General features: G+C 36.6%; 3 protein-coding genes and 1 pseudogene across 3 annotated transcripts in view; 3 read left to right on the top strand and 1 right to left on the bottom strand.

Moving 5' to 3' along the window:
- The window catches only part of LOC114174731 (probable protein arginine N-methyltransferase 6), a 14329-nt gene extending 3386 nt beyond the window's left edge, over positions 1–10943 (top strand). Inside the window, exons 5-13 of the mRNA XM_028059576.1 lie at positions 628–693; positions 2209–2277; positions 6161–6238; positions 6482–6560; positions 7721–7815; positions 9099–9183; positions 9365–9561; positions 10314–10432; positions 10511–10943. Coding sequence (XP_027915377.1) covers positions 628–693; positions 2209–2277; positions 6161–6238; positions 6482–6560; positions 7721–7815; positions 9099–9183; positions 9365–9561; positions 10314–10432; positions 10511–10553 — 831 coding nt within the window. The 3' untranslated portion in view covers positions 10554–10943. The remainder of the gene's footprint in view (positions 1–627; positions 694–2208; positions 2278–6160; positions 6239–6481; positions 6561–7720; positions 7816–9098; positions 9184–9364; positions 9562–10313; positions 10433–10510) is intronic.
- Positions 10944–16355: 5412 nt separating this feature from the next.
- On the top strand, positions 16356–19241 carry LOC114166627. The gene is made up of 3 exons (XM_028051381.1): positions 16356–16699; positions 17028–17125; positions 18598–19241. Exon 3 carries the CDS (start codon positions 18622–18624, stop codon positions 19006–19008), a length of 387 nt encoding a protein of 128 aa, XP_027907182.1. The 5' UTR covers positions 16356–16699; positions 17028–17125; positions 18598–18621; the 3' UTR covers positions 19009–19241.
- Positions 19242–21057: 1816 nt separating this feature from the next.
- On the top strand, positions 21058–23126 carry LOC114167591 (protein ASPARTIC PROTEASE IN GUARD CELL 2). Its single transcript, XM_028052697.1, has one exon. It carries the CDS (start codon positions 21259–21261, stop codon positions 22654–22656), a length of 1398 nt encoding a protein of 465 aa, XP_027908498.1. The 5' UTR covers positions 21058–21258; the 3' UTR covers positions 22657–23126.
- A 25170-nt stretch (positions 23127–48296) lies between these two features.
- On the bottom strand, positions 48297–60804 carry LOC114174390 (annotated as a pseudogene).
- Between the last annotated feature and the right edge of the window lie 11285 nt (positions 60805–72089).

Genomic DNA, 72089 nt, shown 5'->3' with positions numbered 1-72089 from the left:
GAGTTCTAAAGGGCTATATAACCCAATGGATGTGTGATAAGAATACAATATTTGGGCTATTGTATCATTTTTTAGTTCAATTTATACTATATTAGCATCAGTAGCTGATACTGTATATGTAATCTACAATATGTATCCATGCAACGATAACCATAATTATGACTTACGGTAGAATGAAGAGTACTCATCTATAGCTGGCCAAATTGCAACCCGACCTGTAATTCTAACTGATCCCCTTTCTCTCTGCATCATTTTTCCCGAGGTCATGAAATATATTAGTTTTTTTTTTTTAATAACTTGTCTTTGAAACACTGCAAGAATCCTTTTTAAGCCTTTTCTGTTTCCTTTACCCATAAAGCTTTTGTAATAACAGTTGTTCTTGGAGGATCATTACAAATTTTTCTTGTAGAATTACATTACTTTGTATAACATTTTGTAATACCAGCAGTTCCTCTAGTTTTGTTTAATTTCATCTTTGTTTGGTAGGCTGTAGAGAGAAAAGAGTTGAATTCTTATGATGTGTTCTGTAATTTAAAGGTTGAGATTGTGAATAAGTTGTTTAAATGTTAGTAGCACATTTTTACCTTGAGTACTTGATTTCAATTAATTACTTTCTGTTGGGAGCAGGCAAATGAGGTTGTGAAAGCCAATAACTTGTCTGATGTTGTTGTTGTATTGCATGGACGAGTCGAGGTAGGCTCCTTTGGCCATTATATGCTTTTTATTTTTATTTATTTTTTCATTAACACTATATTTTATACCATAGTTTTACCTAGTTTGCGATACTCTTCAGTGTGTGTAATGGGTGCATGCTATAGTTGTCATTCCTAGATAGCGGAGAGGAGCGGCTGACCCTGGATAGGAGATACGGGGATGACCACTATTATAATATTTTATGTGCACAAACACACACACACATGCATATATATATATATATATATATATATATATATATATATATATATATATATATATATATATATATATATATATATGTATTAGAAGTATACATAAGCTGAAAAACAGAAAAGAAAACACAAAATTCATACAATAGTTGTAATTAATAGTAACTACTCATAGTACTTAACAAACCTAGATTATAGAGTCAAGATAAAATAAATATGAAACCTAAATTGTCAACTTATAGTACACTGATTCTTAATAATACTAATAAGAGAATAAAAAAATATGGAACTTAATAAAATTATTGAAACTTCAACTAAAAATAAAAACTAATGGAAGCAGAACAAGACTGATAAAAAATAACAAAATAAATAAGAAATTAAAAAACCAGAAACTGGGAAAAAGGCAAGCAGAACAAAAAAATTAATTAGAAATTGATTAAGAATGCAAAGGATATATATATATATATATATATATATATATAATTATGAATAAAAAATTGATATAAAAAATCAGAAACTAATTAAGAAATTTAAAAACCACAAACTAACATATAGGCAAGGGCAACACGAAAGACTAACAAGAAAATAAATACAAAAACTGAATTAGAAACACAAGATGAGTTTTTTTTTTTAAATAATAAAACCAAAAGACTGAATAAGAAAAAGGAGAGAATAACAGTGGTTTTAGAAAAACGGAATAGAAAAGGAAACAAAAAGAGAAAGAAGAAAGAGAAAAGAATTGAAGAGAAAAATACTTGTCACCAAGGAAGTTGGGTTTCTGGAGAGAGGGAGTCACTAGAGACAGGCAGTTGCTGGAGAAGGGGGCTTCTGGTGAGAAGAGAGGAGAGAATAGGTGCATGTTACTCGGTAACTCTTTCTTTGAGTAGCAAGCCAATTTCTCTATGTATATTTTGGCAGCCCCACTTTGTGATTTGCTCAGATATTTATCTTTTTTTTATTACCATCCCACATCAAAAGTATGATCCTGTGATTACATATATCTGTTGTGAATAGCCTTTTCTTTCCTTCATATTTTTTCCACCATCCTGCACAAAATGAAATGTGGGATTTAGGTGGCCGTAGGTTCTCCTACAACAAAGGCTATTATTGGTTATATGGTTCTATAGCTGTAGTTTCTCCTCTTTTTTATTTTTTTTTTCTTTTTCTCAAAACACAATGTGTATATTAATCTAGGCATTTAGCAGATTCTACTCTGAAATTTGTTGGTTTTTCCTTTTCTAACTTAATATTTTTTATTTAGAACAAGCTGTATAATTTTAAATTCACCATATGCTTTATGCAGGATGTTGAAATTGATGAAGAGGTGGATGTTATAATTTCGGAATGGATGGGCTATATGCTTCTATATGAGGTGCTTATTAGGATTTTTCTGGCTATTTGATCAAATATGTATTTTTGAATGTCGAAAGCTAAATCAATTTTTCATAAGATTAGAAGAGCCACACCATAAATGAAATTGAAATTAGGAAAAGCCTAATTTTGTATGGCTACTTTTGAAAATAGAAAAATGGAAATCCCTACAATTTTGTACACAAAATTGAATTTAAAATGTCAGTGGTGGAATAGGTTCTATACATGTTCCAGTGATTGGGCTGAAGAAAAGGAGAAATTGTCACTTGATTGGTGTAATTGTGGAAAAACAAAAAATTGTACTATTGTATAAATTCAAGTGAAAATGTTTTCTCATATTCAATTGTAATAGGTTGTCTGAAGTTTAAGTATCTGTGATGTGTTGTTTTATGAGATACATCAGATTAGTAGTATACAAGGAGCCTACGACAATTTTAGGAAGTTGTGAAAACTTATTCTTGGGTAGAAATTCTTGTGAATATGGGATTGTTTCTACATATACACTCCTAGTATCAATAGTATATGATACAGAATAAAAGTACAATCATGGGTTTAACACTTCCTAAAATCTATTCTTAGGTTGGATGTAATTTTTTCAAAGTTGTTGCTGTTCAGGTCCTTGGTTAGTATATCTGCAAGTTGACTGAGTGGATACATATGGTTGGCAAATCAAGCCAGTGTCTAGCTTTTCTTTGATATAATGTTTATCCATCTTGGCATGTTTAGTTCTATCATACTGCACTGGGTTGTGGGCTAAACTGGGTTGTGAGTAAAGTAACGGCTGATTTATCGTCACAATATAACCTCATAGGTTTATTCCACCTTATCATCAAATCTTCCAATATTAGAGCCGTAAAAGTTTATTCATTCCTTGGGTCATTGCTTGAAGTTTTGCTTCAGCCCTAGATTCGCTACCACACTCTCTGTTTTGCTCTTCCAAGTCACTAGGTTTCCACTGAGGAAGTTGTAATATTTCATCAGTTGACCTTCTATCCATAATTGATCCTACATAATCAACATCAGTGTACGCCATAAGGATTACTCTGTTGTGTTTGCACAAAATCCGTCTTATTCTTGTCCCTTTTAGAGACTGTACAATTCTAAGGTCAGCTTGTAAATGTGCTTCTTTTGGTTTGTGCATAAACTGTCTGAATAGGCTCGCAACAAAGGCAATGTTTGGCTTAGTGTGAGATTAAGTAAATGAGTTTGTCATCAAGTTTGTGATATTTTTCCTTGTCCACAACAACATTCTTCTTTGTACTTCCCAACTTTGTATTTGGATCAATTGGTGTATTTGCTGGTCTGTAGGTTGTGTTATCAATTTCAGGAATGTATTTTTGTTGAGATATGAAGATTCCTATCTCGGAATGGGTTGCTTCAATTGCCAAAAAATATTTGAGCTTTCCTAAGGTCTTGACTTCAAATTCCTTCACAAGGCACTGGCTTATTACTTTCTATTCCTCTTTGTCATCTCTGGTTACTTTATATAAGTACCCTAATAATATAGTTACTGCCCTCAATGATGAATGTTTGATAAGTAAAGTGTGGTCCCCTTGGCTTTGTAACCAATACCATGACTATGGTAAATCTTCCTAACCATGCTCTTGGTGATTGTTTCAACTTGTATAGTGCCTTCTTTTAACTTGTAAACTATTTTGGCACCAACCTATTTGCCATAATTAGGTGACTACTCCTTCTTTGAGGTCTCAATTTAGAAAATGCATTTTTTACATTGACCTGCTGCATATCCCAATCATGGTTTGATGCTAATTACAATATTACTTTGATCGTGCTCAATTTAGCAAATGGAACAAATGTCTCCAAGTAGTCACTCCATAGGTTTGAGTGAATCCTTTGACCACCAACCTTGCCTAATACATTCCAATGGTTCCATATTCATAAGATTAGAAAAGGCTACCTCATGTAAATGATGTTGGTTGGATTCTTAGGCAAGGACAAATCCTGGAATGACTTTTTTTCTTGAATATACCAGATTTTTTGCCAAGTCACACCGTGATCATGCCTTATGATTATGTTAGACCTCAGGAACTACATGATACCAATAGAACGTTGAAAGTGTATTATATGAGAGGGTGTAGAAATAGGAATTAAACCTATTCCATTCTTTATCCTATCTGTTAGGATTTATGGAAGAGTTAGTTAGTTGGTTAAGTTGTTTACACCAGCCTTCTTTTAATAAGGTTTCTGTTTGAGGAGGGAGGAGTTATTTGGTTGGTTACAAACTGGATAGTTGAGTGTGAAAGGAATAGCCTTTGTGTTCTTGTTTTTTCTTGAAATTCAATAAACACGGGATAAAGCCCTTTTTGTCCCACCAGATTATGAGATTGTTTTTGCATATACAATCCTAGTAGTAAGAACAAGATACTGAAACGATATAGAAGGAAGAAAAATACACCAAGGATGATATAATACTTCCTAAACTTCATCAGCAACTTTCACGGTTGTGACAGGTTCTATACCATGTTCCAGTGACTGGCTAAAGAAAAAGAAATTGTCACTTGATTGGCATAACAAAAATTTTACAGTCATATAAATTGAAGCGAAAATTCTTTCTCACATTCGATTGTAATGGGTTCTTAAGATGTTTCAGTGGCGGCTATGAGTGGCTAAAGAAAAAAAGAAACTGCCGCATGATTAGTATAATTGTGGAAAAACATAAAAATGTACAATTATATAAAATATAAATTGAAGTGAAAATATTTTCTAATATTTTGATTGTACTAGGTTATGCATGTTCCAATGAATGGCTTAAGAAAAAAATATTGTCATTTGATTGGTATAGTTGAAGAAAAACAAAAAATGTACAATTATCTAATTTGATAGACCACAAGCTTATTGTTGAGTTTTATTTGGAAGCTGTGGAATCTGTATGATATTGCAGATAATCCAAATTTGTTTTTCCTTGGAGCTTCCTATTGTTATTATATTTATGTAATTTAGTAAATGTTTTTTAACTATGCAATAATACATCAACAGCACCAAATGACTACTGCTTATTTGACCCACGGACACAGACTCATGCACAAAACATGTTAGAGAGCAAGGGTAGTTGACATGTAATCAGTTGATTGTGATAGTTGACATATTATCGATTAACGCCCTGATGATATGCAACTTGTTTTGAGACATTTTATAATGCCATAGTTTTGGTGATTGGATCTTACTTTTATGAGATTCATTGAGATTTCCAGCATTAAACTGATTTGTCTGGTTGATTGTGATACGTACAGCTAGGAGAATATTATTTTTATTGGAAATAACCCAAATCATGCATATAAAAACCCTTGTCTCAAATTGGTGTTTTAGTAGGGTTAAGTCAAACTTAAATCCGAATGCTAAGACATTTCATAATTGTTGGATCCTGTTTGTTCTTTTTCCTTTTTAACCTCTAGCCAATTAAGAGTTTTAGGAGAATATTTGTCCTATTTTTTGGCCTGGGTCTCAGTGTTCACCTATTAACTTGAATGGGCTAGAATTTGACTGGTTCAATGATTTTCCAATCAAATTAGATGGTCCACTCTGTTTTTTGTAACTATCAAAGTTTTCATTTGATCTCATGTTAGTGTTTGGATTTATCAAAGAAAAGGTCGATGCATAATATCTCCAGGTAATGTAATATAATATCTATGGAGATGTAAAAACAGTGCTTGTGATTTATTGATATACTGTCTTTTTGAGTGGAAGAACCAAAACATTGAATGTCAGTTAGAATATGCTTTCCTTTCATTCTTTTTCCTCTTTATTTTTTTAGTCGGTGTTGGTAAAGGATGGCTGCTTCAGCATAAACTTAAATTTCTTAGCTTCTAACAGTAAATCCGCATTTTATGATTTATATTGGTTTGAAGATTTTTCTTCTCTTGTAGAGTATGCTTGGAAGTGTTATTAATGCTAGAGATCGATGGCTCAAACCTGGAGGTCTTATTCTTCCTTCAAGTGCAACGGTATCTCTATTTAAAATTTTAGCTTTAAATATTTTTGCTTATGCTATCGGGAATGCTTCTAAAAGGTTATTTTGTCTGGTAGAAGCGTGACCATATGCATATATATGATTCCTTATGCATGGAAGCTAGAATTGCCTGAATGTGATTGGGGGACTCATTGATTACATGATTTAGTTTATCTTTAATAATGATTTGACGTTTTGGTGTCTTATAAAAAATGCTGATACTTGTACTTCTCTCCAGTTGTACATGGCTCCTGTCACGCATACGGACAGATACAACGACAGTGTTGACTTCTGGCGCAATGTTTATGGAATTAATAGTGAGTGATCTACTTGTTGACAATATATGGCATACGAGATTGTTATGGAGGTTTGGAAATCAGTACTTGTGCAGACCTAAAACTCTATTTTGCTTATTTTTTCTTTGTGATTACTCTTCGTAATGAATATTGCCAGGTACTGTATATCTGCAGTTATTGTAATTTGGCAATATCTTTAAAATTGTTTTTTAATATATATTTTAAAACTTTTTATGCATTATTCACTTTTTTACTTTTATACATTATTTCCTTTTTAATTGGAAAAAGAGAAATAGTGTATAAGATTTAATAAAAAAATTTGTAAGGAAAATGAGAACAAAAAACATATAAACATGATAAGTATTTACAAATAAGTTATAATATGTTGTAAATAATTAATATGATTTTTTAGTACATTGTAATTATAATATATGTAATTTTATTACTTTTATAAAATATTTTGAATTGTGTTTATTTACTTTAATTTTAAATTTTATATGAATATTATGTTTTAATTTTATTTGGAAAATTTTTTATGAAATATTTATGGCATAATTTGTTGAATATAAATAGTATTTATGATATATATTATTGTATGTACTTTGTATGTGATTTATTTTGTGTATGGGTTATTCAAGATTTAGGGGGAAAATGTGGTTTTAGTCCCCTATACTTCTGGTCTGAAGTCCTTAAATTTTCTTATTCAAGATTTTTGTCCTTAAACTTTAAAATGCTTCTAGATTTTAGTTCCTTTTCACTACGAATTCATCTTATGTTTTTAAAATTTAGAAGGATTAAATTCATATTTTTTATACTTTTGAGAACAAAATTCATACATATGAAAATTGCATGGACTTAAAAATCTTTCCTTAGTTTTTATATAATATGTTACATGTAAATTTATATATAATATATCATTATTTACATCATAGATGAATGTAGTTATATATTATTATTAGTATTATATGTTATATTATAATATATGTAAATCTTATAAATGCATACTATCCTATTTTTGTTTCTTGATCCATCGTCTCCCCTTGTAGGCTAAGAACTTCACTATCCCAAGAGGATTGAAATAGTAGTTGAATAAGATAATCATATTCTTTATATTCATAAACTGATTAAAGTAGAATAAGATATGTATCTTATCACATTTTAAATACTGCTTTCTGTTGCAGTGTCTGCCATGGTACCATTAGCTAAACAATGTGCATTTGAAGAACCTTCAGTAGAGACAATAACTGGTGAAAATGTTTTGACATGGCCACATGTGGTAAGCTCACAATTGTTGTGGTTGCAGGCTGTATATATTTTGACTTCTCTTTGTAACCGTAAGATGTTGAAATAACATGCTTGTCTATTTAATAATTATGATTTCTGCAAGAGTTGTGGTTGGAATAAGGATTTGGTAAGCTTTTTCATGATACATTGTATAAGCATTATTAGTATTTGATAATAGTGTATATTTCACAATATGCTGAGAAGCTTTCTCCTTCTCCTTTTTTGTTAGATTTCGAATTATGTTGTACTTTTCTTTTTATTTGATCATTCGTGTCTCAATAATTATTTTTTTTATAATAAAAATTAAATCAGAGACAATAGCGTCTCAGCAATCAGCATTAGTTATTGTAGACGCAATAGAATGCAAATCATTTATCCTATTCTTACAATATTCCAAGCGAGTATGGCACTAGAAATAATTCACAGGAAGTTGTATAGCATCATTCAGTCTCAGGAATATCTGACGTGCATTACCACCCACTTGTATGTTTCTTTCGATTTTTGTCTTATTTAAGTATCACAGTCTGAAATCCAAAAGGACTGGTTGAAGTGGATTGTAGCCAGGCTGATAGTGAAATCTTAAATGAATGTGCAGTAATGAAATCAACATGTAGTAATGTCTCTAATTGCCCAATGGACTGAGTAAATCATTCAGTGATGAGGCTTGAAGAGAAATTTCTGAATTTTCAGCTACAAGTCCTGTACATTCTTATGTCAAATGTTATTTGGTAATAAAGTGTTTTCTCCTTTTCTGGAAGTTATCTGTCAATATGCTGAGCTTTGTACTGTATCTATTTTCTCTCTTTTAGATTTTTGTTGTCCTTTTCATTTGGGGAAAAAAGAAAGTTAAAGGGCGAGGGATGTTTTCCTCTTTCTCAAGTTGAGAATGCCACACGTTTCAGTGATGGATCACAGTGGTACTTCTTGATGGCATTCCAATAAAGGACAACTAGCTGGAAGGGTCATTATCTTCCCGTATTTTGTCCTAATTCCTCAAGTATTTTGAGCCTTTGTTACTTCTATTGATTTATTATATTTGCTCAGGGTCAGCAGTAATAATACTGATTTTACACCATTTATTTGACTATTGTGTGATGTTTAAGATCACTAAATGCAATATTTGATCAGGATGTCTCGTAGTCTTTGTTGTAAATACTCTATTTACTGCATGTGACATTTGTTTGTGTACTGCATGTTTGTTTCTTTATTTCAAAATTTCCCCTGTTCAGTATTCAGTATTATTTCTGAAAAAATATCGTTCATTTACAATTACAGGTAAAGTACATCGATAGTTATTCTGTTACCATCAATGAGTTGGAATCTGTAACAACCAAGTTTAAGTTCAATTCTATGATGCGAGGTATCTTCCTTTGTTTTGTTCTTCCTTTTCACTGGTTATTGGCCTCCTACATTTTTTCTTTACTGCTAGGCTTGTTAATTTCACAGTGCTCTGTTTTCATCCAATTTGCTACTGACAAATATTCTGAATTTCGTGTAATGTGTGATGATGATAACTGAAATTTGTTTCCTGTTTTCTCCAGCACCACTACATGGTTTTGCATTTTGGTTTGATGTTGAATTTAATGGGAATGCAATAGCATCAACCAATTACAATTCAACAACTTCGTTTATTGACAATCATCAGATGAATGGTAGTCAGAGGAAAAAGCGAACAAATCCAAATGAAGCACTGGTCCTGTCCACTGCGCCTGAGGACCCTCCAACACATTGGCAGCAGGTGCAGTGTTTATTTCTTCAATTTCCAATTTCAATGTTGTTCTAGTTTTATTGTTCAATGAATGTATACACAAGTGTTTTTGTCAATGGTTGTCTTAGCATCAATGAAAAATTAAAAATGTACAAGATGATATGGTTGCTTTGTATCCAGTACTTGAGTAATTCTATAGTTGAATACCAGCTACTTGCTTGTCACACTATATCCTATCACCTTACGATGTAGCACATTCGGTCCAAAATTACATTGAAGTGCAGGCATAAGAAAAAAAATTGCTAAGTATACTTGTAACATAGTTTTAGAGATTTTTAATCCTCTAAGTGCCACCTATCCTACTTCCCTTGAAAAAAATCTTTTGTAGATCAGATTGAGGGTATAGTAGTATATATATGTTGGTAATACTGTTCCTAAAGCAATTTTTTTGTAGATAAACTTTATGTGGGGCTCATAAATTTGAGCACCCTCTGTTTTATTAGTAGTGAGCGTGTTGCTAGAGTATATAACTTATATTGACAAGGGTAGTTGTGAAAACTGGAAAGCATGTTTTTCCTAAATCCAAATACGTTGGAGGATTGTATGGGAACTGTGAAATCAAAGCTTGAGCTTTTGGAATAGTTGGTTCATGGCAGTTCCCTTTTCTTATTTATGCTAGGTTTATATTATTGTTATTTTGACTTCTGGAATATTATATCCAAAATTGCATTTTCTTTTATGACATTATTTTTGCGTCTTGATCTTGCTGATTTATTTTGCAGACATTGATATACTTTTATGATCCCATAGAGCTGGAACAAGATCAACTAATTGAAGGTTTAGTGACCTTGTCGCAAAGCAGAGAAAATGCTCGATTTATGAATATTCACCTTGAATATACGTGAGTCGGAACAATTTTGTTTCCCTAAATACGGTAATTTTCTTAATGGATTTCTGACTTTTTTCCCTGGCATTGCAGTTCAGGTGGTCGATCGCATGTGAAAGAGTCTGTTATGAGATGATAGTTTAATTTCATGTACGTGAGCATTGTCTTTCGCATCAACATTCTCGGACTTTTCTGCATATATGTTTTCTGACTCCGTTTCTCCTAGAGAACTGTGGGTAGGTGTTTGTTCTTCAAAATCACTAATCTCTGCTTGCTAGATTAGAATGTAGCAACTGACGAACTTGTCAACGATAGAGTTAGGCCAATCAAATGCAATTTTGTTGTAATATACATCACTGAGGCGGATTACTATAAGCCTTTATCGTGGGGCTTTCGCGTTTTAATATCTCTTGGATTCTTATTGTAACATAGAGCTGTTTTTGAACTGTACATCGCGTACGTCTTGATATAGACTTCAATGTATCATCTTTGAGCATCGTTTCCATGTTTGGTGTACCCATTTTAAGATGAAACTAGTATTCTTTTTCTAAGACTAAAAAATTCAATCTTTAACCATACTTTCATTTGGAAATTTGTTGCACTTTCCAGAGTACTTTTTCCGAAATGAAAGAGGGTGTTGCTGAAATTTTGAGATGTAGGAAGCTGGTCCCCCAAACTTAACTTTAAATGTTTGAGTTTGATTGGGTCCATATTTTAGGCTATACTCTTGGAAAATAATCTTTGAAGTTTAGACTACTATAGTTTCAGGTTCTTACGTTTGCAGAGTGAAGGAAGTTTTATGATTAAAGCTTTGAAATTTAGTTTCAACATTTTAGAAACTAGATTGTGGAGCGTATACTGAACCAAAAATATGCTTGGAATTTTGTTTTTTCGTTTCAGTAACTGAATTCTGGGATACATAGGAAATCTAAATTTGGTTTGTTCCACATCTTCATATAAAGTGATGCAGTTGCATCGTACACCACACAATGAAGGGTATTAGAATTCTTCGTCATTTGCTGTCCAAATTTTGTCCACAAATTCGTACTTTGTATCTCGTATATGTGCATGTTTTCATAGTTTGCTCACTTTACCTTTATCACTTCACGCTTGAACTTAGGACCCCATCCTTGTGTCTTTAAGCACCTCCATCATCCCAACCCTTGTCTGCTTCAATCTTTACGTTCTGCAAACTGATAATGTGTATGCAAAGGACATTTTGGCCTTAGCCAATAAGGAGAATTTCTCATAGATTTATTATTTTTGAATTTAAGATCGAAGAAAGTTCTTTTAATTTATAAAGTGAGGATAGTTGAACTTATGATTCTGTACGAACTATTTTAACTCGTTATTATATTATTAAATCGGAAAAAACGATAATTATTTGTGATAAGAAAATCAGATTAAGAAAACTAAAACTGTATGAACAGAGAGTATGCGCTTTTCTAGTTTGAAATTTCCCCAACGGACAACTAGAAGTATTGAACCAGATCATGAATTAAAGGAAAAATTTGAAAGAATTTTAAAAGCTTTTATATTTTCTGGATTGAATTAAAGTAACAGGGCAACTTAACTATCATCAAGAACAAACAAATGACGACTTAAGGAATTTTTAAGGAAAAACAATTTTCGCTTTTATTATTTTTGTTAGTTTGTTTAATATATATATATATATATATATATATATATATATATATATATATATATATATATATATATATATATTATGTGTGTGTGTGTCCAATTGAGAATTAAGGTTTAAGAATGATATAAAACTTTCTTTTTCTTATTTCTATATTTCAGCTTCAAACTTGTTAATATAGAAATATAACAATCAATTATTATACTAAAGATGTTTGTTTAGAGTTATATATAACCCAAGTCCTCTCAACATAACTAAGTACTCTCAACCACTTGAGCTAGTACTTTTCCATGCCACATCAAACAATATTTAATGTCATAAAGGCTCTTCCTACCCGTATTTATTAATTAATTAAGTATTTAATTAACTAATTTTCACGGGTCTTACAGAAATTGTATTACCTGGGTGGGATTACTATCTGATGCTTAAATGCATCTTCGTTCACATCTTTTATATTCCTCATCTCCCTTTCCCATGCTTGTGGGTGTGTGGCTGCAGCTGCTCTCCACATAAGACGTCTTAGACTTTTGGCTGGAAATTTCTTTCTGGAATTGGCATACAAGTGCTTTACACAGAAACGTTGATTAACTCTAGGCAGGAGTTCTTGTATGACTGGTAGCAGGCCCTCTGACAATATCATAAATAAAACAATAGGCTTGAGGAGAAAAAGATGTTTCTCCTCAAGCCTTCTCCCAATTCACCTCTTGTGCACCCAAAACTTGGCACTCCCGATCCGAATTTCGTTCTCCTTTTAAGCCAAAACATACCAAAATGTAGAAAACCCTTCTTTCTCCCAGATTTTGCCTTTTATAGGTCTCCTAATGTTGGTCTAAAGAGATAAAACGAAAATTGGGCTTTATTATGTGTTTAATGCTTATTTACTGGTAATTACAAGGTGTTTTTTCAGACCCTCTTGGCTGCCCCTGCTAGGGTTCTCTCTACCTTTTCACCTTCACTCCAAGCTACATTTGGCAAAAATAAAGGTTAATTCCTGTAATTATGATATCACTCACAATTCACAAATATATTAACAAAATGATAATAAATCAAATAACACATAACAGGCATACATAGGACTCCAACCCAAGTCCTCTCAACATAACTAAGTACTCTCAACCACTTGAGCTAGTACTTTTCCATGCCACATCAAACAATATTTAATGTCATAAAGGCTCTTCCTACCCGTATTTATTAATTAATTAAGTATTTAATTAACTAATTTTCACGGGTCTTACAGAAATTGTATTACCTGGGTGGGATTACTATCTGATGCTTAAATGCATCTTCGTTCACATCTTTTATATTCCTCATCTCCCTTTCCCATGCTTGTGGGTGTGTGGCTGCAGCTGCTCTCCACATAAGACGTCTTAGACTTTTGGCTGGAAATTTCTTTCTGAAATTGGCATACAAGTGCTTTACACAGAAACGTTGATTAACTCCAGGCAGGAGTTCTTGTATGGCTGGTAGCAGGCCCTGACAATATCATAAATAAAATAATAGGTTAAAAATTTTCATATCAAATAAATGTGGGATAAGAGCTTGAATTTGAATGTACCTTTTGTTGATCAGATATAAATGTATAAGATGCACACACTACAGGTCCACCAAGGTCCTCAGTAAGTAGCTCTAAAAACCAAGACCAAGAATCTTTGTTCTCAACCTCCACTACTGCATATGCAATAGGCAGCATTTGGTCATTAGCATCTCGACCAATGGTTGTTAACAACTCACCTCCGTATTTCCCTTTCAAGAAAGCCCCATCCAATCCAATTATAGGTCTGCATGAAATGAAACTGTCTTTGCATGCTTTCAAACATGCGTAAAACCTCTTGAATATTGGTTCCCCTTCATTCTCCTCAACATTAACTTTGACTGTTGATCCTGAATTTCTTGCTAGAAGCTCATGTGCGTAGTTCATCATCAATATCACAATCAACATTAACATCTAGTAGGTTGTCAGTACTCTCATCCATGCTATCATCTGGTCTAGACTCAGTCCAACTGTGAACATCACCATCTTCTTCTATCTTAGTCTGCCCCACATCTTCTTCAACTTCACAGTTCACTTCAACATCCCTTAATTCACCCTCAGCTTCAGCTTCACAGTTCACTTCAACATCCCTTAATTCACCTTGAACTTCAGCTTCACATTTCACTCCAACATCCCTTAGTTCACCCTCAGCTTCAACTTCACACTGAACTCCATCCTCCCTCATGTCACCCTCACCTTCAGCTTCACACTGCAAATCGTCACTTAAAACAACACTAATATCAGCCTGAGTTCCCTCTTCCCTTATCTCAATATCACATTCACCTTCACATTCAATAACATCTCCCAAAACACCAACTCCACCTTCACATTCAATACCATCTACTATAACAAGAACACTCTGATTCTCAACTTGAGGTTTACCCTCAACACAATCACCTAAAACACGTGATCCACCATCCTCTTGTGTGTCAGGTTCATCCGGATAATACTCCAACATTTCAATGACTTGGGGTTCAGACAATGAGTGTTCCACAAATGAATGAACTTCACCATTCAGTCTTGCGATATTAACCATATGCAACACACCACTATCATCACACATAAGCTGCAATCTGTCATCTAATACTAAAGAACCTCCAACTAAGAACCATAATTTATTTTCTCCAACATACCCAAGCCCTTTTATCACGCTTAAAGCAACAAAGTAGCTCCACATGTCTGGGTCGAACGATAACCTAGTACTTTCCCATATTCGTACCGCAACTTCCCATCACTTATGAATTTACCTCCATGGTGAAAAACCACCTCAAATTCCTCATCCATAACGCAAACACATATACGGATAAATACATAAACCTATATATTAATCAAATACTGAAAAAAAAATATAAAACATATATTAAATACAAAACACACTGAAAAAGACACCACTACAACACTTTAAACATGGGGGACCACAACGCAAAAGCATTTACACATGGTGGGCCAAATAAAGCATATTTAAACACTGACAAACCACAATCAATACTCTGGTTCCCCAAACAAGAAACATCAGAACATGCACTGAAAAATTTATTCCCAAATTCTCAAATGTTATAGAGAGAAACTCACCTTCTGCCATTCTATTTAAAGCAAATCGCGATTCAGATGATCCAAAACCTCAAATGCAATTCAATTCCAGCAGCTTCTCCCCCTTCTTTTCTCTTCGCTTCGCTTCGCTTCTCTTCGCACAAGAACCCTAGCTTGCTGGTTTCCCCCAAATCAATTTGAAAACTCTAAGTCCTTTCGTATTCTCGTCCTCTCCTATTATGCATTTTTCAAATTTAATTTTTAAGACTTAATTATTAATTAATTTTGATCAAGCCACGTCAATAAAAAACAACACCTCAGCATGCCCAGTCACTGTTCATTTAACAATCATTGACGGTCGTTAACGGTTATGGCTGAATTGTTGCTGTTTTTCAAAATTAGGGACCCAGTTGAGTCAAATGAAAATTGGGGGACCTACTTGAGAATCCGCTACAAATATGGGAACCTCTGGAATGATTTAACCATTTATCTATTAAAATAATATTTTTAATCTATTACATCACTTAAATCACTTACTAACTTCTATAAAATTTATCTTTAAATCTATTCACTTTATACTTTAAATTCATTTACTTTATTCTTTAAATCCACTCAAAACAACACACATATTTAACTCAAATTCATACAAATCGATATTCTCACTCGATTCCTCCCCCAATTTTGCCGCCATCCCTCCAATCGATATTCCCCTTTCGTCTTTAGCCACGCTTTTTTTTTCTGATCTTGATTTCTTTTCCTCCCTCCCTCGATTCCTCCCCCAATTTTGCCGCCATCCCTCCAATTGACTCGGCCTTTGCCTAGGTCTTCATTTTCTGCATCGACCGGTCCCAATTTTGGTCCTATCGGTTGACGAGATCCGTTTTTAGGGTTTCCGTGGAGGAATATTCTGGATCTATTTTTAGAGATTCACATGTTTGATTTGGGTGTGATCCTTCTGAAACCTTGTCCGGGTTGTTAGATCTTGTGTTGGGTAATTCGATTCGGTTCGAATCGTAATACTTGTCCATCTTCTTGTAGGATTTGGAAAAATCTAGGGTTAAGGTTTTCTCAAATTGAGATTTTTTAATAAATATCATTTATTTTATATATTAACTTAATAATATTACATTGTTATCGTCTACTACTACTGTAATATTATTCATATTTAAAAAATCTTAAAGAATGCACTTGTATTTACATTGTATAAATTAGGAATTATCATCATTTAAAAATTAAAGTTTTTAGCTAATACCACGGGAGAGATCCGAAACCTAGAACAACAGCTTAGGTGTTCCTCCTACAAGATCCTCTCCGTTCATCGCGTTGGCTCCGCACGCCCGCGAAACCCCACTGTCACTTTCTCTTCTCTCAAATCGTCATTCCTTCAATCTCCCAGAATTCATCACCATATCACGATGTCTTGGGTCCAAGTCTAAGTTGCTCTCTTCTTCCTCTTCTTCACTTTCCAGAACCTTCCCTTCCTTCTCTCGCACCGCTCATCACCTCCCTCACAATCAGATCGGAGCTCTCTCTCCCCTCACCGATCTCTTCCACCGCAGCACCGCCTCCACTCCTCTCGGTAACTACCTTCTCTCTCACTTTCTTCTTTCCATTTCCTTATTCAATGCCTTTTATTTTCATCCATCCTTCGCATTCTCTTTTATTTCCGCTCCTATCACCACGCACCTTCAATTAACGCAAACATCTATGCTCCTATTAATAACGCCAAACACAGAAAGTAGCTCATCACCGCTTCATTTTCTTAATCGCGTTTCCTTGATTTCGATGAATCTCGTCGTGATTCCTGTTGCTCTACGACCTTAATTTTTTTGTACTCGCTGGTGCCGAGTTTAATTTTCTGCTTCTGATTGTCTCATTCCTTTCCTTTGATGCTAATGTCGTTTCAGCGAAGGAAAACGCTTCTGGCGAAAACGTGACTGGTCTTCCCAAAGTTCCTGCGAATAAGCCTGGCTGTGATTCTAATGCGATCAATTCGTTGGTATTGGTATGCGTCTTTTCCTTCATTGTTAATCATATTTCAAACTCTAACCATACTTGATGGAGTGAAATATGTTTTCTGTACTTTTAACTTGATATTGCTTTTGTGAAGTTACATTTGTATATCTCGTTTTTGCTCCCTCTAGACTGATGAAATAGGGAATAGGGAAACTGTCGTTGCTGATGCAACTTTGATTTGACTAATCTGATTAAATCTAATAATTTTGACCCCTTTTTACTTCGATCTTCGTTTATGAAACATTCTGAAGTTGTAGTGGGTTCTGGTCGTGCTATAGTAGTATGCTAGAGTTAGAAGTAAAGCTAGTTGTTAAGGTTGTTATTAATCATTTATTATTGTTGTTATTTTTATTATTGGTGACAGTTATTGTTTGTGTTTGCATGTTATGGAAATTTCATGCATTTATATGGTGGCAATTTATTTTTATTTTCGTAGGCAAAGTTTTGTCAGTGGTCTGAGTGTCTGATTTTTGGAGTAAATATTATCAATATAACGATTTGTACCAAAATGTTGTAATTGCCAATGGTGTTCACTGGGCTCTGATTGTACAAGGAAATGTTGCGTTGGTTATTGGGGCCACTAGCCTTTTACGAATGCATGATATAGATTGTAGTTGCGGTTATTTAAACACAACACATTCTTATTCAGGACTGGGGTTCAACATCTGGTGTTCTATTTACGCCTTGCAAAGTTGCAATGTTGTTGCTGTTGTATGATGTCATATTGCTATTAAGTATTTGTTAAGTAGACCTGTATGTTGTTATAGAGAGAAGCATTCTGTAATATGTTTTTGTCATCTGCTTTTGCAGCCAGCAATTGTACATGGTCACTACTGTTGAATGAAGTTTTGAATTAATTTTTTAGTATTTAAGGCTGATGAGTTTCCATGGTTACTGTCAATTACCGATATATGTTGAAGATGTTTAATTCAATGTTTAATTTCTTAATTTACTTATAACTATTATAAAAGAATTACAAATTTCAACAAGCTCCCATCCATTGGATTTTGGTAGTTGTTGGATGAGTTATGATTTGATATTTATTCTTCTATTGTTTCTTCTTATTCTTTTATGGCCTCAGTAGTTATTTTGTTTGGTTGCTAAGTTTTAAAGTCAAAATTATCAACAGGTGAGAAACTACCAATGGCAGAAGAAAATGAAAAAAATAAAAGCATGGATTTGGGCTTATCTAAATCCCTAGCAATGAGCAAACAGCCAATTTCTTCAATTATGAATTAGATCCGATCTCTTCTGTTTTGATATCATGACCTAAATTGGATTTTGTTTGCTTCTTCAGTTGTTCCGATCTCTGGAATTTTTTGTTTCTCTCGTTATACATGTTATTTTCAGAGAATAAGCGATATGAATGTAGTATGTAATCATTTGGTCTTAAATAGAAAACATGTTTGCCTAGAAGTTGTTTGTAGATTTGCTTGATTGAGTGGCTGTTGTCATGTGTAGAGCAAAAGAGTTTGTTGCTACGTTATGGCGGGCAAGGGTGTTGGTTCGGTGGCAAAGGCAGTAGCAGAATATCAATATCCTTGGCGTGAGAAGTTAGTGAAATACAAGGATGAACTTGCTAAGGGAGTATGGGGATACTGGGACCTGGGGGCATGGAAGCCACTGAGTATCAGTGCTCGACGACGTGCCCGACTGCGAAAGGAAGTGCTCCTTACTGGGGAAGATTGGCCCTATGATCCTGAAAGAAAGGAGATGAAGACCAGGAGGAAAGGACACAAATGTGATAGGATATCTGCCGAGAAGCGGGAGAACACTGCAAAGTTGATGGAGAAGATGCCCCAGATGTTGCAGGATTACAAGAAGAGAAGGTGGCAGAAGAAGATGAAGGAAGAAGACAAGGGAAAAATTTGATTTTGCTCCTCTCTTCTAAGAATATGTTTGAGTGATCGTCAGGGGAAAATGTTTTGTACCCTGAATATTAGTTTTTTCTTTCTAAAGTTTTGAATTGATTTCATATCAGTGTAAAATTCAGTCTAACTTGCATCCCGATGGGAGCTTCTTCATAGGACTCTTTGAAACGGTTAATTTATATAGTGTTATCATATTTGTCAGAGATGAAATTGTATTACGCTTGACGATTTGTACTTTTCTCTTTCTTTTTTCTGAGAAGTTTACACGTCAATGAAGACTTAAAATTTTCTTTTTCTGTTTCAACTGAAGTCTTAGGAACGATCATTTTAGATTCTTTTTAGGTCTTAAGTTATCAGATGCGCGAAGACTAGTGTTAGATTTCTTTTTTAATTGTGAACTTCATTTTAATTTATTTTTATCATTTATTTAAGTATTATTGATTTGTTTAAAGTAAAATGATTTATACTATTTATGCTGTTATATTTTAATGATTTATGTTTTATTTTTTTATTTAACTAATTTAATGTTTAGAAAAATTTAATTAATTGAATATTATGCTAATAAAATTGAGATGACTTAATATAAAATGTTTAATAGAGTGCAGGTAAATAATAAGACATCAACGAATATTTATCTGATTGTGACTTTATGGTAGTAAAAATAATTTTTTGACTTATTTTTAGTTGATTGATCCATTTTATTATTATGAATTCGAGTACGGTAGTTTTACATTCTTAATTATAAACGATGCATTTTAGGGTCTGAAATAAAATTTTGATTCATATAGATTGATCAATAATTTTCATTTCAATAATCTTTATTTTGATCATAATGAAATGAACATGTATTTAATTAATAAAATTAATTTTAAACATTAAATTAGTTAAGTAAAAAAACAAAAAATAAGTCATTAAATAAAAAAAATAAAATTATAAAATCATTTTACTTTAAACAAATTAAAAATATATTTAAATAAATAATGAAAACAAATTAAAAGAATTTAAATCGAAGTCTTCTCAGACCATTTCATTATTAAAAAAAAAATTTCACTCAAAATTCGACTTGGTTAAAACAGAAAAAAAAAATTTAAAATCGTTATTAGTGTGAAAACTTATTTGAAAAAAATAGTGGTAACAGGAATCTTACCCAATCTCATAACATTTTAAAAAAATAAACACTTTACATACATTAAAAAGGTAATTCACTGTTTACATGAATTAATTACTCTGAAACTTTTTTTCTTTTCTTTTTATCTATAATTTATAATTAGTACATCTAAAAAGAAGAAGTTTGTTTTGAATGTCAATTATTTTTTCTACTTCCAAAGACACATTTTTTTAATCTTTAAATATCCAAAGTTAAATGAGCTTGATGGACTAACAAAATTATTGGTATATCATATTTGAAATTTTGTTAAAGTTATCTTTTATTTAATATTATTTCTTATATTTATTACATTATATCAAGTCAAAGTTGTTGACAGCTACTCTGTTTCTTCTCACTAACTTATTAGTATAAATACGAAAATGACATAAATTGTAGAAAAGAAAAAAAAAATAGTAATGATGGTGAAGCAGGAAGAGGCATTATGCCCAACAAACAATGCACAAAATCCGCACTCTGTCGTGCTTTTTGAAATCCTACCACAACGTTAACCTCTGTTCCTATTTCTCCTTATTTTTATATATATTCAATTCAAATGAAACATCCCCACCGAAAGTACCCAAATCATTTTCAATTCCTCTGTTCTTACTACACACTAATGTATAACTACATGGAATTAGATAGAGGATGGACTTTTTTTCACACTTGTACTGTGTGTTACATTTTTGTCGTCTTCCCCTCGTTGCATATTCATCCGAGTGGTTTAAGAAAAAAAAAAAAACCAACATGATTTACGAGGTATGTCTGTGCCTCAATTTGTCTGTGTGTGGCATCTTGCTGGAAATCACAAACACAACACAAACACGTGTAGCAGAGGATTTTCCTGTCGGCTTGTTAATCAATCACACATTTTCTTGTTTTATCAACCATCTTTTAAAAACACAAATTAACATTTTCCTTAACATTAATTAATGTGGGACTTTACACTAGATATGTGTGTACTTTTGGTTTCAATTATAACAGTACTCTTCCTCTCTCTCTGCATAATGGACCATTTTCCCCCAAAACGAAACACCAATATAATGAAAGAACAACGGAAAGTGAATATGGAGCGCTGAGTCCTTCCTCACCAACCAACCAACAACCATGGCCGTTGTCAACACTCTTCTCTTCTTCCTGCTTCTAACCATAACCATCTGCAGCTCCTTGGCTTCTTCCCACTTCGAACAGCTGAACGTGGAGGAAGAAATGGCAGCGACTAAACTCAAGAACCCATCTAAAGAAACAGAAGAGTTAGAAGAAAAGCAGGGAGATTGGAAAGTTCAGGTTCTTCACAGAGACAAAATCAGCACCACCCCTGCCAAGGATCACACCACCCGCTTCAACCAACGAATGAAACGCGACGTCAAAAGGGTATCCTCTATCGTTATCAGTATCAGCCATGCTTACAAGGAGGAAGCGGCGGAAGAAGCGTCCTTTGGATCCGACGTCGTTTCGGGGACAGAGGAAGGTAGCGGAGAGTATTTTGTGAGAATAGGAATCGGAAGCCCTGCAACTTACCAGTACATGGTCATAGACTCAGGCAGTGACATCGTCTGGGTCCAGTGCCAGCCCTGCGACCACTGCTACAACCAGTCCGATCCCATCTTCAACCCCGCCCTCTCCGCCTCATTCGCCGGCGTTTCCTGCTCCTCCTCCGTCTGCGACCAGCTCGACGACGCCGGCTGCCACCAGGGAAGGTGTCGCTACGAGGTGGCCTATGGCGACGGCTCCTACACCCGAGGCACGCTTGCGCTCGAAACAATCACGCTGGGGCGGACCCTCATCCGGAACACGGCCATCGGCTGCGGCACATGGAACCAGGGCATGTTCGTGGGAGCGGCTGGGCTTTTGGGCCTGGGAGCCGGGCCCATGTCTTTCGTGGGCCAGCTCGGTGGCCAAACCGGCGGCGCCTTCGCTTACTGTCTGCTCTCTCGCGGCAGCGCCTCCTCCGGCTCGCTCCAATTCGGACGGCAGGCATTGCCGCTGGGAGCGGCGTGGGTCCCACTCATTCCCAACCCCTTCTTCCCCAGCTTCTACTACGTTGGGCTCTCGGGTCTCGGAGTTGGCGGCTCGCGGCTGAACATATCGGAGGATGTTTTCCGGGTAACTGATCTGGGCGACGGAGGGGCCGTGATGGACACCGGCACCGCCGTCACCAGGCTTCCCACGGTGGCTTACCATGCCTTCCGGGACGCTTTTCTTGCGCAGACCACGAACCTGCCTCGGGCACCCGGACTCTCCATTTTCGACACCTGCTACGATTTGAACGGCTTTGTGACGGTTCGGGTGCCCACCGTCTCCTTTTACTTTTCCGGTGGACAGATCTTAACCCTTCCGGCCAGAAACTTTTTAATTCCGGCTGATGATGCCGGAACTTTCTGTTTTGCCTTTGCGGCTTCGCCTTCGGGGCTTTCCATTATAGGGAATATTCAGCAAGAGGGTATTCAGATTTCGGTTGATGGTGACAATGGTTTTGTGGGGTTTGGACCCAATGTCTGTTGAATTAGGGAAACAAAGATTCTTGAGCACCCACCATCTGAGTTTTGTTAAGTCTTCGCCTTTCCTTTCTCCTACCCATCTCATCTCCTTTCATTTTCATTGCTTCATTCATGTATTATACCTCTCAAAATAACTAAACTCCTCAGTGTCACTGCCAATTTTTTCCACTTCTTTAATTTTAGTGTAATGCTAGCCAGTGCAATTCACCAGAGCTGCATCGCCGGGGAATCTAATTATGTGGTCAAAAGAAGCATGGAAAAACTATAGTAGAAAAAAAGGTTGCTTTTTCGGTCGACGCAGAAAAAAGTGTACATAGAAAAACATGCTTTGATGTTGATGTTGATGTTGCTGGTTTAGGAGTGAGCTTCTGAGAGAGAGATAAAGGTGGTGGGTGCAGGAATTGAATAATCACAGTTCACCATCGTTTGAGACGTTTGAATCCGTCACTTACATAATTTAAGAATATTTAAGAATGCATGCAGACTTTTTGGTAGTTTAATTTCTTATTTAATCCCTTTGTAATAGTGATTCTGGGCTTTGGGTCTACCTTTGTTTTTAAGTTTATTTTGGAATTTAAGCATGTACGTTTTCTTTTTACTAACGAGGTTTTTTTTTTTTCATAAAAAAGGAAGTGATTGTTTTTTTCTCGAAGACAACATATCTTATCATCCTCTAATTAACGAGCTCTTAAAGTATGCAGCTGAAAGAGATCTTAAAAAAGAGATGTAATTAAGTGAAGAAGGTAACAAGTTGAATATACACTTGAAAAGAGTGTAAAGTGACTTACTGAAGAGAAGAGAATCTTGCAAGACGACAGGAACAAAGAAGGCAGCTGAGAAAGCAAAAACTAATGTGAAATCAAAAGGTTGATGTTTAAACAAATGCAAAGACCGAATAACCTTTTTAAGTATGGTTAGAAACCCTTTTTTAACCCTATAAGTAAGAAAACAAACTCTATGAAACTTACTGTCCCAAAATTTGCTGATCATGATCATTTCTAATTTTAATTTTCCTTTAATATCATGCTCTTATTGCAACACATTCTCGAGTTGACTTGGTTCTTTTGTCATTCTCGAGTTTTGTTGTGTAATCTATCTACAAAAATTTATTTTGACTCCAAAATTTTTACTCATTTTTTACATCATTGATGTGTCCACTAACTTTTGTTTTTTTATTTTTTATTTTGTTATTTCTTTGCAAGGGCACACATGTGGAAGGTAAGGAGGGAAACTGAAATTAGCATATGAAGAAAGATGAATCCCAAAACGTTTGAGCGAAAACTAGAGAATCAACTTGATGAGAGAGAACCCCCAAATTGGTTTTGAGAGAGAAGTCAAAGTTCCCTCCTTTTGGCAGATCACTTCAATGAAAAAAGAAGCAATGCCTCGCAACTTCAACGAACAAAGAAACATGGCCTGAGGTTTGGGTTGTTGATGACGATCGGTGGTTTATCAGTGCATTTTATTCTTCATTTCATTCTTGCAATCACCCACGATTTGTGTTAGGTTCCTTTGCATTGTCCATTGTCGACTTCATTTGTGACACCCTGACTACTATAATAAATAATAATTATTTGATAAAAAGATGGAATTGATTTTTTTTTGTACAATAAGATTTTTCTTAAGAGGACACTAACAATAACATAACTTCATATATATATATATATATATATATATATATATATATATATATATATATATATATATATATATATATATATATATATATATCAATAGTTTACATATCTGTAATTGTTCATGAAATATTATAAAAATATGTATTTGTATAATATTAAGAGTTCTACATCAGAATAGAAGATTATCTATATTTTTAATATCTTCTCAAGATATTAATATAAATTATAAAAAACAAGTCAATCTTCAGAAGATCTACCAATAATATCCCGAACAACTCTCACTAAGCAGGTTCCCCTTCTACTCATGCCACACGTACATATGAAAGAAAAATATGGAGGGAGTGAGGTATTTATAAGCCTTAAATATCAATCTTAATAAACTCAACAAACAATACATTTATAGACACATAAAAGAGATATATACTCACTACCTAACCTTTGCGATGCCAAGCAGGTATAGAATAGTCCTAAGTTTGGCCTATGAATATCTTAGTCTAGTGTGATATTCTGAACTATCCAGATATCACCTACTTGGTAAAACTTGTTGGCACAAGCAAACTTGAAGCGAAGAATTGATAAAGCCCTGTGCATGAAGATCATAGGTGTTTGATGAAGATTGATGAAGATCCATTTGAAGATTTAGTTTTAATGTATTAAATCTGAAAATACCATGTTAAATGTAATGTGTTGTGTTATATCTTGTTCGTAGGCTATATGACATAGGTTAGATGTCTTGTGTGCCTTAGTGTGTCTCTTTTAATTTGTTAAAATGAGTTTTAACAGGTTCAAAGGCTTGTTGTATATAGTTTCTGGTATGAATGCATTCAGTTAGTTGAATTATTTTTCAATCGACTGATTTCACTTAAGTAAAGTGAAATCAACTGACTGTATGGAAAATTCAATCGATTATTTTCACTTAAACCAAACTATATAAGTTGTGTTTTCGCGAGCAGAGGTGCGAATCTAAGATTTTTATGCACGAAACTTTGTCATTCTTCTCTAGAAAGCTCTCTCTCTTTGCAATACACAACTACAACTCGTGTTTTGAAGATCTTGGTTGATCTTGGAGGCATTTTGGCTTGTGAGTAGCTTGAAGAACACATGTATAGTTGGCTAGGGACAACCACCATCAAGTTTGGATGTTCTTGTGCCTTTGGTTGGTTTGCTTGATGTGATTTCAGGTATGTAAGTGTGATTCTTGCAGGGTGTGTGTTTAGATTTTTGTGTGAGTCAAAAATCTTGTGAGTTTCTTTGTTCAAAAGTATAATCTTGGTGTGTGATTTGTAAAACTTTTGAATGTAGTGGAAACCAGGCTCAGGTTGTCCTGGTAAACTAGATGTAGCTTTGTGATTGAGTGAACCAATATAAAAACAATTGTGCAATTCTCTCTCCCTCATCTCACTCACTTTGAATCTCTTTAAAAACTCAAGAAAACTAAGTAATTCGTTCTTTGGTGTGATTGAATGTGTTCTTATGTAATCTAAGGCTTTATACATGTATGTAAAAGATTGTTGTTTGAGTTGAATTTGTGAATTCTGCATTCTGCATAAATCTCCATTATTTTAGCCGACTGATTTGTCTTTTTAATCGATTGTTTCATAGCTACAAGAACAAATTAGTCTGCTGATTTATATTTTAATCGACTGAAAGTGTAATGGTCTTGTGCATTTACATCCAAACTTTTCAGTCCATTAGATTCAATTGAAAAGAGGATTAAACTTTCAAAATTTTTTTATAAAGCTAATTCAACCCCTCTTCTTGGCTAAAATCACCATTTCAAAACTAACAAAACTTCCTTAGACCCCACTATGGTCCTTGCCTTTCTTCTCGTAGTGTACCAAACTGTGACTTCCTAAATACAAACACTCTGACTGATTTAATCTCAACTTATTGAAACCAGAATTAACTCTACTTAACTAACATACTCTTGGACATTTTCAAAGGTCATAAAATGTGATGACTATCAAATTATGTCATTGTATAAACTATACACAAAGAATATAAAATAACAATAAAGTGTACATGTAATTTTTTTTCCATCCAAGATCACTGAATAAAATAATATTTACTTTTACTTTTTTTTAACTTTTTTTTGAATTATAAAATATTGATAAAATAAGAATGAAAGCAAGAATTTTAAATAAATAACTAGATAAGGATTTAGAATGTTATAAATAAATATAATAACAAAAATATAAATTAAACAAGACTAGTGCGTAACTGCAGATATATTAGAAATAAATAAACAGACCAATGCATAACTGGAGATAGATTAAATAAAATAAATAAACAAGACCAATGCATAACTAGAGATAAATTAAACGAAATAAATAAATAGAACCCGTGCGTAACTGGAGATAAATAAAATAAAATAAATAAACAGGACCAATGCATAACTGAAGATAAATTAAATAAACAGGACCAGTGCATAACTAGAGATAAATTAAATAAAATAAGTAAACAAGACTAGTGCATAATTGGAGAAAAATTAAATCAATTAAATAAACAGGACTAGTACGTAAGTGAAGATTAAATAAAATAAATAAATGGGACTAATGCATAAGATAAATAAAATAAAATAAAGGAACATGACCAGTAGATAACTTGAGATAAATTAAATAAAATAATTAAATAGGATAAGTGCATAACTGAATATCGACTAAATAATATAAATATAAGAGGATAATAAATGAAAATAAGTTAAATGGAAGTAAATAAAATAATATATGATTCAAAATAAATAAAAGATTAATACAACACCAATAAGTTTATCAAGATTAATATAAAAATAGTTTAGCCTCACTCCCCCCTTACCTCCTTGTTAGTTGGGGGGACACTCTAGCAATACTTTTAGAAGTCTAAGATCTCTCTTTCAATCTTTATCTTCAACTTTCTCTCTTTCTTTCTCTCTCTCTCTCTCTCACTCTCTTTTCTTTTCTTCTCTTTTTTTCACATAACTCACCTTCACTCTTTTTACATCTCTTCCATGTATTTATAGGTTAGGATAAGATTCCTTTCATTAATGAAAGGTAAGCCAAAATTTTCCAAAGTGATCCATGTAATACATGTGTATGAAGTAATCTTAGGTCATCTTTCTTTCATCCATTTACAAGCCAAGCATGTGCCAACTTGTCCAAGTAATGAGTGCATGCATTAAATGTAAGGTTATCACTTCTAATTATTCTTATCTTCCATGTATTAAGATTAAACTCCTTTAAATCTCCTTATCTTCTTTCTTTTTGTTTTATTTCTATTCTTTTCTTTGTTTTTCTTTTTCTTATTTCCTTGTCTACTCATGTTCTCATCTTTTAGAAGTTTCGTTCTTTCTTTCTTTTTTTTATAATGCTTTAATATGTATATATATATATATATATATATATATATATTTTTTCTTCCTATTATTTACTTTTATTATTATTTTTATTTTACTTACTTATAATATTTCTTAAAACTACTCGATTTTTTTTAATGTTTAAACTATATCTAGATATAATATAAAACATTAGTAAAAGCACATAATTTTCTAACTCTTAAATTTAAAGTAAAGATACAATAAATAATAAAATTTATTAAAACTAAGGATGTTACACCATTCGATGGTTGTTTAGTGTGTTTGTTCACCAATTCAAGCATAGGTTATTGATGTTTTACCTTTTTCTTGGTTTAGAAATTGTTAGGGCATTCGTGCCTATATGTTAGGATTGTTGGGCAACGGTTTCGCGTTTGTGCGTGTGTTGTGGGGTGTAATGTTTGGTTGTTTGGAGGTTGTTTGAATGCTTATGAAATGAAATTCATGAAATGGTTTGACAGGTATCCTAAAAAAAGAAACAACATCTGTCACATTAATGTGGAAACCCCAGTGTAATTAAGTGGGGACCTGCGTTTTAGTTTTTGAACAAAATTTCAGAGATTTAATATATTTAAGGGTTGTGTTAGAAATGTGGTATGTGTGTGTCTGTTGTTGATTCTTCTTTGTTTTTTTTTTTGCAGTTGATAGGATTTGTTCAAGTGATGGTTGGGAACAGTGCACATAACAAAAAGGTAATTCAAATGTGTTGTTAATTTCAGTTTTGTATTTTGTGCATTTTTTTGGCATAAATAATGTGAATATGTTATTTGAAATATATTTCCCTGTTTGAAGTTCAACAAGAAATAAGACTAATCCAACCAAACACATTAGTCATTACAATTATATGGTGAATGAATCTTTTTTATGACATTTGGATGTTAAATTATTGGTTTATATTGGTTTTTGTAGATATGATTCTGGCGTAATTGTTCTAAAGACTATGGAGCTGTGGGATGGTGTCAAAAAGTTTGATGGTAATAACATGCTTGATTACACCAATGTAAGGACTTCAATGTTACATTGACTAAGGTGTTGATATATGTTGTTTATTTATTGGTTTTATTTTTGTCTACACCAATCTGTGTGGTGTGAGTGAGAATATGTCGTTGTGAAGTAACAACTTAAGTATATTCGACAACAATACATATGTCAATCGATACTAGATGGAGACAACAATAAAAGGTAACAAGTTCTTCGAGAATATGACTTATTAGTTTAGGAGTTAGAAGTTATTCATCAAACCTGTCCACAATTTGTACAAAAACACCTGTGGAAATCCCCACTTATTTCCACATGACTCCCACATGTAATTACGACAGATGGTTTGAGATTTTTCCATAGAGACTGAATGCAATCCACTATTTTTTTCTCATAATTATTCCATTGTAATATGTTTGGTCCATTTTATGTACATAGAACATTTTGCAACTGTCCATAATTTGTACAAAACCCTAACATAACTTTTCACTTATTTACACATGACTTCCTACATGTGTGTCACTACTGTTGTGATATATATATTTCTTCGTTAAGATTGAGTCTAATGGATTATTTTGTTGTTCGTAAGGACTCCAATGTAATTTTTATGGTCCATATTAGTTACATAGAGTATGGTATATGTTCATGTCAAACTTGTCCATTATTTGTACAAAAAACCTCAATGCAACTCCCTCGTTATTTCTCCATGGCTTCCCACATGTCTTTATGACATGATGTGAGATTTGTTTCGTACATATTACATGCAATCCACTTGTGTACATAAAACGGGTGTGTCATAATTTGAAACCTCTTCATAATTTGTACAAAAATCCCAGCACAACTTTCCACTTATTTCCACATGTCTCTTCACATGTGTGCCACTGCTGCTGTGATATATATATATATATATATATATATATATATATATATATATATATATATATATATATATTCTTCTTTTTTGTTTTTTTTGTTAAGATTGAGTCCAACGAACTATTTTGTCATTCATAAGGACTCCAATGTCATTTTTATTGTCCATTTTAGGTACATAGAAGATGGTCTATGTTCATGTCAAGCCTGTGGAAATTTATGCAAAAACCTCAACGCAACTCCCCACTTATTTCCACTAGCTCCCCACATGTGTTTGACTACTGTTGTGATACTTTATTATTATTATTATTAAGACTTAGTCTTATGGACTATTTTGTTGTTCGTAAGTACTCCAATGTTATTTGTATGATCCATTTCAAGTACATACAACATGAAATGTTAATTTCAAGTACATGCAACTTCCCACTTATTTTCAGATGGCTCCCCACATGTGTTTATGGCAGTTGGTGTTGGATTATTTTTGTAAAGACTGAATGCAATCCTCTATTTTCTTCTTTAGAATTATTCTTGTGTAATTTGTACGATTCATTTTAGGTACATAGAAGATGGACTGTGATTATTTGACCTAACATGAATGGTTAATAAATTAAGTCTGTTAAATTTTGTTCAAAGACTAAAACATAAGTCCCCACTTAATTGCACTAGGGTTCCCACATCGATGTGACAGATGTTGTTCCCTTTTTTTGGGATACTAGTCAACCCATTTCATGACTTTGATTTCATAAGCATTCAAACAACTCCCAAACAACCAAACATTACACCCCACAACACACGCACAAACACGAAATCGTTGCCCAACAATCCAAACACATAGGCACGAATGCCCTAAAATTTTCTAAACCAATAAAGGAAAAACACGAATAACATATGCTTGAATCGGTGAACGAACACACTGAACAACCACCGAATGTTGTCGACAATGGACAATGTAAAGGAATCCAACACAAATCATGGTCAATTGCAAGAACGAAACGAAGAACAAAGTGCACTGGTAAACCACCGATCATCGTCGACAAACTAAACCCTAGGCGTTGCTTTTTTGTTCGCTGATGTTGCGAGACAATGTTTCTCTTTTCGTTGAATTCGCAGATCTCTCTACTAAAAGGATGAATCTTTGGCTTCTCTCTCCCGAAACCAATTTGGGGTTCGCTCTCATCAACTGGGTTCTCTAGTTTTCGCTCAAACATTTTGGGGCTCATCTTTCTTCATATGCTAATTTCAGTTTCCCTCCTTACCTTCCACACGTGTGCCCTTGCAAAGAAATAACAAAAAGAAAAATAAAAAAGCAAAAGTTAGTGGACACATCATTGGTGTAAAAACTCAGTAAAAATTTTGGAGTCAAAATAAAATTTTTGATCTATCTATGTATATTCCTCTTTTACTTTTAGATATGCCATTTTTTATTGGCATTTTAGTGTTTGCATAACCCATTGTTATTATGATGCCAACACTAGCTGAAAGACATGATGGATGTCTAATGCTTTCAAATGTCTATCCATTTCAGGAAGCCATTTTCCAAGCTCTCTCCAACAAATACTTTTCATTTTTGTGCCTATCTCAAACCCTCAAACAAACGTTTTTCATTTCTATGCCTATCTCAAACCCTATGGAGACTAAATAGGGTTCATCATGTGATCGTTGTCATTTTTTTTTGTTAAATTTTTATTGACCTTTTGATTATTGTTATTGTTTATTTTGAGTGCTTGATTACCATGTTTTATAAACTTGTTAGACCTTGGTTTGTGGTTGTTTTTGGAAAGCTATCTTCAAAAAGTCTTTTTGCTTTCTATGCCGATCTACGGAGCATAAATGGAGATTCATAGTTGTTTCGCTAAAGAAGATTGGAGGCTTCACCAAAGACAAATAGTAAGAAGATCTTTCTTGACCTATGTAAGGGAGAGTACTAAGGTAAAAAAATTGTTTCGTCCCTTGGCTAGGTAGTTTATATTTTTATTTATAACAAAAGATCATTACAAAGTCAAATATCTATTGCTAATATTTAGGAAATATCCTCTTTGAATTGGATCGATAAAAATTAAAACAGAATAACCACTAACAACCCCTAGCCTTCCTCCATACGCTTGGTAAAAAGAATTTGGGATGTCAGGCCTAGCACAATACTCGACCCATATCTTAAAGAACTACTTCGACCCATATCAGATTGCTGCATGATAGGTGTTTGTTGAGTCTTTTGTTAGAGTAGCTATGTTAAGGTTGACCCTTTCTTGGACGGTACAATAGTGCAATGGTTGTATTTGTTGGTTAAATTTCTATTGAGCTTTCATCAATTAAGATTTTACTGTTAATGTTTGCTTGGATTACTTCATTATCATGTTGTATCATTTTCTATATTTATTTGGATTGCTTGGATTGTGGTTGTTTTCTTAAGTTCATATGTTTTCTATATTTATTTCAAATTTCGGCTTAGAATGCAGAAATAGTTGTATTTGAGGTTCATATCTATTCTCGTATGGTCAGATCGGGTATTCAAAGTGGAGCCGAGGCCACAATGAGACATCGAATTAATGGATAGACTAGATCTCTCGGTTTACTCTCTATTTCTTCTCCTTGAATCTTGTGTCCTTTTCTTAGGGGTGTTTGGTGCCTTTATAATCGTATTCTCATTCGATTCTCTGATATTCCGGTCCCTAGGAGGTTGGGATGTTCGTGTCTTAGTGGGTAGACATGCCTCTGATCCTCTCGAGAGGGTGGTTTCATGCATTTTTAGATGGGTCAAACGTTGAAGAGTTGTAGGCGAGATTAGGGGCCTGTATCTGAGCATGGCCTAGGTGTGTTGTGGCCCAATGTGTTGAGCGGACCCAGTTTGGCCCAAACTGAACAAGACTTTACGCGTCAGGTTGGCCGGAACCCGCCAGGATGTACAATATCTTTTATTCAACTAAGTACTAATATTTGAACTTAATATTTTGGTTCACCTTTGATGATGTAAGGTTACAGGATTAAGATTTGTTTGGAATGTTTTAGATGTATGATATCTGTCGTAACCGGAATCGCGACGGGACGACGAACCGAAAAAAAATGTGGGTTTAAAAAGAGATTGGGAGTCGCCACCACAGTTATTTTTGGAAAACTATGGAAAATCATAAAATAAAGAAAGTCTACGAAAAACCAAATTTTGGATCCGGAAGTCGGTTACGCGTAGGGAAGGTGTTAGCACCCTACGCGCCCACCCAAAGACGGTACCTTTAATTAAAAATGCAAAGTCGATGTGCTTTTCAAAATGTTAATTTTCCCCCAAAAGAAATAATAAGACAAAAATGCTAAAAAGAAACAATTTTTTTTTTAATTTTTTGGGTCCGGCAAAGATTGACCTTGGTCCTACGTATTCTCATTAAAGATGAGAAATCAGGGTTACATAGTTCTTTAAAAGATATTTGAAAAATAGTTGAGAAAAAGATTTGATTTTTTAGAGGTAAACCTGACAAGGACTGGTCTTGCTCCTACGTATCTCACGGTGGAGAATCAAGGATCACATAATTCTTAAAAAGATATATTGTTTAAAAACGTTGATGATTTTATATTTTGAAATTTTATATATTTTTTTGGTGTTTTTTGAATTATTTGAAAACATGTGTCATACGATGTGAGCGATCGGATAGACATAGACACTAAAGTATAAAGAAAACCATTTTTGGTATTTTGAAAATGAGTGTCACAGGTGCGGGCGACCGAACAGACACAATAAAACAAAAGAGAACATCTTTCGTTTTTTAGATTTTTCTATTTTTTGTAATTTTTTATAATTTAAAATATTTTCATTTTTCTCTTTTTTAGAAAAAGAAAAAAAATTAATTAACAAAAAAAAAAGATAAAAGTAAAAAAACAATAGTAGGGTGATGAGTAATGTGGGAGGTGCAACGAATAATACATAATCACATGCCCAAAAATGAAAAAAAAATATATATAGGGGGTGCAGTTATCAGATATGGGAGGTGCACGCAGTAAGTAGGCGGGGTGTGTGAGGTAAATGTGAAACAAGTACGGCAGGGTGCGAGATTAGTAATTATGGAGGTGTATGAAGTGAAAACAGAGGTGCAGAGATTAAGAAAAATGGGGTGCGCAGAGATAAAAAATGGGGGGTGTGCAGAGATTAAGATGGGATGCACAAAGATAAAAAAACGGGGGTGCCCAGAGTAAAGATGGTCTTCCAGCCCAAATCCAACTTTATTTTCTTAAAAAAACAGAAACCCTAAAAGGGTTTATTTCTGTTTCTCTTTCTTCCGCAGCCGCCACACCACTATGCCACCACACCACCATGCCACGCCACCATGCCACCGCGCCACCGCTGGAGGTCCCGTCGGCGAGACCCGCAGCCGTCGACGCCAACCACCACCGGAGGCGTCGCCGGCGAGAACCCAAGTCCCCAAATCCTCGCGTTTCGTTTCTTCTCCCGCGCGAGACAGTGTCGTGACCACCACCACCGGAGCAACACCGTCGACACCACTCTTCACCACTGGTTTCGTCGACGTCGGGGCCTCCTTCTCCATCTGCGTCGCGTTTGGGACACCAACTCTAGGGCCAACTATCACGCCTCCAACTCCGTTAGAAGCTTCAACTCATCACCGGAAATACCGCCAACGATTCTTTTCCGTCTCTTGGTTTTACCGTTTCCAATGGCATTGAATGGAATGGGGTTTGGTTTTGGTTCTTGTGGTTGGGGCGTGATGGTCAAGCCGAGGGTGGAAGAAAGGGATTAAGGCGTTGAATGTTATTCGGTGATGGAAGTCCGTTAGTGACTCTTTGGAAGAAGATTGGGTCTCTGTTTTTGGGTCTCTGTTTTTACGCAGGTGAGCAACGAAGACAAGACAATAAATAAGAATTTTGTAGCGTTTATGATGGTGTTGTATGGTAGCCATTATTCGATTTAACGGAGAAGTAAGAAAAAATAAATAAAATAAAATAAAATAAAATTTGTGTTCTGTTTTTTATTGTTTTTACGCAGGTGCGATGGGAATAAACAAAATAAATAATAGATGTAACTATGCTCACCTCAAATCATCTTTCATCCATACATTCATGAACATCAATATCAATTCACGTTAACAGAAGCTTCAATCATACATCCATGAACATCAACAACAATATCAAGTCACGGTAACATAAGCAGGAGTTAAGAACACTTACAGTGAAAATAAAACTTAATGCATTAACAGCTTTGCTTCGGTTTTCAATTTTGACTCCTTCTCTGATTTCTAGTGCCTTCTCCCCTCTGTAGTAATCCAAAAAAACCCCTCCTTTCATGAATCTTCCCTTTTTACTATGTAACTATCTCCTGTACACTTTTCTCTACATTTTCCAATCTCGAAATTTGGGATAAGACTGAGAACAGATGTTGCTTCCTGCTCCTTCAGCCATCATGACCATGTTACAGGTCATTCCCAATACAAAACCATGATAGCATAGCAGCCATGGGTTTGATAGTTACCTCTACCTTTCTTTCCCTTTTTCCTTTTCTTTTTTTTTTCTTTTTGTTGTTGTTTTTTTGTTTTGTTGTTTATTTTTCTTTTTTTTATTAAACTAGAATGAGAGACGTAAAACAAAAATGGAGCTATAATAATAGAAAGAAAAATAATTTAATAATAAAAATAATAAGCCCAAATAAATAAATAAATAAAACAAAATTAAATTAAAAAAATAATAATAATAAAATAAACATAGATATTTATTTTTTCTCAAACTAAAACATTTTTTTACCCTTTTCTTTTCTTTATTAATTATTTATTTATTATTCTCAATTGAACTTTAATTAATTAATTTTTTTGTTTATTATTTTTATCATTGTTACCCGGACGAAATTGGGTGTTGACAATATCTCATCACCGTCTTACAACTTAGACTGTTGTTCTATTTTGATGTTTCTATTTAACAGAAATATTTTGATGTTTTAGCTAATTGAAAGATTGTGCAATTCCATAATGCTTTGTTTTAGCTAGCTAAAACTACCAAACCTACAAAGTTAAGTTCACATTTTTTAAAAACACGAAATGAACAAAAATTTCTCAGAATTAAGAGCTTTAAAAAAAATTTAAACAAGAGCTTTATATTTTAAAAAATAAAATCTTGGAGCTATTATTTAAATATTTTTAGATGGAGATTATAGTTTGATATTTCTTTCATTGAAGTTGACTTTTATAAGTTCTTTTAAAATTGAGTAAAATTTCCAAGTGATCTTGTTCCAATTCTTTTTATTTTTGTATTGTTTGTCTAGTTACTAAAGTAATCAAGGTGTTTTTGTGTTCAATAGAAGTTCTTATGATAGAGTTTCATCAAGTTTTATGTTGAAGATCCTATAGAGTTTAATTTCTTATATATTGTATTGCTCCTTATTGTCCCAAACAACCATGTAAAACTTGAAATTGTAATTGTAATGCATTGGCTTAATCATGGTCATTAAGCAATTAGATGTAACTTTCTTATGGACAAACAATAACATCAGTGGAATCCCCTCAACAAAGTCTCTAACCTTGTGATATAGAAATGCAAGAATAAATGTGGTGTCAAATTCAAATGCAATGACTTGCACAAGATACAAAAAGCTTGTAATAATGCTTAACTATTTGGGTAATGTTGTGTTGTGTAACATCACGGTCAGATATTACTAAATTTAAATAAAAAAAAATAAAGTCACATTTAATTAAATGTCTTTCCCAAAATGAGGGACAATGAAAACCTTTATTAAATCTCTATTAAATTATAATCCACAAAATTTAAATATCACTACAAGTTCCAAGTCTGATAAATGTAAATGTTTACAAAATATCTTAAATCCATAAATAATAAAAACTTGGTAAAAACTTTTCTCAGCTAGCCTTCTCTCTGATGCTATGCCTCACCAGCACCACTTGCAACATCATTTGCTCCCGTGTAACGCATTAGACCAAATTGGTTAATAATGTTAACAAAAATTGGGACCTAATTGAACAAAAATAACAAATATAGGGACCAAATTGAATTTAGAACATTGACTTTGACACGTGGCATGCTACTGGGTTGACACGTGGACATTTAAAAAGAATTTAAAAAATATTTAAAAAATATTTTTAAAAAATTCAAAAAAAAAAAAACCACGAAGTGACACGTGGCACACTCCTGGGTTGACACGTGCACATTTAAAAAAAATTAAAAAAAATTAAAAAAAATTAAAAAATAATAATAATAAAAAAAATAAAAAAATTCAAAAAAACCACGAAGTGACACGTGGCAGTCACTGTTCATGGCCGTTTGATTTAAACGATGTTAGTAAAAAAGGACCCAATTGAACAAAATTAACGAAAATTGGGACCTATTTGAACACAACCAAAATTAGGACTTATTTGAAAAAACATGACGAAAATTGGGACCAAAAAGGTATTTTAACCTTTAATTAATGTATGATTGGTGTCATTTACCTGAATTGTAACTTAATCTATATTCATAATTGTGTTGACTTTTTGTGAATTAGTTGATGACCTGTGGTATATATTTTGTAATGATTTTGTAGGAGTAATTTTTTTCCCATTTAATTTATGGATTAAGTTTAACATTATTCACAATTGTTAGAGATAATTTTACAGGACAATATTTGCTGTATTTTTGACATGGGTCGTAAACGACAAGAAAATTTTTCTCCACAAGTGTGTTATAAAAGCAAGAAGACAAAGAAGGAAGAGAAGGATGAACAAGTTATTTTTTAGGCCTTGTGTTAATTTCAATAGATTTTTTTTTTAATTTGAGTAAAAAAAAATTTCTTGTTTAAATATATGTAAGAATTGTTCATAATTGTGACACAAAATACATTGTTGAAGCCAACAATTTACTCAAACACAGTGACCATAGAAGAATCGAAGTTACACCTTTTAGGTGGTGTTTGGAGCTGGGGAAGGTGTTGGAAATAAACCCCCCCTTGATTATGGAAGTTTTCTATAGGTGGGTTCCTGATGGGGACTTCATTCGTGTTGGGCAGTAGTTGCTCTAGTTATCAATATATGATGTTTGTATTTGCTTATGTGTAAGTATGGTTGGTAAATATGTTGAGTTTGATAGTGATGTAAGTGGCTTAGTAGGTTCACTCTTTAACAAAAAACCAATTACAGCAGGAGACATAAGTGAGAAGATTAAGATCTATGTGGGTAGGGATGATGATGATGTGGATAGTGTGTGTAGGCTTTATTTGTTACTCTGTTTTTATGTGTTTTATTTTCCTAGGACCTCTAGGACTGTCTCAAATATGCCTTCCAAAATCTTAGACAAGCTGGACAACTTAAGTGACTTTAATTGGGCAGAATGTGTCAATACGTTTTTGGTTGGTGCTTTGAGTCGTGGATATAAGGTTGTACGAGAAAAGCAAAATTCTCGTAGCCTTAATATAGTCGGTTATGTTGTAGTTGTACAAGAAAATAATAATTTGAAGAGCTCTTTATTTTTTTTGTTAATGATTTGTATATGATATCCCATTTTCCATTGACATAACTATGGGCTGCTCGTCAACTTCAGTTAGAAGATGTACATGGGAAAAATCATTTTCCACAAATTTTGTAGTGGCCATTGGTAAAGATTAAGACCGTTAACATTGAGTCCATATTTGAAAAAGCAATGGTAATGCTGTTTGATAAATTGATCTTTTTATGCGTGTTTGATTTTTTTAAACTACTTTGAATATGTTTTTTATTTATCGCATGGTGTGTCTGATTGGTCCCTAAGTGAGGATGACATGAAGAATCCAATTGTTGTAAGTGCACTCCAGATTCAGGATGAAGACACTTTTAAATTTTCTTACAGGGGCGGTGATGCTCGTTCTGCAGAAAATGCAGCTTTACAAGTGAAATTCGAAAAGCATGAGATGCTTATTATGGAGATGAAGGCTGAAATCAGGAACTTGCGGCTGAGTACTTTGGAAGTGGTCATGCTGACCCTCCTACTCCTAAAGGTTATGATCTTAATGAAGTTGGCGGTTCTCCTTCTAAACAAAATAAGTATGAACAGGTAGAAGAAAAGAACGTCCATGGTGATTTGAATACAACAGTTGAAGCAGACCCTTGTGATGTTGTAGAAAAATTTAAGTTCAGTTGTGGGTTCTGGTTCGTAGCAGAATGAGTGTGAGGAAGCTCACGTTTCTCCTTCACAGACATGTGGTCATGAAGGAAATGATTTTATTGAAGTTGGGGGTTCTTCTTCTCACCAAAAGTAGTGTCAATATGCAGAAGAAAAGAATATCCATGATAATTTGAGAACATGGGCTGAATCTGACCATTGTCACGGTGAACAAAATATTTTGATAACATGGTAACTTCTGCCAGCTAAAACAATCGAATTTGAATCTTAATTTGAAAGTCATGGAATAAAATAATGATTCCAACTGTGTTTAGTCTATTTTGTTTGTAGCCAACAACTACATGTACAAAGAGAAAAGACTGATTGGCCGAGTAAATAGAGTAATATTCATTCCTTTGTTTACGGTAAGTGGAATTACTTTGATAATCATGTGGTAATTCAATTACTTTGATAACTAATTTGCTTGATGTTTTTAGGACATTTAAATTTCAACGGTCATTTGTTATTTATCTGTGTTTGCAACTGCAGAATTTGAAGCACCTATTGTGGCTTTTGGTGGGTGATAAGAACCAAGACAAAGCATCCTTTGAACTCCTCGTTGATGATCTTCTTCAGCAACCAAATTTGTAAAGATAACAAGTTCAATAATTAGACTTCCATGTTAGATTAATCTGTTGATGTGTATTAATATTGTCTTCTTGATATTCAGGCATGATTGTGGCATTTTGGTGTTAAAGTATCTTGAGAAGTGGGATGGATTTAAAAGATTTGATGGGAAAACTATGCCCCCTTATTCCTCTGTTAGTAGGCTAACCTTCAAATTAATTATATTGATGCAAAGATTATTTTAACCCATACCATTCTGATTTTTTTTTTTGCCATAGGAGGAGCTCCAACATTTCAAACAAGAATACGTCTGTGAATGGATTCTTGACCCTGAAATATCCATTGGGAGACCGTTCTTCAAAATTTTTAACCATTTGTATATAAGTAGAAGTTATAAGGCACTTTGTAGGAGTTGGTGCACATATGTTGTTTTATTTGAACTAGTGTGCTTTAACGTACAAAAAGTTGTTGTTTATATGCATTGACAATAATCCTTTTTGTAATTTTGCCTTCACAATTAATTTGAAGCACCCAAGTTATTATTAAAGTCCACAAAAATAGAATACCATGATTTAATTGTCTCAAACAGTTGAATCAAATTTTCAGACCTGTGGGTGAAATTAAATGGTGGTCATGTATAAAAAGTATAAGGTTGGTCATCACTTGAAATATCCTTGCTAATCACTTAAGATTTCTAGTGAACTTAGGAGATATGTTGTTTGTTAATTTTTTAAAAACTTATTGAAGATTGAAGCACCCGAGTTATTATTAACCTCCACAAAAATAGAATATCATGATTTAATTGTCTAAAATAGGTGAATCAAATTTTCATACCTGTGGGTGAAGTTAAATGTGGTCATGTACAAAAAGTATAAGGTAGGTCATCATTTAAAGTGTCTTTGCTAATCACCTAAGATTTCTAATGAACTTCAGAGATATGTTGTTTGTTAATTTTTTAAAATCTTAGTGAAGATTACCATAACTTTAATAAACCTTGAAGCCCACTTTTTCATCACTTTTTCAAGATTACTTAGGTAGGTACTTGAGGTATGTTTTTGCAATAAGGTTTAACCAAATAGGAAAATAATCTGCTTACGCAAACATAATTGAAAATGATAGTTATGGAAGCTTGTCAATGCAATTTCAGTGCATTTAAAGCACTCACTGATAAATTATAAAGATCAAAATAATGAAATAATACATTTTCCAAGTTCTTATTATGTGATGGATTCTGACAAATTAAGTGGTGAGTCATGAATAAAGTTTTTCACATACATCACTATAGTGAACAAAACCAGAGTAAGACTTAAAAACTATGAAACTATCCATAACTAAACATGTAATTAACAAACACAAATCCTAATACCAAAAGGTGTTTTGTAATGCCATGTTGATCATGCCTATTGATCCAAAAGTGGGTGTTGTTTGGAAATTATTTCCTGCACAAGATGAGGCATACTTTAATCAAAGTTAACATCATAATAAATTATAAGAAATAAATATAGCATATGTATATTTTACCTAAATATTTCTCCACTTCCACAAACACACTACAAAATATCTTGTTAATTATGACAATTATTTGTGATATAAAATGACGCTTATGACTGCCATATTTTGCACCTGTGACGGGTCCAGGTACCGCCATATATCCTACCGCCACAAAGTATAATGTGACGGTGTCATGCGAAGCGCCGCAACACCCGTCATTTTATGCACTAGGCAAATAATGGCAGTTCAGACCGTCGTATTTGATACGTAAAATGGCAAGGGAAACTGTCGTAATTTGATTATTTTAAAAGAATTTGATATGCAGATAATGGCAAGTGAAACTATCGTAATGTGTTTATTTAAAAAGAATTCTAATGCAAAAAAAGACACATAAAAACGTCATTATTTGCACTCTACATAAAAGAAATACAATGTTTCAAACTGTCATAATTTGAATGTAAAATTATTTTTCAATTCATTATTTATTTAACCTTTTTTTCGTAAAATCAGAAAAAGTTTAAAAAAATATTAGATAGACAATTTTTTCAATCACATTTTCATTCATAATTGATATAAAAAAAAGTCATTTATCCAACATCATCCAAAGGTTTGCATGTTAAACACCAAACAAAAAAATTCTTTCATCACTATAATACATCCTCATGTTGCTCACACACAAAAGAAAATCCTAAATTTCAATAATTACATTCTTAGCTAGTCTTGTTTCCCTCACTTGATCTTCTTTCACCAATCACTGATGGAACACCACCTTCCAACATCCGGTACCTGAAATTAAAAAAAAAAATTATAAGTTATTTAATTTCAATATTTATTGTAATAAACTATTTTAATTTCTTAAGTAAAGTACTAAATTTTATAAATGTTCAGCAGAGTATTAAATGCTGAAAAAATGTATAAATGTGGTCTTGAGAAAAAAAAAAAGTCTTTGTTAAAGCAATGGGGTCTTGGTAACTAGTGGTACTAACGACCAATAGGAAGCATAGACAAGTTTTAATGGCATAGCTTCGGGAACATGCCAGAATCCACCACACACAAAAAACCAGAAATACATAGAAAAAGAGAAGCATATTCAAACATTATAGCAATATACTATAACTATCATACAATGCTACTACAGTACTGTGTATGAATTTTACTTTTCAGTTTTCCTCTTTATGATATGGCAACGTTCAAGTCTCAACTTCAACTTCAAGCCTTCTTTCTCATTAAGCCAAACCTGCAAAGTATAATGGTAATACATATGGTAATAATATAGTATATATACCCACCATACACCATAAACAAATTTGTTGGATATTACTCAATGCAAGATGAATTGGGATTAGTGATACATTTAGGTACCTTGATCGCTAGATTCATTTTCTTCTCATTTACAATTTTTATCCTTTGCTTTATATACTTAAAGAGATAAGATCACAGGAAAAATGAAATATCAAATTTCTAGCTCACCTTAAATTTTGAAGGTCATACTTAGGTATCTCAAATTAAATCCTTAGATTGAAACACACATTAGGAATTAAGGTTGAAAATAAATAATATATTCCTCTATTTCAATCATTAATCTTGTTGGATTTGAATACTTCCACGGCATATATATATATATATATATATATAGGGATGTGTTATTACGAATTCCTATATCAGAAATGAAACATAGATGATACAAGAATAAACTAAACAAAAAAATTGCTTAAAATAATAGCAAACAAAAAAGAACTCATGTACAACTTTCATATACCCATCCCATTTAAGTAAGGCAAATAAACTCTAGCTTTTTAGAGTTTTAAAATGCAAACTTTAGCATGAGTAGATTCAGTTTTGGTTCTGAAATAAAATTTTGTGAATTTAGTTTTGGGTGAGTAGAATCAACCACATACGAAAAAACTCACATTCCATATCTTGTTACTATCCTCGAAATGTCCAAAGGCAGTAGGTCCTGTAGAACAATTATGGCAAAACATGGTACAATTTTAGTGGTAAGAACCTTAGCAAAGCAAATCATAAGCCATCCACCAACACAGAAAACACCGAATACTCTCATTGCTTGCATATTCGGAAATCAACCTTTTCACACCTTGGAAACCCGAAATAAAAGTAGTTAAGAAGTTAATCCCAAACAACTATCATAATTTCTTTGAACTACCATAATTTTCACACCTTGTACTTTTGCTGATGAATATTTGTAAAAGATTGAACAGGATCAAAGGGACAAATAGATTTATGCTGGCCTAAAGAGTGCATGAAAAGTGATATAGTTTATCACCATGTTGGACAAATAGATTTAGTTAACATCACCATGATATCAGTTTATCACCTGATAAACAAAATGTTGAAACTTAGAAACCAAACGACATTCAAAATGAAGAGTAAAAATGTTTTTTCTTTTCTTTTTATCGAGAGTTGTTGCAAATCTCTAGTTTACTGGTATCTGCAAAAGATATTGTAAATATAGTTAATAAAGAGAAGAAACATAAGTATGAATCAATATCCAATACTCAAAAGCAAGTTCGACTTTTTCTATTTCTCCAAATTGCACGGGAATCACCACAATATGTTACGGTACATATTCCATTAATTAAAATTAAGAGAAAAATCCAGAACAAAAACACAATTGGCAAGAATGTCCTTGAATTCGTGAGTGGAACATTTCAAGAGTTTCCTTGTCGGTGTTGATGAAAAACATTAATATTTTCAATCTCAATCAAAAGCAAGAGAGAACACTCAAATTTAATTGTGGAAGAAACTCGTAACAGAGGGAAAGACCTCGTCCGTACCAGTAATGGCTTTGGTGGAAATGAGTAGATGCAGAACGATGCTCGTGGCGACTGCCGGTGAATACGTAGAAGAAATGGCCCGTAACTGAAGCTATAACATCCCGAACAGATATTACGGATTTAAATAATAAAATAATGAAGTAAATAATAAAACTTCATTTATTATACCTGATATTCCCAAAACGCGGAAAATTAAAAACTTTTATTACTTTCATAATAAACCAAAATAATTACAATTTATTTGAAAGCATAAAAAAAACTTCATAAAAGTTTTGATAAAATCTTCTCCCAAAACTAGTCCCACTCCGTCTCTAGGCCTCACCAGATCCACCTGCAATAACATTTGCTCCCGTATACCGTGTACACGATCATCACCAAACACAAACAGATAGGGTGAGCTAACAAATTACACACACACACACACACATATATATATATATATATATATATATATATATATATATATATATATATATATATATATATATATATATATATTGCACAATTATATATATCACACAATCACACCAATACTGTTGTAGTAAAATCGTTTGGTGGGGGACATGTACTGCCAAGCGCTGCTCGCTTCAAAACCGCTTGGAAGGTATGGTGAGTCGAACCTTGACTCACATTCAATAATTAAATTTTAGGAATTTAATATTATTTTTGCGCTTAAAAAATTGTATTTAGTTGCATATTACATTATTGGATATTCTTGAGTTTAATAATGCAACAATAATTTAATTTAGGTCCTTAAGAGTGTAAATAATGAATATTTTAATTCATTAATTATGTCCCAAAATAGGAATTTTGGAGAGAAATAGTTCTAGTACTAAATGCACCTCCAATTCTCATGTTTACACCCTTTTTTCAATTGGATTATCTAATTTTGAACAAAGACATTTCTGGAGCTAACTGCACCCCCTATTTTCAGGTTTACACCCCCTTTTGCAATTGGACTTTATATTTCTTTTTTGCACTCTATCTTTTTACTAATTTTCACTCCTAATATCATTTAAACTTCAGTCCACTAGATTGTGCCATGTGACAATCCTCCACTTACTACATTAACCAATTAAAATTTGCCATGTCCTTAATCCCACACTCACACACTCACTAAAATAACCACTCACAGTTTGCCACATCATCAATCCTCCACTAACTCAAATCATCAATCAAAACTTGCCACCTCATCACTCTCTCTCTCTCATTCATACCACCAAAACCCTAACCCTAATCTCTTTCTTCCTCTCCATCACTCTTCCGCCGCCGGCATCCTCCATGGCCGCCATGATTGCATCCGGCCACCGCTGCTCATGCCGAAATGCAGCCTTCCCGTCACACCATCATCGGAAAACATCGTCACCGTCTTTGGCAAACAAAAAAATGTTAATTTCAAACTATTGTACAAGAATAAATATTACAAAAAATACTTTAACTTAATTCATTATTAATATACTTTTTACGTTTATTAGCAAATAATAAATAAAAAATTGAAGAAAAAATTCAACAATTTAAATTGATGTAACATTTATTAACAATTTAAATGATGAAGTACATTTCGATTCAAAAATAGTATATTTTAATTCAAAATTAGTGTGGTTTAGTTCAAAAATGGTTAAAAAAGAGTGTAATGCAGTTAAAAAACAATACAGTTCATAAAACAGTTCAGTTTATAACAATTCAAATCAGTCCATATTATAGTGCAATGCAATTTAGTTCAGTTTATTAGAAAAAGAAACAGTTTAGTTCAGTACATTTTACCCAGCCCTAATAAAATATAATTCTTTGTAAATATTTTGTTCAATTGCAGACTATAATTAACAATAAGGATTAAAAACATTAAGAAAAATGACAGATATTTATAAATGGATAAATTTTTTATAGAAACCAAGACACGACCATATTTGTACGAAGAAATTTTTAAATATTTAAAAACAAATACATAAAATATCTATCATTTCTTGTAATCACTAGTACAATTAAATTGCGGGGCAAATGCATTTCCTTCCTTCCACCATGTCAATTTTCTATTCACGTTGCATCTTTCACTTCTTTTAAAAATAAAATATAATGAACATTTCTTTTCATTTTAATTAATGTCTCTTACTATGATAACTTAATGGTACTCACTTTAGATGAAATGAAGTGTGTCAAATTGGTATGTGCAAAAAAAAAGTGTCAATTTGATCCCCTAATAAATTTAAGTGTATTAATCAAGTTCATCTCGTTAAATTCTCAGAAACAGCGTTAAGATTGTGGTGATGTGACAATGAAGAACGGATAGTGTGATTCTCTTAACATGTGTGAAAAAACTCCATCTTCTTCTTCACCTTTGGGATCCAACACGTCAAACCATCGTGACTTTTATTTCTATTCACATCCAACCTAATCTTCAACATTCCTAAATCCCCATTTTCACGCTGCCTTTTCCAAACACCATCTCCATACATCTCACACACTCCATGGCACTAAGATAACTGGATTTTCTCTATCCATTCGGTCATCAACCAATACACACTCAAAACACCCACACTTTAAAAGCTCACATCCTCTCCAACCACAATAGCCCATTCATCAACTCCACATTTTCATCTTCCATCACCATTCAAGACTACACATAAAAGCAAATTCACCCATACTTCCATCATCTTTTTCATCCAAAAATTACCCATTACAAAAGAGATATACATCTTCTTCCTCTGGGGCTCCTCATCTTTCTCCTCCATTATCATTAAAAACCTTCATACAATCCCATCTTCCCTTTACTCCTCCATTCACATAACACAGAGAGAATCTTCATGCTAACACACACATTTTCAACCTTCAACCTCCGTTCTCAACTCCTTACATCGAATACCAAATACAGAGACCCAATTCCCTCTTCCACTAAATTACTAAATCAGCACATGGACCAACCACCCCCATCTCTTTCCTTTTAATTTCCAAGAGGGAGCATCACTATGTCACATAGAAAATCCCTCATCCAATATTTATCATCAACCCCCCACGCACCATTCTTTCAAATACCCATCTCCATCAACACCCAATGTTATTCTCTAATTCGACGATCCTCTAATTGGCTTCCAACCTTCAAAATCATTAACCTAAAAATAGAAAACGTCACACACAACATGAAGGGCCAATAATCACTCAAACAGATTCGTGTTCTCTGAAGCCCACACCAATTGTGGCGGTGTTGTTCCTCTCTCCGATACGAAATGTAACACTAGCGGCACCGACGACACTATTGGCCCAAGGTACCACCGACAATCTCGATTAGGCAATGATGGCGCAGTCGCGAGCTATGGCAGAGGCCGCTTGGTCCCGTGCGAGAGAGAGAGAGGAAGAAGCAAGTCTCGCTCTTTCTAGAAAGGAAGGCTCGGTCGGCGTCGGCTTCCTGACAGCAACACCGGTGAGGACCTAAATGATTTAGGGCAAAACTAATTTTGGTTAAATAATTAGTACACGTAACACTGTATAATTGTACAATTCTATTTTTTTACACTATGTTCTTTAGGGAATGATAAGTATCCGTTCTTTAGGGAATGACAGGTATCATTGTATAATTGATATTTTATTTTTTACGAAATACCAATTTGACACACTTCACCCAAAATGAGTACCATAATTAAACCTAACCTAATATAACATATCAAATGTCATATGTTAGACCCAAGTTACTATTTGGTGACTCAAGATTATTCCAAGTTCCAATATCTTTCAGAATATCAAATATGTTTTGTTTATAAATCTTGGACAAAAGTTTAACAAAAACTTGTATCCATGATACAAATGTTAACAACTAACTTGATGTATAACAAAAGAAATATTCACACACAGGTAAACATAACTATGATAACTAAACAACAAAAACTAACTAATATGAAATCCAAAACATTCATCGTAGAAGGAAGACTCATATATAGACTTCCAGACGTGCCTGATACCGTTGCACAATCAAACTAATAAAGGAAAAAACTCAGAAAAATAAACATTGCAGGTCTACCATTTACCATATAATTTGATGCACATAAATTTGTTTGCGCTCATTTCCTATTCTTATGCCCAAAAGATTATACCGAACTTTCAAGGTCGTCAGAAAACAAAGCTCTTCCTTTAGGACGAACGCTGAGGCTGTTTCAAACCTTTGAAACACGTATAAGGAAACTATTCTTCTTCTAACAAACTCTATACTTCTAGAATAGCAACAACAACAATAAAAAAATGGAGAAGAAGGAATGCTTGAACAGGGGTTTTAGGGAGCATACAATCAAATTTCTTGTTTGTGTTTCCATTGGATTTAAAAAGTAGTGGCTCACTGGAATTGACAAATTTCATGGGTTGATACTTGGACTTTGTCTGTCCACTTGGGTGTACAGATCTCTATTCGGTCAACCTATGATTATCAAACTCAAAATACAAGGAGCACACACGAAAAGAGATTTGACCAAATAGAGATAAGGCACCAAGTCCCATCTAATCTAAGTGAGAAAAAAATACTACATTCAAAATATTGAAAGTTGTACCCTTTTGTACTAGCACGTGGGAAGTGTGATTCAACAATAATGGAAAGAAAGTTAAATAATTATGGGATTAGCTCCGTCTTGGCTCAATCCACAACTTTCGAACAAGATAAGATAAGAACTTTATGTATTTCAGTTCTGTCAAATTGCTAGCAGTTACATGCAAAAGTGCTATTTAATTTAGATAAAAGGTAAACAATATTGGTATAGTGAACTAACTATTTTCAAATAATGGTTGTCGGATTCTGAGAAGGAAAAGCGTATAAAGTAAAAGCAATGGGAGAGTTAGCAGGTATGGAAAAGAATAATGTGTACCTCAACTACCAGTAGTCTCCACAGGAGAAAAACCCATCCTTGAAATGATGAAAACGATATTGATCTCTCATTATAAGCTCCCTTGAGGTGACCAAAGACAACAACTTTATTACCAAGTGACAATCGTTTGACACACGAAGATTCTTCATTACATGTATAGGCATCCAAGATGGTAAACTAAGCAACCCAAAAGCAAAAGCAAGCTTTTCACTATGGTACTTTTTACTCCTATGAGGAGAAGAGACAACACTAACATATCTTCCAGTATCTTCGACTTTTTTCATCATCTCCTCCAATTTTATATAAACCTCCTTTATTTGTGGATGACTGGTGTCATCTACAGTGAACACATGTACGCCGTTATCAACCTCAATCCAGCTACAACATGGACTCTTTCGAATTCCTTTCATTTTCATCAACTTTCGCATATCAGCAACATTTTCTAACTCCCCTGACTCGGCGTATATATTTGCTAGAATGACATAACCTCCAGAGTCTTCAACATTTAATTCCATCAACTTCTTCACGGCAGTTTCACCTAGTCTTGAATCATGATGGATTCAGCATGCTCCTAGTAGAGCACTCCAAACAGTGCCATTTTCCTTAAAAGGCATTCCATCTATTAAATTCTTGGCCTGGTCTAGTAACCCTGCTCGACCAAGCAGATCTACCATACAAGCAAAGTGCTCATTTGTTGGAGAAATCCCAAACACTTGAGTCATGGAATCATAATAATGTTTCCCTTCAGCTACAAGCCCCATGTGGCTGCACCCAGATAAAACAGCAACGTAGCTTATATGGTCAGGTTTGCACCCTGTACTCAACATATCCTCAAATGTTTCAATTACTTTCTTGCCTATACCATTTTGTGCAAATGCTGCCATCATGGCATTCCAGGAAATTGTTAGCAAAGGCACTCTATCTCCAAAAATATGATTTATTTCACTTGTGTATTTCATATGAGCAAGACACTACAATTTATAGGACTTACATTTGGCTTTTCATCTGCAAGCCATAATGTCTCCAATTATTATAAAAGCATAACACTAATCACCATTAACATCCAAAACATAACACATAAAACTTTTGACATTTCCTCTCCTAAAACATCACAAATGTAACCACTCATAAAGTCTGCTCAATAACTCCTAATTTAAGTTTATCCTAACAAAACTCCCCCGTAAACTTAAATACTTCTTCCATCCTTCATTCCGATTAGATTTTTATAGTTATTGAACAACACAGTTGGCAATGGCTTTGTAAATAAGTCTGCAATTTGATCTCTGCTTCCCACGTGCACCATCTCTACATTACCTTCCTTCACCTGTTCTCGGATGAAATGAAATTTCACATCAATGTGCTTACTCCTTCCATGGTTGACCGGATTCTTTGCCAACTCAATAGCCGACTTGTTATCTACTCGAATTACAGTCCCTCCTTTTTGTTTCATCTCCAGTTTGCTTAGAAGATTTCTAAGCCATATTGCATGACATACACTCAATGATGCTGCAACGTACTCAGCTTCGCATGTGGACAACGTCACTATAGGTTGCTTCTTTGAGAGCCAGGTAAACGCCGTGTTGCTCATGAAGAATACATACCCGGATGTGCTTTTTCGGTCATCTACATCTCCGCACCAATCACTGTCCGAGTACCCTACTAATCGGTAATCGTCCGACCTAGTGTAGTATAATCCGAGTGATGTTATTCCCCGCACATACCTCAATATTCTTTTCAGTGCTCTCCAATGTGTGTAGGTCGGCTCCTCCATGTATCGACTTATTATACCAACGCTTAGTAACAAATCCGGCCTTGTACTCGTCAAGTAACGAAGACTTCCAACCAAGCTTTTGTATTTGTTGGCATCTACGTGATCTCCTCCATCAAACTTTGAAAGTTTTGTACCTGGTTCCATTGGAGTTGAAACCGACTGCACCTCACCATCTTGAATTTACTCAGAATGTCCTCGGCATACCTTTCTTGAGACACAAAGATGCCTGTCTCAAGTTGTTTGACTTCCAACCCGAGAAAGTATCTCATGTGTCCCAAGTTCGTCATTTCAAACTCTTTCTCCATGGTTCTTTTGAACTTCTTGATTAATTCTGCATCATTACCCATGAACACAAGGTCATCAACATAAAGAGCTATAAACATTATCCTACCTCCATGCTTCTTTATATATAGTGCGTGTTCAACCGGACATTGTTCATATTTATTTTCCACGAAATAAGTGTGGATTCGGTCATTCCACGCCCTTGGAGCTTGTTTCAGGCCATAAAGAGCCTTCTTCAACCTCAACACCTTCTTTTCTTCACCTCTCCTCATGTAGCCGAGTGGTTGTTCAATGTAGACCTCTTCCTTTAACACACCATTCAGAAAAGCTGATTTTACGTCCATTTGGAAAATGGGCCATTTGTTCTGAGTTGCTATAGAAATTAGTAGACGAACAGTCTCCATCCTAGTAACAGGTGCAAACACCTCGACATAGTCAACTCCTTCCCTTTGTCTATAGCCTTTTGCCACCAATCGAGCTTTATATCGCTCTATCTCACCTTGTGCGTTCATTTTCTTCTTGAAAACCCACTTTACTCCAATGGGCCGAGCTCCTTGTGGTAACTCGGATAGTTCCCACGTGTTGTTACGTTCTATAGCAACAATCTCCTCGTCCATTGCCTTCTTCCATTTCTCATCCACCACGGCTTCTTCAAATCTAACATCTTCCGATTCTGCCAAAAGACACACAACATGTACCTCGTTATTTGTATTATATATGTCTTGTAGGCTCCGAGTTCTGGGCTGCAATGGTTCTTCTTCCTCGTCAGAGACCTTCTGTTGTCTTGCTGGTACATTGTCCAAATTTCTTCTTTCACTTGTCGGGCTTCCAAAGGTAGTTTCTGAGCTCCCACTTGTCGTTGCTATGCTCTTAACTGTCATTGCCGAGTTGTTCCATTCGTTCTCCTCATCTATTACAACATCTCGACTCACAAGAACTTTGTTTGTTACTGGATTAAACAATTTATAGCCCTTTGTTTTTTCATCATATCCAATAAAAACAAGTTTCTTACTCCTGTCCTCGAGCTTGGTTCTTTGTTGTGCTGGAACATGAGCATATGCTACACTGTCAAATACCTTCAAGTGAGATACACATGGTTTCTTTCCACTCCATGCTTCATGTGGTGTTCTTCCATTGAGTTTTGCATGAGGACACCTGTTTTGCACATAACACTGCACTGCTTCAGCCCAAAATTCTTTTGACATATTCTTACCTTTCAACATTGCTCGAACCATGTTGAGAATTGTCTGATTCTTCCTTTCAGCAACTCCATTCTGTTGTGGTGAGTATGAAGCTTTCAAAAATCTTCTAATGTCAAGCTCCTCACAGTACCTCATGAACTCGACTGATGTGTATTCACCACCTCTATCTGACCGAACAACTTTAATTTTTGTGCCCGTTTCATTCTCAATCATTACTTTAAATTTCTTAAACACTCCAAATACTTCAGATTTTTCCTTCAAAAAATAAACCTATGTCTTCCGAGAGAAATCATCAATAAATGTTAAAAAATACCTCTTACCACTGAAAGATACAGGAGTAATTGGTCCACAAACATCTGTATGCACCAGGCCGAGTTGTTCCTTCACTTGATACTCAATTGTCTTTGGAAACGAGGCTCTCTGGTGCTTGCCAAGTACACAATTTTCAAAAAAATTCTTCTTAAATTCTTTGTTTGGCAATCCACGCACCATTTCTTTTTGTACTAGCTCGGTCAACCTTCCAAAGTGCAAATGGCCGAATTGAAAATGCCACTTCATTGCTTCATCCTCGACGTCGAGTTTCAAACACCTCAGCTCTAGTTTATACATTCTGTTTTGTTTCATTTCTACTCGGGTAATAAGGTGTCCGAGTTTATCCCTCAACTCCAGCACTCCATCTTTCATGATGACTGAGTACCCCTTTTCCATTAACTGCCCCATACTCAATATGTTGGTTTTGAGGTCGGGTACGTAGTACACATCCTGAATTGTCCCAATTCGTCCATTCTTTTGAGAAAAACATATCGTACCTCGTCCTTTTACCATCACCTTGGAAGCGTCTCCAAATGACACATGTCCAGCTTCAATTTTGGAGAGCTCATCAAACATATTTTCATCTCCGCACATATGTTTACTAGCGCCAGTGTCTTGATACCAGATCGAGTTGTTTTGGACTCGCAAACCAAACTCAGTGTTTGTGCTAGAGTTCGAACCAAGCTCAATATCCGAGCTCTTTGTCAACAACATCTCATCCTCATCAATTTCCTCCCTTGCCAAATTCTTCATATCATCTACCGAGCTTTTCACATCATGTGCCAAGCTCGCTTTGCTACTGGCCATCAACAATATTCCAGCTTGTTCTTCAACCTCTTCTGTAAGAAGATTGGTTGATTCATTTCTCCTATTGAGACCGGCAATCCTTTGCAAAATGACCGGTCTTACCACAGTTATAACACTTGACCGATCTACACTCATTTGCATAGTGACCGGGCTTGCTGCACTTGTAGCACTCACCATTGTTGCCTGACCGACCTCCTCGGCCTCCACCTCGACCTCGTCCTCGCCAATTTTGCAGGCTGGGAGCGCCGTCTTCGTAATCATCTCGACCTTGACCACTACGTCCTCGACCTCTGCCTCCAGGACCTCGGTTTTGACTCCCGTGATCTCTTCCTCCTCTGCCCCGAGTGTTCTGAGTTCCAAACGCCTTTTTTCGCCTTGAAATTTGTCCTTGCTTGGAGAGCTTGGCCAAGGTAGTCCTCCTTCGTCTTTCTTCTTCTTTGTTTATAGGCTTCTAGAGACCCTGCAAGCTCCTCCACCGTGAGCTTTGAGAGGTCTTTGGATTCCTCTATAGCACACACAATGTTGTCGAAGTCAATTGTCATTGACCTCAAAATTTTCTCCACAACTCGGTTTGCAGGCAACGGCTCCCCATTCTTGCCAAGTTGGTTTGCCACAGTCTCCACCCGAGATATGAACTCGGTTACCCCTTCGTTCTCCTTCATCAGCAACCTCTCAAACTCTCCTCTGAGAGCTTGAAGATGAACCTGTTTCACACGGTCATCTCCCTTATATGTTTTCTCCAAGATCTCCCATGCCTCTTTTGAAGTCGTAGCGTTTGCTAACTTCTCAAGGCCTGCATCGTCCACAGCTCGGTACAATGCATACATAACTTTCCTATCTTTGACTCGTGTTTTTTTCAACGCAGCAATCTGGGCAACTGTTTGTTCATCAAAATCCTCTGGCTCTTCGAAGCCACCTTGAACTACATCCCACACGTCTTGGGATCCGAGGTAGGCCTTCATCTGCATGCTCCACTTATCGTAGTCGGATTTTTGTGTCAGCTGGGGTAAGGACATATTGTTGGCCATCACTCACTTTTTTCACTCTCAGACACTCAGGCTAACTGGCTCTTGATACCACTTTGTTAGCAAAGGCACTCTATCTCTAAAAATATGATTTATTTCACTTGTGTATTTCATATGAGCAAGACACTACAATTTATAGGACTTACATTTGGCTTTTCATCTGCAAGCCATAATGTCTCCAATTATTATAAAAACATAACACTAATCACCATTAACATCCAAAACATAACACATAAAACTTTTGACCTTTGCTCTCCTAAAACATCACAAATGTAACCACTCATAAAGTCTGCTTAATAACTCCTAATTTAAGTTTATCCTATCAGAAATCAGGCTTTTCACATGTATTGAGTCAAAAAATTTATGTGTTTCTTTTATTTGTCCACATTTGAATACATAGTGACAATACTATTTGCAACAGAAACATCCGAACTAAGCCCAAACTTCATGGCATGAGATATGACTTGTGTCCTAAGTTTTACAATTGCCAAGTCAGCACAGGCCCAGATAGAGGTTGCAAAAGTGACCCAATCCGGTTTGACTGCTTCGCTTCTCATCAAAACATATAATTTCATCCCTTCTTCTGTGAACCCATGCTGGACATACATGCTTAACATGGAATTCCAAGTTATGACATTTCGCTCAGACATAGTGTAACAATATACACAAAAAGTATTCTAAAAATAGAATAACCAAAAAGATTAACAGATATATATGTATCAGAAAGGATAATAACGTGGAAATATTATTTATGTAAGTGTATCAAGTTGTATAACATTGCAGGGAAAGCTGAAATGTTAGACAAATGAGAGGAAATTTCCACGATAGAGGAACCTGAGAAGGGAAAGAGAATAATCAGAGAAATTGGTGAAGGATGCGAGAGAGAGAAATTCAGAAAGGCAGAGGTTACACATACCACAGGCACACTCCACTACGTCACATAATCTTTTAATTTTATGTTGCTTCTCCTCTTCCTCACACCTTTCCTCTGGACTCCCATTTCAGGGTCTGCCTCCACGTGTACTTAGGGCATAACTAACTTGGCTTGCTTTTCCCATTTCGCCCTTGATTTGTTACACGTTACAATACTTCCCCCATGGACAGTAACCTTGTCCTCAAGGTTAAAATTTGGAAAGTGTGAAGTAATGTCAGCAACATCCTCCCAAGTGGTGGAGTCATCATCATCTAAAGAATTCCATTGGATTAACACTTGGGGAACTAGCGTGGTGTTGTGCATGATCTTGCGAAAAGCCATGGCGCGCAATGGTTGAACTGCAGGCCCATATTCATTAGTAATAAGTGGCAACGGTAGATATTGTTGTGATGGTTGACCAATGAATTTCTTCAGCAGGGAAATGTGGAATATGGGGTGAATCCGTGCTGTCTCCGGAAGTAGGAGCTTATATGCAACACTGCCAATATGTTGAATGACTTCAAAGGGTCCAAAATAACGCATACTCAACTTTTGACTCCTGCGTCCAACTAGCGTATTCTGACGATATGGCTGCAGTTTGACTAAGACAAGATCTCCCACCGCAAAATCTAAGTCACGTCGCCTTTTGTCGGCTTTAGATTTCATATACTGTTGAGCCTTGGATAAATTGCACTTGAGTTGGTGTAATAGAGCATCACGTTGTTGCAGGATGTCCTTCACTGAGGGAGGGTCAGCTGTATGACCTTTATATCTGGTAACCACAGGAGCATCTTTAGCATATAAGGCCTTAAGTAGGGACATTCCAATACTGTGATGGAAAGAGGTATTATACCAATATTGGACCCAGGGCAACATAGAGTACCATTGCTTCGGGTTCTCAAAAACAAAGCATCTGAAATACATTTCCAGAGTTTTATTGAGTGCTTCTGTCTGTCCATCAGACTGTGGGTGATAAGAAGAACTCATAACCAAAGTAGTTCCTTGGGCCTTAAACAAATGTTGCCAAAAGGAACTGATAAAGACTTTATCCTTGTCAGAAACGATGGATCGTGGTATACCATACAGTTTAACAATGTTATGGATAAAAGTGTCAGCAACCACCTGACTGTTATAATATGATTTGAGAGGAATGATGTGCCCAAATTTAGAAAGTCGATCAACCACCACTAGAATCGTAGAAAACCCATAAGATCATGGCAACCCGGTGATGAAATCCATTGAAATATCATCCCAATTATGTTGAGGTATTGGGAGAGGTTGAAGTAAACCGGCTGGTACTGCATGGTCCAACTTAGCCTTTTGACAAATGTGACATTCATGTACAAATTTACGAATGTGTTTTTGCATACCCAGCCAAAAAAATTGAGCAGTGATTCAGGCTGTAGTTCGAGAAACTCCCGCATGGCCCCATGTTTTGGAAGAATGAAATTCTAAAAAAACTTATTGAATGGGATCCTCATTATAGGGCAGCAAAATTCTGGCTTTCCAAAATAACAAACCATCCTTCACTGTATAGTCACCAAAATGATTTTGGTGAGCGACACACTGATCATACAGTGGCTTGAGTTTGGGATCTACTTGAACTAACTCGACAACCCTTTTGAGCCACTGATTTTGGGGTGCAGACCAGGCCAACATAAAGCTGCGAGATAATGCGTCTGCAACAATGTTATCACGACCCGACTTAAATTGGATTGTGAAATCAAATCCAATAAATTTAGGGAGCCATTGTTGTTGTTCGGGTGTTTGTAGCTGCTGTTCTAGTAATTCTTTTAGGCCTTTTTGGTCAGTTTTAATGACAAATTTATGACCAAGTAAATAATGGCAAAATTTGGCTAGGGCTTCTATGATGGCGTAAAATTCACGCACATAAGTGGATTGGCGTTGCATTCGTGGAGACAATTTCTTGGAGAAATAAGCTATAGGATGGTTGTTCTGACTTAAAACAGCTTTTATCCCAGAACCAGAAGCATCAGTCTCTAACACAAATGGTATGGAAAAATCTGGAAGGGCCAAAACTGGTGCAGTGGTGAGTGCTCTTTTTAAAGCATAGAAGGCTACTGTGGCAGATGGAGTCCAATGAAAAGCATCTTTCTGTAGTAAATCAGTAAAGGGTGCAGCTAAATGGGCATACCCTTTCACAAATCGGCGATAATACCCAGTTAAACCGATGAAGCCCCTTAATTGTTTCACATTAGTAGATTGAACCCAATCAATAACTGCTTGTAACTTGGACTTATCCATAGCAACACCCAGTCCAGAAAGAGTATGGCCTAAATACTATTTATTGCACCCCAAAGGAACATTTAAAGAAACGGGCATATAACTGATTGTTTTGAAGAATCTGTAAAACAACTTCCAAGTTGTGAAGGTGGTTAGTCAATGTTGAGCTGTATACTAGTATGCCATCGAAAAAGACCAGTACAAATTTCCGCAAAACAGATTTAAAAATCTCATTCATCAAACTTTGAAAAGTCACTGGAGCATTAGTCAAGCCAAAAGGCATGACGAGCCATTCAAAATGCCCATGGTGTGTGTGGAAAGCTGTTTTATACCTATCTTCTAGGGCCACTAGCACTTGATGATAACCAGATCACAAATCTAATTTAGAGAAAATTGCAACGCCATATAACTCATTAATCAATTCATCCACTGTAGGAATAGGAAAACTATCCTTGATAGTTATTGCGTTGAGGGCTCGATAATCGGTACAAACTGTCCAAGAGCCATCTTTTTTTTTTACCAAAATGATAAGAGAAGAGAAAGGACTCCTAATGGTTTGAATAATACCCTCATTCAACATCTCTTCCACCAAACATTCAATCTTAGCTTTTTTACTATGGGGATAGCGGTATGGCTTTACCTTGACAAGGCCCGCACCTTCAATTAAAGGAATATGGTGGGCATGGGAACGGGGTGGAGGCAAGGTTGTTGATGTGGTAAAGACTGATGCATAAGCCTTTAATAGCGTCGCTAAGTTAGGTGCCATCAATGTAGGGAGTTCAAGACAGGGGGACAGTTTTGGACTATGATCCAATAATTGCATTGTATACACTTCAGCGACTGAATTCGTGTTGATCATACGTCTAATATGATGCAATTGAGCATGCTATGGTGCAGAATGAATCTCACCTTGAAGTGTCACCATTTGGCCATGATGCAAAAATTTCAGATTTAAGGCCTCATAATCAGCAACATGAGGTCCCAATGTTTTTAGCCAATTTGCTCCAAGTATCAAATCAGCACCAGAAATTGGAAGAAGGTAAACAAGCAATTGGAAACGATGACCTTGAGCTTGAAGGGATAAATTCTCAATAAACCCTTCGGCAGCCATATAATTACCATTGCCGACCATTACTTTGAACAAGGGAGCTGGTTCCACAAGTAATTTGAGAAATTTAGCAATCCGAGGTTAGAGGAAATTATCAAAACTGCCACCATCCACAAGTACTGTGATAAGAAGTTTATCCACACATGCCAAAAATCAGATTGTGCCTACACCTTGACCACCTTTCAAAGCATTGAAGGATAAGTGGGGATCCTCAACCAACGAGTTAGACAATTCTTTCGAAGTAGAGACGAGTGGTACTGACGCTGATGGAGACTCGGTATCTATATCCTCAAGTTGCAAGAACAAATATTGTTTGTTAGGGCATTTATGGTTGAAACTAAATTTCTCATCGCAGAAATAACATAATCCCTTTTCACACCGGATTTGCATTTCGGCAGGTGTGATTTTCTTAACATTAGCATCACGAAGCTGTTTGATGTTAGGTGCATGAAGTAATAGAGGAAGGGTGTTGTTGGTGGAAACCTTAGGAGAACTCGTAATAGCTGAAGCAGATGAGAATCCCACTTGAGAATAACGTCGAACAAATGGCAGTTTCGATTGTGGTAGAGCAATATATCGATCTTCATAGAGTTTCACTAAGGCAACTGCCCGCAACAATGAAGATGGTGCCTGGGCCACCACATCACGTCGAATCTCAACGTGGAGACAACTTAGGAAACAATTTAATAATGCTTCTACCGACAAGCGAAAAGAACGATTGGCAAGTGACATAAATTGGAGATAGTAATCGGAAATTGTACCAACCTGTTGTTGTTTGAATAACTCCGCCATCGGACAATCAAAAGGAGAAGGCCCAAATTGAGATTCCATAGCTTTGGTTAAGTCTGTCCAAGAACGCACCGCTGATAAGCATTGAAGCATTTGAAACCAGGGTACCACATCCTTCTCAAAATGAATGGCTGCAATATCGACCCTTTCAGCATCGGGAGTGTGATGATAGTTAAAAAACTTCTCGGCCTTAAATATCCATTCCAACACCGAAGATTGTCCATCGAAAGGAGGAAAGCCCAACGATAATTAGACTATGATTGTAATATCAGGTCCAATGATTGTTGTAATTGGTCCATACGGCCTTGGGCAGCAGATTGCACTTGCTGAGTATGAAGACGTTGTTCTCGGTCACGAAGCTCCAATAATGCTATTAATTTATTTTAGTTCCTCAGAATGGCCACGAACCTCGGCCTGAAGTTCCTTAAGACGGGTGTTTTCAGCCATGATATCAATGAAAGCACCAATGTAACAGTATGCACAAAAAGTATTCCAAAAACAGAATAACCAAAAAGATTAATATATATATATATATATATATATATATATATATATATATATATATATATATATATATATATGTATCAGAAAGGATAATAACGTGGAAATTTTATTGATGTAAGTGTATTGAGTTGTATAACAGTGCAGGGAAGCTGAAATGTGAGACAAATGAGAGGAAATTTCCACGATAGAGGAACCTGAGAAGGGAAAGAGAATAATCAGAGAAATTGGTGAAGGATGCGAGATAGAAATTCAGAAAGGCAAAGGTTACACATACCACAGGCACACTCCACTACGTCACATAATCTTTTAATTTTATGTTACTTCTCCTCTTCCTCACACCTTTCCTCTGGACTCCCATTTTAGGGTCTGCCTCCACATGTACCTGGGGCATAACTAACTGGCTTGCTTTTCCCATTCCGCCCTTAATTTGTTACACGTTACACATAGTATCAAAACATTGGCGTGCCCTGTCAATATCTCCGTTTTGGGAGAATGCATTGATCATGGCTGTCCATGATATGATATCTCTAAGTGGCATCAATCTAAATGCAAGGCTAGCTTTCTCAATATCACCACACTTTGCATACATTGTAATGATTGCGTTCCCTACAGGAACAGAGGATTCCATCCCACTGTTGATGGAATATCCATGAATTAGTTTTCCAGGGGCAGCATACTTCTGTGACCCGAACAAACTCCAAGTATTGTGGCCAGAGTGAAATCATCCAACACCACAAAATCCAATCTCATTTGGTTAAACAAAGTGAAAGCATCTTCTCCAAGTCCAAACTGTGCCACCCCAACAATCAAACAAGTCCAAGAAACTTGATTACGTTCACCTACACGGTCAAAAACACGCCTCGCAAGTTCTAAGCATCCACACTTGGCATACATGTCAATGAGACCATTTCCCAAATATAAATCCAGGCTATGTTCCATTTGAAGAATCCGAGCATGCAAATGGGCACCCCATTCTAGATCAAAAATGTTGGCACATGCACTGAGTACAGTACCATAAGTCATGAAATTGGGCCTAAAACCGAGGTTGCACATCTCCACAAACATACCAAGACAGCGGACCGCAAAGCCGTGTTGAGAGAACACAAATATCAGCGTGTTCCATGTAACGTTGTCATGTTGAGGCATTCGGTTGAATGCTCGGAGAGCTTCAAAGGGTCCATATAATTTAGAATATCCATAAATCATATTGTTCCAACAACACAAACTCGGGCTTTCAATGTCCAGGAAAACAACCTCAACCAAAGGGATTGCTCCGCACTTAATATACATATCAACAAGGGAGTTTTGAATGCAAGTGTGGGCTCCCAAATGTAACTTGACGAGATGGGCGTGCAACTGAAGAGTCAACTGAGTGGAGGCAAGGCAAGCACAAGCCTTCATTGTAGAAGTATAGGAAAAGGGGTCACAGTTTTGAATTTCATGATCAGAATCTCGAAGCATTGACGTAAAAGTTTTGATGCTATGGGTAGGGAGGCCCTTCTGACAATAACCAGATATCAATTCATTGTGGTCCAGGAAACAGAGAAAGCATCCATCATAAAACTTCTGAGATAGTTGCATGTAAGACATTTGCTTTTCTTGCACCACGCTTTTGAAGCAATACCATTATATATATAATTGCCCACCACTTTTATCTCTTGTCTTCATTATTCAAATCAAATATCAATCATTTCCTCATATTATTTTAAATCAGTGTGTAGGATAGGATTGATCGAATATCTCATCAACATGTTATCTAAGTAACAATTTTGAAAAAAAAAATTATTAGTTCAAATTTATTGAAAATCTTAAAAACTAACCTTATGGTGAATGTCAACCCTTTTGAAAAAACTTTCGCAGGAGAAAGAGACAAGGGATCCTTTATCTCTATTCTTGTTTCTGAATAAAGTTATGAGGAATATATATTCATTTCCTTTAGAGTGGAAACAATATGTTGTTGATAATTGGAAGATAAAACTGGAAAAACACTATGGCTCGTGAGACCAATTTGTAGCTATTCAAGGTTGCATTGAAGTTAAAAGTGAATTAAAAAAAAATGCAATTGGTCAGTGTAAGAGCGGATTGTAACAGGTTAAGAAGAAAAACTTTTGATCAATGTCTTTCAGTGTAGAAGTCAATTGACAAGTTAGAATAACAAATGTTTACCATTTGGAGACAGTACTGTCATGGGCTAATCAAGGAGAAGATTGTATTTGACAATTTCTACTAAACAATTGATAGAATATGTTCCTGCAGAGAACAAACAAGATAAGTTAGGCACAAGCGTCACCTTACCCATGTAGTCCGCTATCTCCTCAGTTGGTCTCTTCCCGGTTGACACATGTCAGTTTGGACCCAGGAGGGTTTACCTGCAGAAGGGACTCCGAAGCAGAAGTATGTCTGATTATCCCATGGGCCGGGTCTTGGCTTGGGCTCTAGCTTGGGCTGTGAGTGGGCTTGGGCCCTAACCAGGCCCTTAAGACCTATTGAACGTGGGGGTTCCATTTTACTAAGTCTTTAAGAGCGGTCTGATCCGTTTACTTCTCAACTTGTCGGATGTCGTCCTTGGCCACACACTGTCCTAGGTTGGCCGTTTTGTTGTTAGTTTAGCCTTCGTTCAGTTACGAGTTTAAGTCCATGTCGGCCCAAGTCGTGTACTTGGGTTGTTTCCGGCATATATGTGAGGATTGTCATTTATATGGTTAAGTTGACCAGGCCCAGTACTCCAGTCCCCCAGCCTTTACCGATACGATGTGTCGGTGAAGGATGATATGTATTGATATGCTAGTCGAGATTGGCTAGGTGTGATACAGATGATATGTATTGATATGCAGATGTGCGGACTCAACGGTCGTTGTTCCGATGGTCGCGTTTACTAAAATCGTGGTTGAATTGTACGCCTATTTTCGAAAAGGGTGCGCGAAGGGACATAATTGCTCCAGAGCGGGTTACTGCTGTTGAATGCGCGTGCCATGGCCGAGAAGGAGCAGTCGAAGAATTCTTCTATATGTATATGTGCCACTTCTCACAGCTGCACATCTGACTACCTTTTGACGAATTCACTATGGGAGTGTTGCGATTGTTGAATGTTGCCCCTACTCAGCTTCATCCGAACAGCTGGGCATACTTGCAAGCTTTCAGATTACTGTGCATGGCGCTGTACTTGGAACCATCTCCCCGGGTGTTCCTATACTTTTTTGTCACGAGGCCGAAGAGTCCGATAACATGGTTGTCGTTAATCAGCCGGCCTGGTCCTAACAAATTGGAGGCCTTCACTCAATCGTTCAAGCATTTCAAAGATGGGTTCTTCAAAGTTGTAGTAAAACCGGCTAGTCAGTCACATTTCTATACTGCTGATGGTAATACTAAGTTTCCGTTCTTCTGGACCGGCAACCCTTGGAGATATAAGGTGATTTCGAGGGAAGATCTGTCGGTGGGTGAGAAGGATGTGGTGGATACTTTGATGCAATTTAGCGATAAGATGCCCACTAAGGGCTTAGTTAGGGTGTATAATTTAGTTCACCCTATTATAGATATTGAAGGTATTTTTTTTGTAACTTTGAGCATTGTTATTGATTGGAGTATTTTGACGATTTGTGTGTTGTGTACTTCAGGGCATATGGCGCAACTTGGCAAGAAGAACTTGACACTTTTCCAAGCCCTTCGTAAGGAGAAGGCGGTGAAGGCTAAAGTTGTCGGGAACACTATGGTTCCCAATTTGCAGGATTCGCTAGTAGACGTCCACGTGCATGGAGGTACAAAAAGGAAAGCGGAGTTGCCTATTAGGGCGGGCAAGGGCAAGGAAGTGAAGAAAGTGCGAGCTGCCGTGATGGGGGCAGGCTCGGCCAGTGGGGTGAAGGGGCCGGAAGCTGGATTGATTGAGTTTTTGGAAACTACTGTTAGGAAAGACATTGAGATTAATGTGCCGGAATCGCTGATAAATTCAATTGACAATATAGAGCCAAGAGCTTTGGTGAAGGCCATGGTTGAATTTAGCAGCAAGACCTTGCTGCTTAGTCGGTGTGTGGGTTCTTTATACGAACGAGAGTTGAAAGAAGGAAATCGGACCAAGGTGGAAGAGTTGCAGGAGAAAGTCGATAAGCACGGTGAAGAGAAGGAAACTTGGAAGAAGGAGAAGGAGGAGTGGGACTTGGAAAGGAAGAGGCTCGCTACGTGGAGGGTACGATGCCTTGATTCTGAGGAAAAGCTGAAGGGTCGAATTGCAGATCTTGAGGCCGACTATGATGATATCAAGGAAAAGCATGATGGGCTGGAGGGTGAACTAGAGGACTTGAAGAGCTGCATAATACTTGAACACATCAATGGCTTTCAGAAGGGTGTTCGACAAGCGTCATTTTATTATGAGAATGTTGATGCTAATGATGTTAGGTTTGATGTGAATAAGGATGTTGTCGATGGTGTGCTTATAGATGAGGCAAAATCTAGCCCAGAAGGAAATGGGGAAAAGGAGGCGGTTGACGCTGATGTTGGTGGTAACGAGGTGGTGGCGAAAGACGTCGAGCAGAAGGCAGCTTAGGATTTTTAATTTAATACTTCCAATTTGGTTTAATGATTCAAAGTCTGTAATAACTCGTACATTGCTCTATTTTGATATTTGATATGAATGTCGATTACTTTTGGGTTAATTGCTCTTTATATTTGTGTATGTATGGAATGTTTACGTACGCTATTGTATGTTAAGGGTGTTCGACCCAGGCTGCCTACTTGTAGTAAGGGTGGGGAACTTAAACGAATTAATATCAGATTAAGGGTGTTCGACCCAGGCCGCTTACTTGTGGTAAGGGTGGGGAACTTAAACTAATTAACATCAAGTTAAGGGTGTTCGACCCAGGCCGCTTACTTGTGGTAAGGGTGGGGAACTTAAACGAATTAACATCAAGTTAAGGGTGTTCGACCCAGGCCGCTTACTTGTGGTAAGGGTGGGGAACTTAAACGAATTAACATCAAGTTAAGGGTGTTTGACCCAGGCCGCTTACTTGTGGTAAGGGTGGGGAACTTAAACGAATTAACATCAAGTTAAGGGTGTTCGACCCAGGCCGCTTACTTGTGGTAAGGGTGGGGAACTTAAACGAATTAACATCAAGTTAAGGGTGTTCGACCCAGGCCGCTTACTTGTGGTAAGGGTGGGGAACTTAAATGAATTAACATCAAGTTAAGGGGTTCGACCTAGGCCGCTTACTTGTGGTAATGGTGGGGAACTTAAACGAATTAAGATCAAGTTAAAGGTGTTTGACCCAGGCCGCTTACTTGTGGTAAGGGTGGGGAACTTAAACGAATTAACATCAAGTTAAGGGTGTTCGACCCAGGCAGCTTACTTGTGGTAAGGGTGGGGAACTTAAACGAATTAAGATCAAGTTAAGGGTATTCGACCTAGGCCGCTTACTTGTGGTAAGGGTGGGGAACTTAAACGAATTAACATCAAGTTAAGGGTGTTCGACCCAGGCCGTTTACTTGTGGTAAGGGTGGGGAACTTAAACGAATATGAGAATAAAAACGTAGGAAAGTTATATAGTTGAGAACCCTTCATTTTATTTATTGAATATGGGGTGCCTCATTAAAACCTCCCTTGCCAAAACCCTCCTTAGGGAAAAAAGACCAGGTGAGGAAAAAGAGTACACCCAGGGTTACAAGTGTTCGGCTTATTGCAGCATACATTTAACTGAAATAGAGTTTGAGGTGGGATACATTCCAAGTGTTAGGTATCTCTTCCCCAGACAAATGTTCAAGGCGATAGGCTCCTCCCCCTGCGTCTTTACGTATGCGGTATGGACCGTCCAGTTGGTAGAGAATTTGCCATCCTTCTTTCTTGCACTGCTAGCCATTCTCCATACTAAGTCCCCGATTGCGAACGATCGTGGACATAGGTTTGTGTTATACTTTTTGGCAGCTCTGCGTTTGGCAGTTAAATTGCGTATCTGGGCTTTTTCTCTGAGTTCGGGTAGGAGGTCGAGATGAGTGGCCATGTTTTGATGGTTATGGGTTGGGTCGTATAGTTCTCGGCGTAGGGATGGTTCGCCAATTTCAACTAGTATTATGGCGTCTGCACCGTAAACTAGGCTAAAAGGGGTGCACTTGTAAGTCTATAACACTTCTACTAACTCTTCGGGCCATCGGCCTTTGGCGCTATCTAATCGTTTGCGCAGTTCCATTAGGATAACCTTGTTGGCCACCTCTGCTTGTCCATTAGTTTGTGGGTGTTCTACAGAACTTGTGATGTGTTTGATATCCAGGCCAGTGTAGAATTTGGCTAGCTCCTTATCTATAAATTATCGGCCATTGTCGGTGATGATGGTGTGTGAGACGCCATATTTGCATACAATATCCTTCCAAACAAATTGTTGAACCTGCTGGGCCGTGATAGTGGTTAGTGGTTTGGCTTCTATCCATTTGGTGAAGTAGTCGACGACTATAATCAGAAATTTCACTTGTCCCTTGCTGGGTGAGAAGGGGCCAAGGATGTCCATTCCCCATTTTGCGAAGGGCCATGGGGATATTATGTGATGGAGTTGTTCCTGCTTCTGGTGGATGAGGTTGCCATGTTTTCGGCATGGTTTGCACTTTCTGACATTGTCCTGGCAGTTTGCTTCTATGGTCGGCCAGAAATACCTGGCTCTAAGTACTCTAGTGGCCATGGTGCGTGCACCGGAATGGTAGCTGCAAAAGCCTTCGTGTAGCTCTTTAATAATATACTATGCTTGCTCTGCCGTGACACATTTGAGGAGGGGTTGGCCGTACCCGCGTTTGTAAAGGTCATCGCCTATCATGGTATACCTGGCGACCTTAGCCAGCCAAGTTTTGTCCGTATCCTATGGGAGGTTGCTGGTTTTTAGGTATTGGATATAGGGGGTGGTCCAGTTATGGCTTTGGGGGGGAGCGTGGGTTAGGTTTTGACAAGTATATGTTATGGAGGGTGTGGATAGTGTTTGCTGCAATAGGGATCGGTGGCGGCTTTTTAATTTGGTGTTGGCTAATTTAGAGAGGATGTCGGCTTTGATGTTGTCGGTTTTTGGGATGTGTTCGATCGGACTCGCTCAAAAGCAGATCGAATGACTGTTCGGACCAGATGGTAATATTGTAGAAGGATGAGGTCTTTAATCTGGAATTCGTCATTTAGGTGCCCTACAGTGAGTTTGGAGTCAGTTTTGCATGTTAGCATTTTGACACCTACTTCGTGGGCAAGGGAAAGGCCGGCAAGGATAGCTTCGTATTCGGCCTGGTTGTTTGACATTTTGAAGGCAAAGTGAAAGGGATTTTTCGATGAGGATGTCGTTGGGTCCTTCTAACACAATGCCAGCATCGACACCTTTTGGGTTTGAGGAACCATCTACATGAAGTGTCCACCGGTCCTCTGTGGGTGTGTGCTGGAGGTCGTTGACAAAATCTAAGAATTGAGCTTTAATGGGGCCATGGGGTTCGTAGCAAATGTTGAATTTCGACAGCTCGACGGCCCAGGATGACATCCATCCAGCTAAAACTGGTTTTTGCAAAATTTTTTGGATTGGGTAGTCGGTTTTGACGGTGATGCTGTGGTTTTGGAAGTATGGGCATAAGCGGCGAGCTGCGTGGACTAAAGATAAGGCCAATTTCTCCACCATTTGATATCTGGTTTCGGGATCCTGTAGTGTCCTGCTAACGAAGTAGACAAGATGTTGTGTGCCTTCTATTTCTTGGACAAGCGCGGCACTGACGGTGTAGTCGGTGGCTGTGATGTATACGAGGAGGGGTTGGTGAGTGTTCGGCTTGTGGAGGATAGGTGGTGAGGTGAGGGTGGTTTTTAGTTTTTGAAAGATTTGTTCACAATCAGTCCACGTCAACCAGGTGGATTTCTTTAAGAGTTAGACTATGGGTTGGGTTTGTTCGACCAGTTTGGGTAGGAAGCGGGAAATGGCTGTGAGGCGGCCTATGAGACGTTGGACCTCCTTGATGGTAATGGGACTGCGCATCTCGATAATGGCCTTGCATTTTTCGGGATTGGCTTCTATGCCGCATTGGGTTAACATATAACCAAGGAATTTACCCCAGTCGACATCGAATACACACTTGTCTAGGTTGAGGCGGAGGTTGTACTGGCGTAGCGTAGAGAAGACTGCCGAGAGATCCTCGGCATGTTGGTGGTGGCTTGGGGACTTGACAACCATGTCGTCAACATATACTTCGACACATTGTCCCATTAGGTGGCTGAAAACCTTGTCCATTAGCCGTTGGTAGGTCGCTCCAGCATTCTTGAGACCAAAAGGCATAACCTTATAGAAGTAGTTGGCATCGTCCGTGATGAAGGCGGTTTTGTTCATGTCAGATACGGCCATGGGGATTTGGTTGTATCCGGAGTATGCGTCCAAAAAACTAAGCACCTTATTCCCTACTGCGCCGTCAACAAGTCGATCGATATTGGGTAAGGGGTAGGCATCGCGAGGGCAGGCCTTGTTCAGATCCGTGTAGTCTACACACATCCGCCATTTGCCATTGGCTTTCTTCACCAAGACTACAATAGAAAGCCAAGTGGTGTACTGAGCTTCTTTTATGAATCCTGCGTTCAGTAACTTGTCGGCTTCAGCCTTAGCTGCTAGTCGGCGCTCTTCGCCAAGTTTACGTTTTTTCTAGGATACATAACGGGCTTCTTTGTAGATGGATAGCTTGTGGGATGCCACTAGAGGGTCCACCCGAGGCAGATCAGCGGCTGACCAGGCGAAAAGGTCTGTGTTGCTGGTGAGGATGGGTGTGATGATGGCACGCTCGTCAGAGTTCAAACCAGTGCCTAGGTTGATAGAGTGACCGTTGGGAAGCTCTAGGGGGCAAGTCTCCTCAACTGGTTCTAAACGAACATCCCGACCTACTCTAGGGTCTAGATCTTCGCCTGACAGGGCGATGCCGGATCCAAGAGGTCGCTCAATATGGTTGGTTTGTTGAATTGGGAGTTGTGGGCATAGGCTGACCATGCAGCATTCGTGTGCCAAGCGTTGGTCGTAGTGGATGGTGACGAATTCATCGGAAGGGGAAGGGAACTTCATGGCCAAATGAGGGGTGGAGACGACAGCGCCAAGGGTGTTGCGGGAAGGACGGCCCAGGAGGACGTTGTAGGATGTTGGCGCGTCGACGATAAGGAAGCAGATTGGAATGGTTTTGGTTTGGGTGCCATCGCAGAAAACGGTGTGGAGGTCGATGTAACCGCAGGTTCGCCAGAAAAGCCATATATTGGTTCGTCATACGGGACCATAGCTGTGTCTGGAAGTTGGAGTTTTTGGTATGTGGCCCAATAGAGGATGTCAACGGAGCTGTCTTGGTCAACAAGGACTTTCTTAACAGCGTAGTTTTCGATTTCAACAGTGATGACCATGGGGTCATCTTGTTGATGGTCGAGGCCATAAAAGTCGTCATCTGTGAAGATGATGGGAGGCATGCGACGTCTGTGGTGGGAATGGGTGATATGGTTGATGGATTGGATATGGCGGAGGTGTCTCTTTCAAGCAGAAGAAGTGGATCCTCCACTAGCGAAGCAACCAGAGATGGTGTTGATGGTGCCACGTAGGGGAGGGTCGGCAGGGGTGATGTCGGTTCGGGATCTTGGTTGGTGGGTTGGGTGGGGCATCTGTCGTGACGGGAGTCGTGTGGAGGGCGTCTGTGGTCGGATCGAGCGGGTGGCGGGATCGAGAGGGATGGTCATCTCGACGGATGAAACGGCGAAAGTGACCAGCACAGACCAATTCTTCTATTTTATCCTGGAGTGTTTTGCATTCTTTTGTAGTGTGGCCATGGTTGCGTTGGTAGCGGCAGTATTTGGTCATATCGGTGTTAGGAGGTGTAGTTATTTTGCGTGGTGGAGGGATTAGGTCAGCTTGTAGGGCTTCATCGAGGATGAGGGAGCGGGTTACGGTAAGAGGGGCATATCTGGTGAAGCGAGGTTGGCAGGGTTCGCGTGGGCGGACATCAGGGCGAGGAGGTTGCGGGGTAGGGTTGGCAGTGGTGGCTGCATAGTCATTGCAGAATTTGGTATGGAGGGTTTGCATCTCCTCCATGCGGACATAGTCGGCTGCACGCAATTTGAGTTCGTGCATAGAGGCAGGTGGGTGGAAGTAGACGTTGTTGGCGAAGGGGCCGGGTTGTAGGTAAGTGTAATACATTGGAGGATCATCTCCTGGTTGAGGTGTGGGGTGCGAAGAGCTGCCTTACTGAAGCGATCTATGAACGCTCTAAGTGGTTCACCTTGTTCCTACCTAATGCCCAGGAGGGAGATTGTGGTAGTTTGGTGTGGACGCTGCCAACAAAATGGATGGAGAACATGTGGGATAGAGCGTCGAAGCTGTCGATGGAGTAAGGTGGAAGGGTTGTGAACCATTCCAAGGCAGGGCCCTTGAGGGTGGTGGGGAAGGCTTTGCAGAAGACTACGTCTTGGGACGTGTACAGGGCGACATGGGTGATGTAGACTTTGAGGTGCTCATCAGGGTCAGTTTCACCAGTATAGCGGTCCAGGGTGAAGGGTTTCCATTAGGTAGGAAGAGGGGTGTTGGTGATAAAGTCGGTGAAGGGGTGACGGCGTCTGGGCTGGTGGGGGGGGAGCATATGGGGTGGGATGGGATGAGTGATCATAGCGGGGAAGGTAGAGGTACGGTTGTGAGGGGGGATGTTGCTTGTTGGAGGGTATTGCGGGTTGTATGGTGGAACATGTGTGTTATGTAGGGTGGTGGGTGTGCTGTAGGGGATCTGGGAGGTAGGAAGGGTAGCGGCAGGGGTTAGGGTTGCGGTATGGGGATGGGTGGAAGGAATGTGTGTTTGTTGGGTGGTGGTGAAGGTGTGAGGGGTGGGGTTGTATTCGCTTTCCTCCTCTGTGGGCTGGAAGGTCGAGGACCTTGTAGCTTCAGAGGTTTCCTTGGCCTTTCCCTTAAGGGTGGGATCAACTTCGATCTTTCGCCTAAGGCGAGAGTTCTCTTGTCGCAACACCTCCATCTCATCAGCACTGCGTTTCTTCAGGTCTGCCAGCTCTTCTTGCATCTTCGCTTGGCCGTCTAGGATGGCGGCCAGGTCAAAGGTGATGCCAACAGGTCTTGAGGGACCAGCATCCTCCTGCTTGTTCACTCCAGCTTTGCTACGGGTGGAAACCATCTTCGGAGAAAAACGGGTACTAAAGGTGTTCATCTCGTGCCCCACGGTGAACGCCAATTGTTCCTGCAGAGAACAAACAAGATAAGTTAGGCACAAGCGTCACTTTACCCATGTAGTCCGTTATCTCCTCAGTTGGCCTCTTCCCGGTTGACACATGTCGGTCTGGACCCAGGAGGGGTTACCTACAGAAGGGACTCCGAAGCTCAAGTGAGTCAAAACTCTCAAAAAGGTCAAATATGTGATTAATGAATGCGTACCTTTAATTACTAGGGTCCACGCGTATTTATAGAGCATTAATTATGTCTGATTATCCCATGGGCCAGGCCTTGGCTAGGGCTCTAGCTTGGGCTGCGAGTGGGCCTGGGCCCTAACCCAGGCCCTTAAAACCTATTTGAACGCGGGGGCTTCCATTTTACTAAATCTTTAAGAGCGGTCTAATCCGTTTACTTCTCAACTTGTCGGATGTCATCCTTGGCCGCACATTGTCCTAGGTTGGCCGTTTTGTTGTTAGTTTAGCCTTCGTTCAGTTACGAGTTTATGTCCATGCCGGCCCAAGTCGTGTACTTGGGTTGTTTCCGGCATATATGTGAGGGTTGTCATTTATATGGTTAAGTTGACCAGGTCCAGTACAGAATATAAAATATGAGAGAAAATAAGAAAACCAAAAAAATGCCACAACTAGAAAGAATTTATAAGTAGAGGAAGAAGATTTTTGGTTAAAGTTCTCTTTTAGTCTCTTTATTATTTGTCAAGTAATATCAATTTGTTCCTTAAGTTTTTTTTGTCTCAATTTGATCCTCAGTTTCTTAAAAATGATTGGTACTTGCTATTAATTTTGACAAAAACGTGTCAATTTCTGGTTTTTATAAATTTTTTAAATTTTTTAATTTTTTTTTTATTTTTTACACGTGTCACTCCACAGTTGTGCCACATGTCAAAATGATTCAATTTGGTCCCTATATTTGTTTTTAGCTTCAATTTAATTCCAAATTTTGTAAAAATGAAGCAATATCGTTCCTCCTTAAATTGACACTCAATCTAGTTTTTGTAAAAATCTTATGATGATATCGTTACTAAAATTGAAATTTTTATTAAATATTTGTAGAAATATTTTTAAACAAGTTTTTTTTTCTAGTTTTATTATTAAAAAAAGTTAAACCCTAAACTTAATTTTAACAATTAACAATTTTGTCATTATACATAAAAACATCAAGTGTATCATATTATACAAATTTAGTGAAGATTAAAAATCAAATAACTTGTCACACATAAGTTTAGGAACTAAATTTCAAGTTTAAAACAAAACCAAAGTTTAATGTTTTATATAGAATTTAAAGTTAATTTTCAAATATTTATAGAAATATTTAATAAAAACGTTAATTTTAGTAAGAATATAACCGTAAGATTCATAGAAAAGTATATCGAGTGTCAATTAGAGGATAGACTGTAAGGCCCATTAAATTCCTTATGCTTTTCTACCCTAAATTAAAAGGGTTGCCTCTTGTGAGTTGGGCCTAGGGCACGCCCATAGGGAGCCAAATACCCTAATCTGACCTAACTCCACCATTCCATCTCATTTTCCAGAAAACACAAGATCCCTGCTCCTCCTTGAGTAGTCGCGAGCCTCAACTAAGGTTTTGCTTTCACTGTTACGTTGAGCTAGGAGGACCGTTGTTCCAAGTAAGTTAACTGCCCAAACATTCTCTCCTTATTTTAGCTTTAT

The sequence above is a fragment of the Vigna unguiculata genome, chromosome 2, assembly GCF_004118075.2.
Source record: "Vigna unguiculata cultivar IT97K-499-35 chromosome 2, ASM411807v1, whole genome shotgun sequence".
NCBI lineage: Eukaryota > Viridiplantae > Streptophyta > Magnoliopsida > Fabales > Fabaceae > Vigna > Vigna unguiculata.
The sequence above is the reverse complement of the archived record's forward strand: the minus strand, read 5'-3'. Positions and strand labels throughout refer to the sequence as shown.

Excerpts from the sequence above, each read along its gene's own strand:
- LOC114166627 (XM_028051381.1), top strand. The coding sequence starts at position 18,622 with ATGGCGGGCAAGGGTGTTGGTTCGGTGGCAAAGGCAGTAGCAGAATAT.
- LOC114167591 (XM_028052697.1), top strand. The coding sequence starts at position 21,259 with ATGGCCGTTGTCAACACTCTTCTCTTCTTCCTGCTTCTAACCATAACC.